The sequence below is a fragment of the Salvelinus namaycush genome, chromosome 24 (assembly GCF_016432855.1).
Source record: "Salvelinus namaycush isolate Seneca chromosome 24, SaNama_1.0, whole genome shotgun sequence".
NCBI classification, from domain to species: domain Eukaryota; kingdom Metazoa; phylum Chordata; class Actinopteri; order Salmoniformes; family Salmonidae; genus Salvelinus; species Salvelinus namaycush.
In genome coordinates, this window is record NC_052330.1 from 17,738,948 (window position 1) to 17,811,036 (window position 72,089).

Consider the following 72,089-nt stretch of genomic DNA (forward strand, 5'->3'; position numbering starts at 1 on the left):
GAACAAGCATGGGAAACAGACCCTTTACAATGAAGATCTGTGAAGTTATTTGGATTTGAACTAATTATCTTTGAAAGACAAGGTCCTGAAAAAGGGATGGTTCTTTTTTTGCTGAGTTTATATGGACACTTAACCATCATGGTGCTTTTTAATGGTAAGTTTACAAACATTGGTTGTGGTAAGTATAACTGAAACTTGGTAAGTGTGGAAATAAGTATAGCTGTAACGAACGTCGTCTGGAGAAGGAGAAGAGGACCAAGGTGCAGCATGGTAAGTATTAATAAATAGGTTTCTTTAATAAATATGAACACTGACAAACGACCAGTTCTGAAAGGTGACGACAAACACTAAACAGAAAATAACCACCCACAAACACAGGTGGGAACAGGCTACCTAAGTATGATTCTCAATCAGAGACAACGATAGACAGCTGCCTCTGATTGGGAACCACACCAGGCCAAACACATAGAAATACAAAACAAGGACAACATAGAACACCAGACATAGAATGCCCACCCAAACTCACGCCCTGACCAACCAAAATAGAGACATAAAAAGGATCTCTACGGTCAGGGCGTGACAATAGCAAGTTATAATTATAATGGCTTAGCAGATCCTAAAAAAAGACGATACACACAACTAAAAGAGAAATAATATAATATCTATTGTTTACAGGAAACTCTTTCTACAAATATAGATGAGGTTGGGTGGAAAAAGGACTGGGAGGGAGAAATAGAAACTCAAAAGGGGTGATGGAAAAGGATGGAACTAGGTGAAACTGGGCCGATATCCTGCTCATTTTCTAAATAGATGAAACATCTGATCTCAATACATTTCTGTTGCGAACACAGTGCACTAAGTTTTATAAACTTGACTTTTTTTAAATTAAGTGGTTTATAAGAAGTGCAAGACCGAATTGAGTTTGTGCACACGCGCACTTCAGAGGGGTTCCTTCTGACATCTACAAGGCCATTCTTTGGTAATCATAGGGCTTTGACGCCCCCATGTGGCCAAAATAATTGGAGTCAACGAACAAGGACGGCAGACACTGGTTTACTTACCGTGTACATGATCATGAAAAAAAAGTCAGAGCAAAATGCCTAGGATTAGCGTGTCATATAATTCGTCTTTATTATCAAAACTATTGCTCATCATTAGACTGTCTGTCTGCAATGATACCCACATTGGTAATAATATGTAACAAGGCATAGAAATAACCCCAAAGTAAAATCTAGCACAACATACCTACTAGTGCAGGGATAGGCAACAAGATGTTTTCTCCACCTAGAAAAACAATCACGCTTAAAAACGATCAAATCTGAGCACAAAAGGCCCTTTAATGTTATATTTCCTTTGCTGCTCTCTGAGAGAAACAGTGTTGTTCCACATTAAAGAGTGAGTTTGTGTCAGATGGCCACACACTTATTTCTCTTAAATTTGGTGCACAAATTTGTTTACATCCCTGTTAGTGAGCATTTCTCCTTTGCCAAGATAATTTTATTTCCTTATATGAACCATAACTCTGTTGCACGATACGTTTATTTTTGTTCAGTTCATTTTAAAAGAACAATAATTTCATACCTTGAATTACATTGAGACACGATCACATCATTTATTTTTTGCAGAATTCCTGGTGATTTTACTGTCTTTTTTAACCAAAAACAAACAAATCTTTTTGCGGGCCAGTCCTTCAGATTAGTGCATGTCAAGTATAGGGAGGAAATGCAGTCAGCCATGTAAGAGTTGTGGCCCAGTCCTGTCGTTTCCTGCTAAACCAGGTGTGTTCTTATTTGACCTGGTTCTGGGTCCTTAACTGCTGGAGCACTTTGTCTACCTACAATAGAGCACAGACAAATGATTTCACACACAAGAGATCTGAATATTGTAAACATGACACAAACATGTAGGACCACCCATAGTGAAATGGTATCGGTTGCTGCTCCACTCACAGTGATGAACCAATAGGATTGTGGCCCATAGTGCCTGAGCGACCTGATGCTCATCTGACTGGCAGGAGCAATGACGTGGAGATGGAGGTGAGGGACAGAGGAGAAGGGGGGCATGTGGAACCCCATCCTATGGAAGACAAAAACAAGGGAACAAGTTAGGATCCTCAATAATTGCAACACAGATGGGCCTGTACTCTAATGTATTATTAGGGCTGAGGTCAATGTGATCTGTCTCAATGACATGGCTAATCATAATGTAGACCTTTACCTTATGTCATCCAGGTCAGTCACCTTTTTCTTCTGCAATACACTCCTTCCCATCTCCTCCATCTTCTCCACTGCAAAAAGTAAAGAGCCTATCAATACTCTCCAATCAGACACCATGTGATTATGTACACAACATTTCAGAGGATAATGTATGGGCTAGGCCTGTCTATTTCCAATTAATTTGTCCTTCTCTATTTGTATTTTATACATAATTTTGTCAATTTTTAAACATACAAAAATGACAACAGTATAATAAGTAGAAAACATTTAATACAAATATAAAACTAATGAAAGTGTCCAAGACAGGAAGCTACAATTTGACAGATAGCATGACTCCTTATACATACAATCAATCAAATGTATTTATAAAGCCCTTTTTACATCAGCCAATGTCACAGTGCTATACAGAAACCCAGCCTACAATCCCAAACAGCAAGCAATGCAGATGTAGTAGCACAGTGGCTAGGGAAAACCTAGAGAGGCACCAGGCTCTGAGGGGTGGCCAGTCCTCTTCTGGCTATACCGGGTTGAGATTATAACAGTACATGGCCAAGATGTTCAAGCGTTCACAGATAACCAACAGGGTCAAGTAGTAGTAATAATAATCAGTGGTTGTAGAGGGTGCAACAGGTCAGCACCCCAGAAGTAAATACTTTACCTTACCCAAAGGTATGTGCTCCTTCCGGAGTGATTTGCAGTTCCCGACGTGTGTCCTAGGTACAACCAGGTAATGATGCCGTGCCCCGGGTTTCAGGTCACGAAAGCAGACCAGTTCATCATCCTTACGCATTTGAGAATGATAAACACTTGGCTTCTTATATTGGCATGATGTAAGATACACAATATTAGTAGCTAGTAGTAGTAGCCTACTACCGAGCGCATTTTATGCCGCGTTTACGTGCTAGTTGAAACTAGGAAACTCTGAAATGTTCGACTTGCTAACCGGTTGAACGCGGCACGTGTATAACTAAAGTAAATAAATTGGACATTTGGGATTCCTAGTTCCAGCTAGCACTTGAACGCAGCATTAGACTTTCACCTCATTAGCTAGCTATATTGTTCGATTCTGTCAAATGACGAAACTTACAAAAAGCTGCATTTCTGTGTCCGACCCCGACTGTTCCTTGGCAATATTACAGAAACAGCAAGTTTTGTCATTCTCGTTTGGAGATGTGGTGTCCTTTGCTTCATTATCAGTGCTTTCATAAGTTGCCATTTCACTGTGATGGGTCGTTCCCGACCTAGCTGCTCTTTATTTTATTTTATTGAACGTCGAGAATCGAATCGCATGAGTGAAAATGCCGTTCATTAAATGCCGTTCATTAGGTTCCCTGATTTACATACAAGTACTACAGTTTTTTGTTGTTGTCTCAAAACAACGATTACCTGCAGATACGTTACAAAATAATTGTCTAAAGAGGGTGAATCCTCACTGCAGAAACAAGAAAGCGTGTCATTCTGGTCCACGCTCATTTTTGCAGTGTGTTTAAAGAAAATTCATTTTTGTAGGTGAATAATTTATCCAGGTAAAAATGTATTTAAACGTGCATTTCACGATCTGACATAAAGGTAGCTAATTCCTGCGATTTGCAATTTTCCCTTGGTTCTAGATCGAGTTTTAAAGTATTTTGAACAAGGATCCAGTTGGGAGCTCACCGAAATGACTCAGAATGCCCCTCACTACCGTGCCAAAGATTTGTATAGATAGAACAATGTTATATCTGTGACTGTACAGCTGAGATATGACTTGCTAAAACACCAGCCTCTCTACTTCCTCGTCGTGTAGTCACGTGGGTCGCGCGTCAGCAAGGCTAGAGCGAAGCCAGAGATGTTTGAAAAAGATGGGATAAGAGTCCCAGCACGAAATGTATAGAGAAACTTAACGCTTCGCCCTGTATACTGTCGACCAATCGCGTTCACGTTATCATGCTGCGTAATGTGGTTGCTTAGCTTTTCGTAACGAAATCCATTCTGTAAATCAGGGTATAAGTCGAGAAACCTGCCTATTTTCCTTGAAAGTACGCACTGTCACGATTTGAAATCTATACGATATAACAGAGGACAAGTTCGTTATCTCAACTTCTGGAAAATGTGTAATGTTGAGCTTCTTGTTTACGTAATTCATGCTCATGTTGGCTTTTTGTGTTAGCGCCCAATTGACTCCCATAGACTCCTTAAAGGAGAGAGCGCCTTGTCTGAGTGTAACCAGAATGCACAGCGCGGCCCATCGACAATGGACGGATACAGTGGGCGTTAATGCGATTGTTTCTATGGCGAAGAGTTTCCCATCTCCTAAAAGAATCTCTGGCAAAGCAGCCTACAGTCAGAAGAATTTGCTAGTGTATTTTCAACAAGTGGATGTAACTTGAGTGGGTGTGGTGTACAGTACACACATAACTTGGGTTTGCACTAGAAAACACACCCACAAAGTCAGATCCCACAAAGTCAAAATTGGCTACAAACATTTTATTTTTGAGTAGTTTAAGGTTAGGCATAAGGTTAGCAGTGTGGTTCAACATGCACTATATATAAATTGCTCTGCCATTTCCCGGTTGCAAAAATTCTAATACTTTGCCAAATTAGTAGATAATCATTGTACCATCTATACCACTGTGAAATATTTTCCATAAGCAAAAATATTGTATTTTCAGCTGTTTGAAGCTGGTGTACAAAACCAAAAGTTAAAGATGCAAAAACGTCAAAGAAATAGCGAACATAGAACAGAAAGTCCGTCTGGTGGGTCGGCCAGATAGGTATGTCCTGCCGTCCAGCCAGGAAGGTCCGGTCGACCGGCCAGATAGCTAGGTCATTTCAAAAAGAGTCATCACTAGTGTTCACTAGATTAGTGTCGTAGGTGCAACAGTGCGTGATGATGGCCCTGAAATTACTGATTAAAACCCTATTATGTTGATGTATGCCGTACGACTGTAACAGGAACACACATAACCTTTTGAAAGGTAAATCGTCTTTATTGCAACCGGACTATACACTGACTTTAGAAGAGATAACGGGACCTGTCACGCTGCGTGATGAGTTATCAAAAGCAGTATGTGGCTCCTGTTGCAATCTTCTACTCAAATATAAAAGAAGTGCCAATGTTGTGGAAAGAATTGGATGTTTTAACGAGGGAAAGAGCAAATTGGAACGAAAAGACATGACGTGGCTGTTTCGACCCCCAGAAGTACCAAAAGAGTGTCTGTTCAGGAAAGCACAGAGAGTCTGATGACACAAGACCTATTCAAGGACCCAGCGACAGATGACCAGCGGCCAGATATGGGAATTCAACACCTACAAGCACAGTTTTTTTGGTGCATCATCAGCTGTAAGTGACAACAACGAAAGTGATCACCTCATAGTTAAAGTGCTCTACCTTCAAACAACATACACTACGTGACCAAAAGTATGTGGACACCTGCTCGTCAAACATCTCATTACAAAATGCCTCCACTCTTCTGGGAAGGCTTTCCACTAGATGTTGGACCATTGCTGCGGGTACTTGCTTCCATTCAGCCACGAGCAGTTTTGAGGTCGAGCACTGATTTTGGGCGATTAAGCCTGGCTGGCAGTCAACGTTCCAAATCATTACAAAGTTGTTCAATGAGGTTGAGGTGCAGGCCAGTCAAGTTCTTCCACACCATTCCCAACGAACTTGGCAAAGGATGGATGCCTAAAAAAAGATTGGGGAGGACCTGGTGTCTTGAGCCACAGTAGCAGCAGGTAGCCTAGTGGTTAGAGTGTTGGACTAGTAACCGAAAGGTTGCAAGATCAAATCCCCAAGCTGACAAGGTAAAAATCTGTCGTTCTGCCCCTGAACAAGGCACTGTTCCTAGGCCGTCATTGAAAATAAGAATTTGTTCTTAACTGACTTGCCTAGTTAAATAAAGGTTAAAAAAAACATGTATAGCGAAGATGTGGGATCCACATTGATTAGTGTATCTATCTTTGGGACCGATCCCTTCTCATCTGAAGAGGACAGAGCAGCACTTTTCTCAGCAGTATCCTGACATGTCAGTACTGTTTGATAATGCACTAAACTTCAATTATAGTCCTTTTTAAGAAGATGCCCGTGTAAACACAACAGAGAGATTTGCTGCTAGTTAGTGCTGCTGTGTGTTTTAGCAGTAACTCATTGATTTTTTTTTACACCTCCATACACTAACAACAAAGTGAACAACATGCAACATTGAAAACAAAACATTTTAGACAGTTTACAGAACCAATATCTACAATTCATATGACATTAACCACAAGCAACAGTGGGTGAGAGGGGTCATCCAAACAAGATGCCTAGGATAGACAAGCAAATAGGTACACTTCTGAGAGAGAGAAGCCTACATGAAGGGGTTGAATTGATCAGTTGGAGATGAGATTCACGTGGGCTAGTAATTTATTCCAGACCTTAATGAATGCAGCTGTTTGATGGGTTTTTGAAATTGTGATATGTTCCATGTGTACATATTCAACAAATTGTTGGTGCCAATGCTGTATGAAGTTGCTTTGTTTTTTTCTTCACGTTTTAAAAGATGCATTGCTTCCCCAGAGCAAAATCCAGAGATGTCCAGAGAAGTTTGTTTTGGTGGGGTACAAGGTCAGGGTTGCCCAGGTCGCCCAAGGAGACAATTTGTCGACATTCTGATTGTGCCCACCAGACAGGTGTGGACGATTAAAAGACACATTATGGTCTGATTGTGATCTTCCTGACCACCTTCGGAGGTAGTCAGGCACACATTGTGTGGATGGATGGATCTATCCTGCCTTCTAAAATCATTGACAGGTGGCACCATTGACTTATGGCATCAATAAAATAAATATTATTTTGAAAGAATAGCTGTCTGTCACGTTCCTGACCTGTTTTCCTTGTTTTTGTATGTGTTTAGTTGGTCAGGGCATGAGTTGGGGTGGGCATTCTATGTTATGTGTTTCTATGTTGGGTTAAATGTGTTGCCTGATATGGTTCTCAATTAGAGGCAGGTGTTTGACGTTTCCTCTGATTGAGAACCATATTAAGGTACGCTGTTCTCACTGTTTGTTTGTGGGTGATTGTTCCTGTGTCTGTGTCTACCACACGGGACTGTTTCGTGTTTTCGTTCGTTTGTGTAGTCTGTACTTGTTCGTGCGTTCTTCGTGTATATGTAAGTTCTCAAGTGCAGGTCTGTCTACATTGATTTGTATTTTCCAAGTGTTTTTTCGTGTTCGTCTTGTCGTTAATAAATATTCATTATGTCTTCATTCAACGCTGCGTTTTGGTCCGACCCTTACTCCTTCTCCTCATCCGAGGAGGAGGAATTAGACAGCCGTTACACTGTCAAATAATTTGCTACAGGAAGGGATCAGGAAATGCGGTCACAATGTGGACAGATGAGATATATTTCTGAAAATCTGGGCACAATCAGAATGTGGACAAGATCAGGACAAAGGACAGGTGTTAGCGGCAGGTATATGTAACGGATGTGAAATGGCTAGCTAGTTAGCGGGTACGCGCTAATAGCGTTTCAATCAGTTACGTCACTTGCTCTGAAACCTAGAAGTAGTGTTTCCCCTTGCTCTGCAAGAGCCGCGGCCTTTGTGGAGCGATGGGTAACGATGCTTCGTGGGCGACCGTTGTTGATGTGTGCAGAGGGTCCCTGGTTCGCGCCTGAGGTCGGGGCGAGGGGACGTACTAAAGTTATACTGTTACATATAAACGAGGCTATAGGGAGGGAGATGGGAGGATACTGTGGCCCAGGGACAGAGACATGGTGGAAGCAACTTTTTGAAAAGACGAAAAGAGGCTTCTAGTAACTGTCTCAGCAGAAAATCTCACAAAAAGTGCTTTAGCGCACACACACACACAGATATTGTACACACACACACACAGAGACAGAGATACACACAGAGACATACAGGCATACACACACACAGAGCTCTTTACTGTAACCTTACTCTGCAATGACAGGATTTGGACGTGTTGGTTGGTTGGTCGCACTGCACTGGGGTGCAAGCAAAATTATTACTTGTTAAACAAAATATCTTGCTCTGAGCAATTGTATTAAAATGTAATTTTAAAAAATGCAGTCTTTTTTTTGCTCATCTTCATCAAGGGTATCAAATGTTGGACTGTATTTTTTTCTTGATGTAAAATTGTTTGACTTGAACGTGTTTGTTTTGTTAATGTTAAATGTTTGTATGTTACAATAAACACGTGTTAGTAAATGCATTGCATTATGTAAATTGATGAATCATTGAACATCTGCAAGCTGTCCGATTTAATCAATTGATATGATTTAAGAGTATACAGTACATGACAATAAAGCTAGGAAATCAGCACAGCAAAACTATCCAAACAATGGCATTACTTTCATTTATAACTTTAATCTTAAAAACGTATGGCGTGATCAGAGTCAAAGCAAAGTAGCAGTTACTGAAATGATCACACTTGAGGATAAAGTTCATAACAGAAAAATAAAGCCTGGGAAATATACAACACATGAAATAATACATTTGATTTTATTCACACCAACTGACAGTTGTAACTCGTGATTGCCATAGAGTTGATTGGAATTTGTTTCAGTGCAGCTCATACAAACAAACAGTATTATAAAATACAAAACATCCATAAAAGCATTCATATTTGATGATGTCGAAGGCCTCTTTACATACTAGTGACAAGTGCTAACCGGAAGAGTATTGTCCTCACTAAAGTGCCTGTGAAAGGAAGCTACTAGCCTATTAAGACGCAGTGTGTCCTCAAGGTGAGGAGGTGTTGAAGGTGCCCCCTGTGGGTCGGCGGGAAACGAAGGGGGAGAAGTCCTCGCGGGCAAACATGAAGACGTTGCTTGGTTTTCGTAGTAAAAGGAACGGCAAGAAGTCTGCCTTTGTGGCGCGAAGCACCGGGTGCTGCCACAGGTACAAGGAATTCTCTGCCTTCAACTCCTCCTGTAACACACACGTCAGGTCATGTTGGAAACTTAGGTGTTAGTGGTTTAAGAGTAAGGGGCTAAGGTGAGAGTAGGAGGTCATGGAAGGGAGTAGGGAACAATTAATATGTCAGCTTTCTGTCTAGAAACTTGGGAGTGCTGCTGCATTTCCTCCTTCCACACCAGAGGCTTCTTCTCAAACACTAGCTCATCATCCCTTACTTCTGACACACAGACATGTAAATAGAGGAACATTCCTAATAGAGTGTATGTGTGTACACCTGTATACCTGTGTATATTTGGGGTGGGAGCAGCAGGAGCCTCAAGTTGATGGGAGAGCCCACCTGCACTAGGCTGGCCAGGTGCCTAAACATGAACAGGATATGATATCACACAGGGAGAAAGATGACATGAGCAGTGTCCTGTATGTCCTGGGTTTCTCTGGTGTAGGACTTTGTGACAACTGCTGATGTAAAAAAAAAAGAAAAAAGAAAAAGGCCAGTAGCAGTGCCAACACTGTAAAGTGGCTGGGATGTCCTCCACTGAGTCCACCGTCTTCTCCACCCCAAACACCTCCACCGTCTTCTGTCTGCCGTCTGCACTACAGCTCCCTCTGGCCACACATTAACCACCCAACATGGTTAATACATGGTCAAATCAGACATAACCTCATCCCCAGGCTATTGCACACAGCGCATATAAACTTGGGATACTAACCATTCTAAGTTGGCCTTACAGGTGACCATAGAATTCCATGTGACCTATTGAGTAAAGTATTTGTCATCACTTCACTTTAGCGAATCACACGACTGCTAGGCGTGGCTCTGTGCTTGTGGTGTGCTAGTGTATGGGGAAGGTGTTGTGGGAGATGAGTACTTTGTAGCTAAGGCGAAACCCGATGCCTATGCACTGGGAGAATATATTGGCTAACGAAGGTCAAGATTGATGTGTTGGCCCACCAGACTCGTCGTGCATTTGGGCGGTAGTGTCTGGGAACGAGATTAAACGAGGCAACAGTAAACCTGTTGTCCCCCACGAATAATGAATTTAAATGGAATTGACCCCAACCCTGATGTACATTCACATACAGCACCAGTCAAAAGTTTGGATACACCTACTCATTCAACGTTTTTTCTTTATTTTTACTATTTTCTTCATTGTAGAATAGTGAAGACATCAAAACTATGAAATAACATATGGAATCATGTAGTAACCAAAAAAAGTGTAAACAAAACAAAAAATATTTTATATTTGAGATTCTTCAAAGTAGCCACTTTGCCTCCTTGATGATAGCTTTGCACACTCTTGGCATTCTCTCATGTAGATGAAGGGACATGTTTTCCGGGACATTCTTCCTCAGAGGGAGCTACAGAGAGGACACAGTCTTCCTCCTCACACACACAGTCTTGTACGACTAACCTTGTGGTGACACAAAATTCAGTCCCATTCAAAATCCTATTTTCCCTAACTCTAACCCTTACCCTAACCTTAACCCCAAAACCAAATCTTAACCCTAACCAAATCAAATTGATTTATATAGCCCTTCTTACATCAGCTGATATATCAAAGTGCTGTACAGAAACCCAGCCTAAAACCCCAAACAGCAAGCAATGCAGGTGTAGAAGCAGGGTGGCTAGGAAAAACTCCCTAGAAAGGCCAAAACCTAGGAAGAAACCTAGAGAGGAACCAGGCTATGAGGGGTGGCCAGTCCTCTTTTGGCTGTGCCGGGTGAAGATTATAACAGAACATGGCCAAGATGTTCAAATGTTCATAAATGACCAGCATGGTCAAATAATAATAATCACAGTAGTTGTCGAGGGTGCAACAAGTCAGCACCTCAGGAGTAAATGTCAGTTGGCTTTTCATAGCCGATCATTAAGAGTATCTCTACCGCTCCTGCTGTCTCTAGAGAGTTGAAAACAGCAGGTCTGGGACAGGTAGCACGTCCGGTGAACATGTCAGGGTTCCATAGCCGCAGGCAGAACAGTTGAAACTGGAGCAGCAGAACGGCCAGGTGGACTGGGGACAGCAAGGAGTCATCATGCCAGGTAGTCCTGAGGCACGGTCCTAGGGCTCAGGTCCTCCGAGAGAGAGAAAGGAAGAAAGAAAGAGAGAATTAGAGAGAGCATACTTAAGTTCACACAGGACAAGACAGGAGAAATACTCCAGATATAACAGACTGACCCTAGCCCCCCGACACAAACTACTGCAGCATAAATACTGGAGGCTGAGACAGGAGGGGTCAGGAGACACTGTGGCCCCATCCGATGATACCCCCGGACAGGACCAAACAGGCAGGATATAACCCCACCCACTTTGCCAAAGCATAGCCCCCACACCACTAGAGGGATATCTTCAACAACCAACTTACCATCTTGAGACAAGACCGAGCATAGCCCACAAAGATCTCCGCCACGGCACAACCCAAGGGGGGGGGGGGGGGGCGCCAACCCAGACAGGAAGACCACATCAGCGACTCAACCCACTCAAGTGGCTCTCACCGTAACATTCATTCTAACCCTAAACCCTGTAGAAATAGCATTTGACCTTGTGGGGACTAACAAAAAGTCCCCAGTTGGTCCAATTTTTGTTAAACACGTCCACACACACAGGTTAGTGCTTTCAGATACATACCCTCTAACAGAGCACATCGGGAAACACACACTCTGCTCCCTTTACCTCACGCAAAGACACACAACTCCTTACCTCACAGTTCCATGTCTATAAATGTTATTCTTCTATACTGAACATGTGTTGGATGTAAGGGACTATATCCAGCGTCTCTATGGAGAATGAAGATTCTACACACAGAGAGTCAAAGGTAAAGTCAGTTTAGTTAATCACACATTACACATTGTCCCTCTCTAGAAAAACATAGGGAAATATGTAATTATACTCTAGTATATACAGAGCAATACCATGCAAGGCAGAGAAGGGCAGCAGTGTTGTGCCTGCCTATATGTGTAGTGTCACTGTCAACACCGCCAGCTTCAATCGCACCCAGTGGTGCAGGTGTAGTGGTAGCCATGCATATGCCCACCTACTGCTCTACAGATATAGAGTATACTCACATTTACTAACATTTACTCACTAATTACCAATGAGCGTAATTTAATGATTTAATAAGTGAACAATCCATTTTAATTCATTTAATCTCTGCCATTATTTTTTAAATATTTTTTTATTTTTTAAATTTTTATCCCCTTTTCTCCCCAATTTTCGTGGTATCCAATCGCTAGTAATTACTATCTTGTCTCATCGCTACAACTCCCGTACGGGCTCGGGAGAGACGAAGGTCGAAAGCCATGCGTCCTCCGAAGCACAACCCAACCAAGCCGCACTGCTTCTTAACACAGCGCTCCTCCAACCCGGAAGCCAGCCGCACCAATGTGTCGGAGGAAACACCGTGCACCTGGCCCACTTGGTTAGCGCGCACTGCGCCCGGCCCGCCACAGGAGTCGCTGGAGCGCGATGAGACAAGGATATCCCTACCGGCCAAACCCTCCCTAACCCGGACGACGCTAGGCCAATTGTGCGTCGCCCCACGGACCCCCTGGTTCGCGGCCGGCTGCGACAGAGCTTGGGTGCGAACCCAGAGACTCTGGTGGCGCAGCTAGCACTGCGATGCAGTGCCCTAGACCACTGCGCCACCCGGGATCTCTGCCATTATTAAGTGGAGGGAAGGACCAGCTAAATCTAGCTACCTACACCATAGACAATTGCTGATAATTAATACTCACCTGATGGCAGAGAGAGGGTGATGGTCAAAACTTGGTATGTCAAGCCGTGTTAGCTGGAGCTGGCTAGCCTTGAACGATTATTGGACAGTGTACACACAGACGCACACACAGACACACACACACTTGTTTGATATGATAGCTATCTAGCTTTAGCTCGATGCTTCGTGGGTTTTAATGTAAGCTCCCTGTCTTGTCTGTCAGTAAAGCTACCAAGCATTGAAGGAAGGCAGCTAGCTAACTAACGTTACTTGTTGTTGGCCCATATTATAACTAACCTGGCGAAAGCTAGCTAGCTGGAGCGATAGTCAGGTAAGGAAGTTAGAGCCTTCAGTAAGCGAAATGTAAATATCGCTCTATATCGGTCAGCTACATTGGGGATCCAGCGTCAATGTCCTGCTCAAGGGCACGTTGACAGATCTACCACCAGGCCAAAAAACGTGAACCCGAACCCTCCCAAGATCCCCCCACAGTTCCCCAATAGCTGTCCCTCAATCATTCGAGACCCCTCCCAGCCCCCCACCAAGAAGAAAAAATATATATATAATTAATCCCATTCCCCACCCCCAAGAACCCCCAATGCACCAACAATCAAGAGAATGAACTAAAGAGAAAAAAGAAAAAGACAGATGAAAACAGCAAACAACAATGCAAAAAAAAGAAAAAAAGAATACATTTAAAACAAAGGACATCAAGGACAACTGAAATCATAACAGCGATGCCAACTGTATATGTTTGTGTGCATGTCTGGCACTATTACATGTATGTGTGTGATCTTGTTTGCGTTTATTTGAATGAGAGTGTTTGTATATGCATGTGTACAAACACCTGCACGGCATCAGCCTCAGGCAAACCGGCATTAGTTGTGAAAACACTGCCCCTCGGTGTCATTCAAACATACTTTTTATGATGCTTTATTTTTTTAACGTTTTTCTTTGACCATCATTCTATTTCCCGCACAGCAACTCCACTCCCACTTGTCTCCAATTCCACATCCCAACCCTCAGCTTCCCTTAGCCCATCCCATCTATCTCTGCTGGCCACCCAGCAGAGATACTTCTACTCAATCTTTCAACTATGCTGTGATGGTTAACGTACAATTTCAATCTATCTAATCGAATGTAATCCACAGATTGTGAGTTGAAGAAAAATACTTTTACTAAGAGTATTAGTATATTAGCAATTGATGGACCCGGTCTCTCCAGATATCCTAACAGTACTATTTCTAGGGTCAATTTTAGATCCATGCTATGCATTTTCAGCCATTCCTGAACCTGAGACCAGAAACAGGCTACCTGAGGGCAATACCAAAATAAATGGTCTATTGATTATCTATCCTCTGTCCTCCACTCGTTACCTGTATTAATGGCACCTGTTTGAACTTGTTATCAGTATAAAAGACACCTGTCCACAACCTCAAACAGTCACACTCCAAACTCCACTATGGCCAAGACCAAAGAGCTGTCAAAGGACACCAGAAACAAAATTGTAGACCTGCACCAGGCTGGGAAGACTGAATCCGCAATAGGTAAGCAGCTTGGTTTGAAGAAATCAACTGTGGGAGCAATTATTAGGAAATGGAAGACATACAAGACCACTGATAATCTCCCTCGATCTGGGGCTCCACGCAAGATCTCACCCCGTGGGGTCAAAATGATCACAAGAACGGTGAGCAAAAATCCCAGAACCACACGGGGGGACCTAGTGAATGACCTGCAGAGAGCTGGGACCAAAGTAACAAAGCCTACCACCAGCAAGGGCATTGAAGATGAAACGTGGCTGGGTCTTTCAGCATGACAATGATCCCAAACACACCGCCCGGGCAACGAAGGAGTGGCTTCGTAAGAAGCATTTCAAGGTCCTGGAGTGGCCTAGCCAGTCTCCAGATCTCAACCCCATAGAAAATCTTTGGAGGGAGTTGAAAGTCCGTGTTGCCCAGCAACAGCCCCAAAACATCACTGCTCTAGAGGAGGTCTACATGGAGGAATGGGCCAAAATACCAGCAACAGTGTGTGAAAACCTTGTGAAGACTTACAGAAAACGTTTGACCTCTGTCATTGCCAACAAAGGGTATATGACAAAGTATTGAGATAAACTTTTGTTATTGACCAAATACTTATTTTCCACCATAATTTGCAAATAAATTCATTAAAAATCCTACAATGTGATTTCCTGGATTTTTTTTCTCATTTTGTCTGTCATAGTTGAAGTGTACCTATGATGAAAATTACAGGCCTCTCTCATCTTTTTAAGTGGGAGAACTTGCACAATTGGTGGCTGACTAAATACTTTTTTGCCCCACTGTATATAGATAGGCACCTTTTATTTTGTCTGGTTTAGCATCCCAGATAAAGCAAAATATTTTCTGCTCAAATTATTTGAAAAACGGATCATCAGGAATAGGCAGCGCCATATGTAAGTGAGTAAACTGAGATATGACTAAGGACTCTCCATGGTTGCAGGATCTTGTCTATTTTTACAAGTGTTCTATTGAAATTCATTGTGGAGAGCTTATTTATATATTTTGTGATATGAATACCAAGTATGTCTACTTCACCATCAGCCCATTTTATAGGTAAACTGCAGGGTAATGTAAAAGTTTTATTTTTTTAAAGATCCAATACATAATATTGTACACTTACCATAATTAGATTTTAGTCCAGAGAGTACAGAAAAGTTAGCTAGATCTTCAATGAGACATTGCAGGGATCTAGCTTGCGGAATTAATATAAAACTTGATGCGTCGGCATACATGGACACCTTTGTTTTTAAGCCTTGGATTTCTAATCCTCTAATGTTGTTTTTGGATCTGATTTTAATAGCTAGCATTTCGATGCCCATAACAAATAGATATGGTGACAGCGGACACCCTTATTTAACTCCTCTTGACAATTCAAAATTATTTGAGAAGTAGCCGTTATTTACTGTTTTACACCTGGGGTTACTATACATTATTTTTACAAATGTTTTAAGAGAATTACCGAAATTGAAAAAATCCAGGCATTTATAAAAAAAAATTTAACCAGTTGTTAGACCTTTTTGCCTAAGCTTTTTATGTTTTTTGTTGTTGTTATCCCTAGTTTTGCTTAGCCCTGTTAATTTCTTCAATACCTAACATGTATTATATAGTAACGGTTGTATATCAATTACACCTACTGTAGTTGAAAAAAGCTTGTCCAGTTGTTGTTTATTGGTTTCACTTCTGTATTTCATCACTAGGTGGATACATTGACCACAGCACACCACACCGCATCCCTATGTAGCACATAGGGATGTGTGAAACTTACTCCTGGGTGCGAGCCTCGTGTGAGCAGAATCAGGAGGAAATGGTACTCGCTAAGCAATCAGCTTTATGTCAGTTATACCCAGCCTAAAACCCCAAGGAACAAGTGTCTTTCAAGCACTTTGTGGCAACTGCTGATGTAAAAAAGGCTTTATAAAATAAATGTTATTGACTGAAAGCTAGCCTATGCCTCCTCCTCACTGGTTCTATTATTCAGTAGTAAACATTGCTACACATTTTTATTTAATGTGATCACCTCCCCAGATATCAATTTTGTGCACCCAGTTCCTATAGGCAAAGGGGATATGTAGTCAGTTAACAACTTAATGCATTGAACTGTCTTAAATGCCTTCCACATTTAACCCAACCCTTCTGAAGAGAGGTGCGGCGGACTGCCTTAATTGACATCCACGGTGCCCAGGGTTAACTGCCTTGCTCAAGGGCAGAATTTTTACACCTTGCCGACTCAGAGATTCAAACCAGCAACCTTTCGGTGTACTGGCCAAATGCTCTTAACCACTAGGCTACCTGCCGCCCCCCTGTCCTTTACCATTTACATAGCTAGCTAGTCTACTGGTGCCAAAATTTGACTGCAGGGTTTCAGCAAATATAATTAGAGGTTTCCCCTATTCATCTATGGCAAAGACACTTATGGGTTTCTCCTTTCCTCGCTGTCTGCTGGGTGAATTCAATTTTTCTTTAACAGCACCCCTTTTGATTTGAACAAAAACTTCCATACATATTTGCCCATTATAGAAGTGCTCAGAAAGTTACTTTTTGGACCTGAATGCCAAAACATTCAAGAGATAAAGGTGTTCAAAGTTGACCTATTTTGCCTACTCCACCTTACCATGAGACATCCATGTCTTCATCACTGGAGAAGATAAACAGCTGAGATTGATATAATGTGAAAGCTTACAAATAGGGTTGTCAAACTATTTAATAAATTGATCAAGTATGAGCACCTTTATCTCCTGAATGTTTGGCATTCAGATCCAAAAAGTCACTTTCTGACCATTTCTTCCATGGGCAAACATGTATGAAAAGATTTGTTTAAATCAAAAGAGATGCTGTCAAAAAGTGATTGAATTCGAATGGGTTTACTCCAATGTTAGCTAGTTACTGGCTAGCTAGTATGGAACAAAAGGGGGGATGGGTCCTTTAAAACTCAGACGCAGTTGAACTTGTCATGTTAACACATCTGTCAGTGCTGCTGCAAAATGCAACAGTAGAGACATGCCAAATGGGAGTTGTATACAGTATATACATTTTTTTAATATTTGATTTATGAACATAGTCTGGCAGTAAATATATATTTTTAATGATATTGTCCAAAATTAACTAGCTAGCTAGCATTGATTAAACAAAAAGCATTTTGTATATATTGATGCTGTTACATTAACCAAACAAAAGGCTATTTTATATGGAAATCAGGATGACTGTCCGGGACCTTTAAGCTACCTGGTATTTTGTCAACCTGTGTAGATAAACTGGGTTGGTGCAGTCAACTCTAGTGAACCTATCCTTAAAGGTCTAATGCCGCTGTTTTTATCTCAATATCAAATCAGTTAAGTACCTTACTGTGATTGTTTTCCATTATTATTTTATTTTTCTAGTACTGTCTGGGAGTGTTCTGATCGGAAAGGGGAAAACTGAATATTAGCTATTATTGGCAGAGAGGTTTGGAACTCTTTTTCTTATTGGTCTATTAACTAATTTGCCTGGTGGTGCCACGAGGCAGGCCAAAAATGCATCTCACCAAAACAGGCTGATATTTTAGGGGGTCTTTTCAAACAGCTCTTACACTAAAATGGCATTATCATAATTTTCACAATTACACAGTATTATTCCAACCTCATAGTGTGGAAATATAGAAAACACAGGGAAATCCAATTTTCGACTGCACTGAGCCTTTAACTTGTATAAACACAGTATTTATTATGAAGTGAACTGATCAGGTTTATTAATTATTTAGTGAACTTCAGAGTAAAAAAATAAATGGAGCAGATGTCTTAATATACAAATGTATTGATATTCTGTATTGATATTCTTTTATACTATGTTTTCATAATTGTGAGTTTAAGACCTTAAATAACTAAATGTATCCATTAAAAAAGGTTTTAGCCCTTTTCGCTAAATTCTCCCATCTCTGACCCCGCAGACAGGCTGCACCTCATTCAGAGAGCCCTCTCCCACTGATGCATGTAAGCATCAGATAATGATCTGGATCCACTCCACTGACCAGGGTCCTGCGCAATAAATCCTCCTGCAGGAAATGTACATTTTACACTAATTGAAGACACATTATGTATGTGTACCTGTATATGAAAGTGTGTTCTGCAACTATACTGAACAAAAATAAACACAACATGTGTTGGTCCCATATTTCATGAGCTGAAATAAAAGATCCCAGAAATGTTCCATAGGCACAAAAAGCTTGTTAATTTCTCTATCATAGGCTTCCTCCAATGTTGTTTTAGAGAATTTGGCAGTACGTCCAACCAGCCTCACAACCGCAAACCACTTGTAACCACTCCAACCCAGTACCTCCACATCTAGCTTTGTTACTTGCGGGATCGTCTGAGATCTGACACCCAGACAGCTAATGAAACTGAGGAGTATTTCTGTCTGTAATAATGCCCTTTTGTTGGGAAAGACTTGTTCTGATTGGCTGGGCCTGGTTCCCCAGTGGGTGAGCCTATGCACTGCCAGGGCCACCCATGGCTGCGCCCCTGCTCAGTCATGTGAAATCCATTGATTAGTGCCTAATGAATTTATTTTAATTGACTGATTTCCTTATATGAACTGTAACTCAGTAAAATTATTGAAATTGTTGCATGTTGCATCTATATTTGTTCAGTATATACTGTATGTCACTGTGTGTGTATATCCTACTGTATCTGCTCTGAGTGTGTCAAAATTTGCACTCACTGTGGCGAACCTCCATGTGCCTGGTGTGAACTTGTGTGCCATGTCATCAGTGATCTCACTTGTCGGGGCGAGGACATGGAGGTGGAGGTGAGGTACAGAGATATATGGAGGTCTGTGGAACCCCATCCTGTAGAAGGACAGACAAGATCACTGAACCTACCAGACCAGCGACATACAAATACAAGCATGAACATACATGTTGACGTCATCGGTCTCTCTCTTTCACACTCACACACACACACACACACGTGCAAACACAGGATACTTTATACCTGATGTCATTTGGATTGGTAATGCCATTTTCCTGCAACACAGCCCTCCCCATCTCAGCCATCCTCTCAACTGCCACATAAACAAATAAATAATCAATTAACATTCAACTGTGTATATGCATATCAAAAATGAACAGTATTTCATGTAACATTAGTTATTGGATTAATCATTCCTCACCTAGCTTTACGTGCTCCTGAAAGAGAGAAAAGCAGCTCACTATATGTTTTTTTGGCACAACCAGGTAGTGATGTGGGGCAGCGGGGTTAATGTCCCGAAAGCAGACTAGTTCAGAATCCTGTAAAGATTAACAAAAGAAATGGAGACCTTCAATGGAGTATAGAAGAAGTTACCACTAAACACTGTTCTACATTTTGGGTCAGGTTTTCCGTTAGCCGGTAATAGCTTTAGCCCCTCCCCCAAAAATAAAAAGCCAATAAATAAAATTGGTGCCGGTGAATTGTCAGCGAGAAGAAAAAAAATCCCAATGCAAAATAATGCTTTTTTGCCTCTTCATTGATGTAAATACCAGTCAATATAAATGCATTTGACCGGTCATGCTTATCGGTCTACAGGTTAATTTGCATAATTTTGGGGAAATAAATTGGGGCGTGTGTATTTTTATTAGTCGTTATGCATCTTATTTATCACACGCGCACAGCATACAGATAGAGCCTACTTTGACCAGACAGCACAAGAGCTGCTGCTATATCTCCTCAAAAAGCTTATTTGTTGCTTCTGGATTGAAACATATTACTTTATAAGCCTAATCATTGCGCAACAATTCTAAATGCAATTGTGTATTAAAAACAGTCTTGATGGCCACGATTAAAAATAACTACTATTTTTATTTCTCAAAATGGTAATTGAAGCGCACTTCCCATTCGCCAAGTGCACAGGCAACGGTAGGCAGGCATCAGTGCATCACACACCACTTTGCAATGAACGGGAGGCAGTATGCATTTATAAAACATATAGGCCTACGTAACTGTTGAAATCTGAACATTTTACATCAATCAATCAATCAAGTTTATTTTATATAGCCCTTCGTACATCAGCTAATATCTCGAAGTGCTGTACAGAAACCCAGCCTAAAACCCCAAACAGCAAGCAATGCAGGTGTAGAAGCACGGTGGCTAGGAAAAACTCCCTAGAAAGGCCAAAACCTAGGAAGAAACCTAGAGAGGAACCAGGCTATGAGGGGTGGCCAGTCCTCTTCTGGCTGTGCCGGGTGGAGATTATAACAGAACATGGCCAAGATGTTCAAAATGTTCATAAATGACAAGCATGGTCAAATAATAATCAGGAATAAATGTCAGTTGGCTTTTCATAGCCGATCATTAAGAGTTGAAAACAGCAGGTCTGGGACAGGTAGGGGTTCCATAACTGCAGGCAGAACAGTTGAAACTGGAACAGCAGCAAGGCCAGGTGGACTGGGGACAGCAAGGAGTCATCATGCCCAGTAGTCCTGACGTATGGTCCTAGGGCTCAGGTCCTCCGAGAGAGAGAGAGAAAGAAAGAGAGAAGGAGAGAATTAGAGAGAGTATACTTAAATTCACACAGGACACTGGATAAGACAGGAGAAGTACTCCAGATATAACCAACTGGCCCTAGCCCCCAGACACAAACTACTGCAGCATAAATACTGGAGGCTGAGACAGGAGGGGTCAGGAGACACTGTGGCCCCATCCGATGATACCCCCGGACAGGGCCAAACAGGAAGGATATAACCCCACCCACTTTGCCAAAGCACAGCCCCCGCACCACTAGAGGGATATCTTCAACCACCAACTTACAATCCTGAGACAAGGCAGAGTATAGCCCACAAAGATCTCCACCACAGCACAAACCAAGGGGGGGCGCCAACCCAGACAGGAAGATCACGTCAGTAACTCAACCCACTCAAGTGACGCACCCCTCCTAGGGACGGCATGAAAGAGCACCAGTAAGCCAGTGACTCAGCCCCTGTAATAGGGTTAGAGGTAGAGAATCCCAGTGGAGGGGAACCGGCCAGGCAGAGACAGCAAGGGCGGTTCGTTGCTCCAGAGCCTTTCCGTTCACCTTCACACTCCTGGGCCAGACTACACTCAATCATATGACCTACTGAAGAGATAAGTCTTCAGTAAAGACTTAAAGGTTGAGACCGAGTCTACGTCTCTCACATTGGTAGGCAGACCATTCCATAAAAATGGAGATCTATAGGAGAAAGCCCTGCCTCCAGCTGTTTGCTTAGAAATTCTAGGGACAATTAGGAGGCCTGCGTCTTGTGACCGTAGCGTACGTGTAGGTATGTACGGCAGGACCAACTCGGAAAGATAGGTAGGAGCAAGCCCATGTAACGCTTTATAGGTTAACAGTAAAACCTTGAAATCAGCCCTTGCCTTACCAGGAAGCCAGTGTAGGGAAGCTAGCACTGGAGTAATATGATCAAATTTCTTGGTTCTAGTCAGGATTCTAGCAGCCGTATTTAGCACTAACTGAAGTTTATTTAGTGCTTTATCCGGGTAGCTGGAAAGTAGAGCATTGCAGTAGTCTAACCTAGAAGTAACAAATGCATGAATTAATTTTTCTGCATCATTTTTGGACAGAAAATTTCTGATTTTTGCAATGTTACGTAGATGGAAAAAATCTGTCCTTGAAACAGTCTTGATATGTTCGTCAAAAGAGAGATCAGGGTCAAGAGTAACGCCGAGGTCCTTCACAGTTTTATTTGAGACGACTTTACAACCATCAAGATTAATTGTTAGATTTAACAGAAGATCTCTTTGTTTCTTGGGACCTAGAACAAGCATCTCTGTTTTGTCCGAGTTTAAAAGTAGAAAGTTTTCAGGCATCCACTTCCTTATGTCTGAAACACAGGCATAAGGAAGTGGATAGTAGATTGACATAGCCTAGTGATTTTGCTGTCCATTATTCTAACATATGCGGTGCATGGGTTTCAAGTTTGGGGAAGCTCATTTTCACCATAAAAATGCACCTTCATAATAAAGCATTCCATGCATCCTCACATTTTCAGACTTATGTAAGATAGTGTAACGGCAGCCTTCCCTCTATTCACTATAAGAGAGGGTGAAACAGGGATCGGACCAACACGCAGCGTAGCCAGTGCTCAACATGTTTAATTAAACAAAAACAGTGAACACTTACAATGAACAAAATAACAAAATGTGGCAAACCGAAACAGTCCTATCTGGTGCAGAATACAAACACAGAAATAGGAAACAACCACCCACAATCCCCAACACAAAACAAGCCACCTATATATGATTCTCAATCAGGGACAACGATTGACAGCTGTCTCTGATTGAGAACCATATTAGGCTGGACACAGAAACAGACTAACTAGACACACAACATAGAATTCCCACCCAGCTCACGTCCTGACCAACACTAAACAAGCAAAACACATAAGAACTCTGGTCAGGACGTTACAGATAGTCTGTCTATTATTCCTAATGTGACTAGATTGGATAATCAGAATTTAGGTTAATAATATAACTCAATCACTGTTTGCAAAAAAATATTGTTCAATGCAGGGTGTGGTGTAGAGAAGGCCTGGGCTATATCACAGGAAAACACATTTCATGCAATTCTATTACATTTTATATGACTATGTAACGGGGTTGGTTATGTTTCCACTTGCCTCTAAAGAAATGTGTATTTAATGTTCAAGCATTCTTATTGGTTAGTTCAACTCTGATGACAATAAGGTGTGTTGTGATTGGCCCCGCTTGCAGATAGGGGGAGATCGCGAACGTCAGGTCTTCCCAGTAGGAAAATGTGATGCAAGGGGTAGGTCACCTTCTGAATACTGTTTTCTATTTTACAATGTGTACAAGTTTGCTGTACGTTACTGCTTTATACATGTGTGGGTATATGGTACCTGTTAGGGATTGAGGGGCTTTCTGGGATGTGCTTTGGCATATGATTGCTGTAAATAAGTGTGTTAGCTAGCATACACCGATGTCATGGTCACATAAGCCACTGCTAACACAGTTGTCTTCATGCTACAGATTTTGCCATCGACAGCCATCAATACTGTTAAGCCCTGCACAACTAACATGCTGTTTCCCATTTAACAACATGTATTTACACATGTTATATTTTGTATTGTATTTTTGTATTTTGTTCGCCCAGTAGGAAAATGTGATGCAAGGGATTTTGCCATCGACAGCCATCAACACTGTTAAGCCCTGCACAACTAACGTGCTGTTTCCCATTTAACAACAGAAATAAATGATGCTCAACTGGGACCACTGGCCGAAGTGATTTATTTTGAGAAAACACAACGCATGGAGAGTACATTATACATCTGTTAAAACTAGAAACATTCTAGAAGAAAAAGAAACGCACACCTATTTAGGCGAACAACAGCTGCTTGACAACACCTTTTACAAACCGAAACCACTTTACTATTGTAAAGTGGTTGTTCCACTGGATATCATAAGGTGAATGCACCAACTTGTAAGTCGCTCTGGATAAGAGCGTCTGCTAAATGACTTAAATGTAAATGTAAATGTACAAGAAACTCAGATGTGACCCCACTTCTCAATTTCAGAATACTATCTTAACTGTCCTAGATGGGTATTTAGGTTGTGGTCAGATAACCAAAAAAGAACATGACTTTTTGGCTATTCAACACCCTAAAATTGCCACTTTCTATACTTTGCCGAAATTACACAAGAATGTTACAAAACCTCCAGGGCGCCCTATTGTAGCGGGCATTGATGCAGTAACGGCCCCTCTTTCTACTTTTGTTGACTTTTTTTATTAGACCACTCGCAGAACAGCTCCCGCTCCCACTCGCAGAACAGGTCACTTCTGAGTTTCTTGTAAAAGGTGTTGTCAAGCAGCTGTCTATGACACTCATTTACATAAGCTGTCCTATCCATAAGTACAACCGACCCACCCTTGTCAGCAGGACGAATAAGGACTGAGGTATCGGATTGTAAATCAAGCAAAGCTTGTTTTTCATCCTTATGTAAATTGTGGAAAGATTTGGACTCCTGTTTGTTCTTAAGGAGTTGCGCAACATCTTTTTCAACAAGTCTACAATATGTCTCGATAGAGTGATTGCGATTGGTTGGAGGTATAAAATAACTCTTGCTTCTAAAAGGAGTCGGAGTATGTGCAGGTGAGCAACATACTGGTTCAATAGAAATGTCAGGATTAGGGGAGCTAATTTGTAGGCTTGTGTGGTCTTAAGTGAGTCTATGATCGTATGCTATCCATTTGTATTTATTGTATGTTGCTCTTTCTATGCCATTTTAATATGAGAAATTAACCAATGATATTAGGCCACTCTTGGCCATGATTACAGACACCTGTGTGTCTTGACACAACTAGAAACATTAGCAGAATATATTTTTAATGTGACAAAAATTACAGGGTAGTCTACTCTGGGCCTATTAAAAGGGGAAACGCAAATAGAATATGACATCCATCTAATCTGGAGGAGGAAAATATTGTCCAAAAACAAATAAAAGTGGCACAAAAGACAATCAATATGCACACTCAACGGGGATATGGCAGATGTTCTCCGTGGGTGCCAATACGATAGGCTAATTTTTGCTCAATTAAATTGAAATTTTTTATAATTAAAAGACAGATTGGAGTCTTTTCATTGTCTTCTAGCTACAGCAATAGCCTTTTCGCTTTCCAAATGTTTTTCCCGTGATTGTATTTTTAAATATTGAGATGAGTCTGGCTGGGTCTCTCTGCTTTTCACTGACAGTCACAACTCAACAATAATATATTTGGTATTTGCAGTGCGCTTTGCACAAATTGCCCCTTCCGACTGTAGGAGCAATCCGATTTAAAACAATCGACAGTAAAAAAAAGAAGCTGATGATCATCATTACTACAAATCATGCTTTCTGGTGTATTAGCCTATTTTGAATGATTGTATTTATTTCTGTATAGACTAGAGGTCAATCGATTAATCGGCATGGACAAATAATTAGGGCCGATTTCAAGTTTTCATAACAATCGGTAATCGCCATTTTTGGATGCCGATTACATTGCATTCCACGATGAAAATGCGTGGCAGGCTGACCACCTATTACGCGAGTGCAGCAAGGAGCCATGGTAAGTTGATAGCTAGCATTAAACTTATCTTATAAAAAACAATCAATCTTCACATAATCACTAGTTAACCTAGTAATATCATAAACCATGTGTAGTTAACTAGCTTGTCCTGCATTGCATATAATCAATGCGGTGCCTGTAAATTTATCATCAAATCACAGCCTACTTCGCCAAACGGGGGATGATTTAACAAAAGCGCATTCGCGAAAAAAAGCACAATCGCTGCACGAATGTACCTAACCATAAACATCAATGCCTTTCTTAAACTTCTTCTGGCTGCAAGCCCGAGGCCGCCCACAATATGACAACAGCCAGCTCAAGTGCAGGGCGCGAAATTCAAAATATATATTTTTTTAATATTTAACTTTCACACATTAACAAGTCCAATACAGCAAATGAAAGGTACACATCTTGTGAATCCAGCCAACATGTCCGATTTTTTAAATGTTTTACAGCGAAAACAGCACGTATATTTATGTTAGCTCACCACCAAATACAAAAAGGACAGACATTTTTCACAGCACAGGTAGCATGCACAAAGCCAACCTAACTAACCAAGAACCAACCAAACTAACCAAGAAACAACTTCATCAGATGACAGTCTTATAACATGTTATACAATAAATCTATGTTTTGTTCGAAAAATGTGCATATTTCAGGTATAAATCATAGTTTACATTGCAGCTACAATCAGAAATTGCACCGAAAGCAGCCATAATAATTACAGACACCAACGTCAAATACCTAATTACTCATCATAAAACATTTCTGAAAAATACATAGTGTACAGCAAATGAAAGACAGGCATCTTGTGATTCCAGCCAATATTTCCGATTTATTAAGTGTTTTACAGCGAAAACACAATATAGCGTTATATTAGCTTACCACAATAGCCAGAAACACAAGCCATTTCCCAGTAGCAAAGGTTACCGATCGTAACAAACCAGTAAAAGATATATAATTTTTGACTAACCTTGATATTCTTCATCAGATGACAGTCCTATAACATCAGGTTATACATACACTTATGTTTTGTTCGAAAATGTGCATATTTAGAGCTGAAATCAGTGGTTATACATTGTGCTATCGTAGCTACTTTTTCCCACAACGTCCGGATATTTTTCGGACACTTTTTCTGACACACTACTAACACACAACTAACTAAAAAATACATGTTGTATAGGAAGTGATAGATCCATTAGTTCTTAATGAAATCGCCGTGTTAGAATTCTAAAAATAACTTCATTACAACATACAGCTTCGGTATAGCTAGAGTACCCAAAAGCTGGGCGCCGACGACTAGTTCACATGTACGACAGATATATGAAATAGCATCATAAAATGTTTCCTACTTTTGCTGATCTTTCATCAGAATGTTGGACAAGGGGTCCTTTGTCAAGAACAATCGTTGTTTGGATTTAGAACGGCCTCTTTCCCTCTCAATTTAGCAAGCACACTAGCCAAGTGGCACGAATCTCTCCATGTCAACAAACGGAAGAGAACGGAATACGGCAAAACTCCCGAAAAAATTTCAATAATCTGATTAAACTATATTGAAAAAACATACTTTACCATGATATGGTCACATGTATCAAATAAAATCAAAGCCGGAGATATTAGTCGTCCATAACGGCAGCTTATCAGAAGGCAAATCCAGGTTCCTTCTCGCGCCTTCCTGAAAACAGGAAATGGGTGACACGTCATTCCAAGAGCTTGTATTCCACTTCAGACCAAGATAAACACTCAATTTCTTCTCTCACCGCCTCTTGACATCCAGGGGAAGGTGTATGAAGTGCATGTATACTAATACGTATCATGCCCATTTATAGGCAGGAACTAGAACAGAGCCTCGATTTCAGACTTTCCACTTCCTGGTCAGGAAGTTTGTGCCAAATGAGTTCTGTTTTACTCACAGATATAATTCAAACGGTTTTAGAAACTAGAGAGTGTTTTCTATCCAATAGTAATAATAATATGCATATTGTACGAGCAAGAATTGAGTACGAGGCCGTTTGAAATGGGCACCTTTTATCTGGCTACTCAATACTGCCCCTGCAGCCCAAACAGGTTAAAATCAATACACAGAAGTATATTTTTTTAAACTTGCATATTTAGTTAAAAGAAATTCATGTTAGCAGGCAATATCAACTAGGGAAATCGTGCCACTTCTCTTGCGTTCATTGCACGCAAAGTCAGGGTATATGCAACAGTTTGGGCCGCCTGGCTCATTGCGAACTAATTTGCCAGAATTGTATATAATTATGACATAACATTGAAGGTTGTGCAATCTAACAGCAATATTTACACTTAGGGTTGCCACCCGTTCGATAAAATACGGAACGGTTAAGTATTTCACTGAAAGAATAAACGTTTTGTTTTCTAAATGATCGTTTCCAGATCAACAAAATTAATGACCAAAGGCTCATATTTCTGTGTTTATTATATTATAATTAAGTCTATGATTTGATATTTGATAGAGCAGTCTGACTGAGCGGTGGTAGGCGGCAACAGGCTCGTAAGCATTCATTCAAACTTTACTGTGTTTGCCAGCAGCTCTTAGCAATGCTTGATTCTTAGCAAGCGCTGGTTATGACTTCAAGCCTATCAACTCCTGAGATTAAGCTGGCAATACTAAAGTGCCTATTAGAACATCCAATAGTCAAAAGGTATATGAAATACAAATGGCATACAGAGAAAGAGTCGACGCGTCATAATTCCTATAATAACTACAACCTAAAACTTCTTACCTGGGAATATTGAACCACCAGCTTTCATATGTTCTCATGTTCTGAGCAAGGAACTTAAACGTTAGCTTTTTTAAATGGCACATATTGCACTTTTACTTTCTTCTCCAACACTGTGTTTTTGCATTATTTAAACCAAATTGAGCATGTTTCATTATTTATTTGAGACTAAATAGATTTTATTTAGGTATTATATTAAAATAAAAGTGTTCATTGTTCATTCAGTATTGTTGTAATTGTCATTACTAAAAATAAATAAATATATATATACAGTTGAAGTCGGAAGTTTACATTCACTGAGGTTGAAGACATTAAAACTCGTTTTTCAACCACTCCACAAATTTCTTGTTAACAAACTATAGTTTTGGCAAGTCGGTTAAGACATCTACTTTGTGCATGACACAAGTCATTTTTCTAACAATTGTTTACAGACAGATTATTTCACTTATAATTCATTGTATCACAATTACAGTGGGTCAGAAGTTTACATATACTAAGTTGACTGTGCCTTTAAACAGCTTGGAAAATTCCAGAAAATTATGTCATGGCTTTAGAAGCTTCTGATAGGCTAATTGACATAATTTCAGTCAATTGGAGGTGTACATGTGGATTTATTTCAAGGCCTACCTTCAAACTCAGTGCCTCTTTGCTTGCCATCGTGGGAAAATCAAAAGAAATCAGCCAAGACCTCAGAAAAATTATTGTAGACCTCCACAAGTCTGGTTCATCCTTGGGAGTAATTTCCAAACGGCTGAATGTACCACGTTCATCTGTACAAACAATAGTACTCAAGTATAAACACCATGGGACCACGCAGCCGTCATACCGCTCAGGAAGGAGAAGCGTTCTGTCTCCTAGAGATGAACGTATTTTGGTACGAAAAGTGCAAATCAATCCCAGAACAACAGCATAGGACCTTGTGAAGATGCTGGAGGAAACAGGTACAAAAGTATCTATATCCACACTAAAACCGAGTCCTATGTCGACATAACCTGAAAGGCCGCTCAGCAAGGAAGAAGCCACTGCTCCAAAACCGCCATAAAAGCCAGACTACGGTTTGCAACTGCACATGGGGACAAAGATCGTACTTTTTGGAGAAATGTCCTCTGGTCTGATGAAACAAAAATAGAACTGTTTGGCCATAATGACCATCCTTATGTTCAGAGGAAAAAGGGGAATGCTTGCAAGCCAAAGAACACCATCCCAACCGTGAAGCACGGGGGTGGCAGCATCATGTTGTGGGGATGCTTTGCTGCAGGAGGGACTGGTGCACTTCACAAAATAGATGGCATCATGAGGGAGGAAAATTATATGGATATATTGAAGCAACATCTCAAGACATCAGTCAGGGAGTTAAAGCTTAGTCGCAAATGGGTCTTCCAAATGGACAATGACCCCAAGCATACTTCCAAAGCTGTGGCAAAATGGCTTAAGGACAACAAAGTCAAGGTATTGGAGTGGCCATCACAAAGCCCTGACCTCAATCCCATAGAAAATTTGTGGGCAAAACTGAAAAAGCGTGTGCGAGCAAGGAGGCCTTGTTGTGGTAATTTCCTGTATTACTAAATGATCAGAGTTTACAAACCACACACAAGTCAGAGTTATATTTTAAACTCCATCTTTAATTATATGAGCTTCACCATAGCCATTTTGACTCTCAGATCAATTCAGTGTCTATAAATGAATTCTCTGAGAGTCCTTACAAAACAATTCTTAGTATCTTTTATAGAAAGATACACCCCTCTCAACACACATGACGAATAACAGATCTTAGGAACATTACAAATAACCTTTTACTTGAATGAGGAGTATCCCATCCAGATAGCATTAGCTACAAATTATCATTCAGTTTGGTCTCTTTAGACGAGATTCTAATCTCGTTCTTGGTACCACTTAGGACCAAAACATTACCTCATCCAATGGCATATATCAATTGTCAATTCTAGATACTCCCATCTCAAATACACCCCCTCTTCTCCCCACCCTGGAGAAGCTCACTAAGGGGATTGAACCTCTAGGTCATATACTATCTCAAGATTCATCAACACATCAGAGGGGTAATAAAATGATTCCAGACACTGCCATACTCCTCCCCCCAATGGGAAGAGAAGGGAGTGACTAGCGTACAGACATAGTGGAGCCCTTCTCCCTTTATGATTATCTGCATATTATGAAAGTAAATAAAACATCTTATTTATCTATGTTACCTAACTAATTCAGATTCAGCTACGACAGCCTACAAACCTGACTCAGTTACACCAGCTCTGTCAGGAGGAATAGGCCAAAATTCACCCAACTTATTGTGGGAAGCTTGTGGAAGGCTACCTGAAATGTTTGACCCAAGTTAAACAATTTAAAGGCAATGCTACCAAATACGAATTGAGTGTATGTAAACTTCTGACCCACTGGGAATGTGATGAAAGAAATAAAAGCTGAATAAATCATTCTCTCCACTATTATTCTGACATTTCACATTCTTAAAATAACATGGTGATCCTAACTGAACTGAGATAGGGAATTTTTACTAGGATTAAATGTCAGGAATTGTGAAGAACTGAGTTAAATGTATTTGGCTAAGGTGTACGTAAACTTCCGACTTCAACTGATAAATAAATATATAGAAATAAATAGGTCGATTAATTGGAATCGGCTATTTTTGGTCCTCCAATAATCGGTACCGACGTTGAAAAATCATAGTCGGTCGACCTCTAGTATAGACAGTAAGCTATTTAGGCTATATCATTTTGGCAATTTAATTCAATTTCCTTCAGGGGAAAGCTTCCCCTAGCCTTATGGACGCGCCGCCTATGTATTCTAACATCTTCAAATTGCTCATCGGAATTCGGTAAGAATGACGCATGCTGTTGCATCAGAGTTGCATGTTCTGTTAAGATAAATTACCATAAACTAAATGTGATTTCTGCCATTCTGAGTACCGTGGGTGTAACGGTTTCTCTCCTCCTCTTCGTCTGAAGAGGAGGAGTAGGGATCAGACCAAAATGCAGCGGGTTGTGAAGACATGATGAATATTTATTATTTAACAGAACGACGAAACACGAAAACTCTTTAACAAACTACAAAACAAATAAACGACGTAGACTGACCTAAAACATGAGAACTTACAAATACACGAAGAACGCACGAACAGGTACAGACTACAAACCAACGCTACAGTCCCGTGTGGTACGAACATACATACAGACACGGAAGACAATCACCCACAAACAAACAGTGAGAACAGCCTACCTTAATATGGTTCTCAATCAGAGGAAACGTCAAACACCTGCCTCTAATTGAGAACCATATCAGGCAACACATTGTCTGGCGGAAGGCTCTGGCTGCTCCTGTCTGGCGGACGGCTCTGGCGGATCCTGTCTGGCGGGCGGCTCTGGCGGATCCTGTCTGGCGGGCGGCTCTGAAGGCTCGGGACAGACGGGCGGCTCTGACGGCTCGGGACAGACCGGCGGCTCTGACGGCTCGGGACAGACCGGCGGCTCTGACGGCTCGGGACAGACCGGCGGCTCTGACGGCTCGGGACAGACCGGCGGCTCTGACGGCTCGGGACAGACGGGTGGCTCTGACGGCTCGGGACAGACGGGCAGTTCTGGGCAGACTGGCAGTGCAGGCGGCTCTGGGCAGACGGGCACACCTGTAGGGAGGAGACGGAGAGACAGCCTGGTGCGTGGGGCTGCCACAGGACCCACCAGGCTGGAGAGACCTACAGGAGGCTTGATGTTAAGAGGCACCTGAAGGACCGGGCTGTGGGGGAGCACTGGAGCTCTGGTGCGCAGCCTTGGCACCACTCCCCCAGGCTGGAATACTACTCCAGCCCGTACGCTCCAGAGTGCAGGCACAGGTTGAACCGGGCTGTGGATGAGCACTGGAGATCTGGTGCCTACTACGCGCACCTCTCCCTTAGGCTCCACTCCCACATTTGCCCGGTACGAGCGGAGCGTAGGCATAGGACGCACTGCACCCTCCCAACGCCCCGGAGACACAGCACGCAGAGCCGGCGCAGGATACCCTGGACCGAAACTGCGTACCGGAGACCAGACGCGCTGAGCAGGCACAATACGCCCCAGCTGGATGCCCACACTCAAATGACACTTTCGGGGGGCTGCCTTATAGCGCACCGGGCTATGGGCACGCACTGGCGACACCGTGCGTTTTACCGCATAACACGGTGCCTGACCAGTGACGCGTTGCTTATAATAAGCACGAGGAGTGCGCTGAGGTCTGCTACCTGGCTTAGCCACACTCCTCTCTAGCCCCCCCCCCAAAAGATTTCTGGGGTTGCCTCTCGTACCTGTCGCGCTGCCGTGCTGCCTCCTCATATCGCCGCCGCTCAGCTTTCGCTTCCTCCAGCTCAGCTTTGGGGCGGCGATACTCCCCAGCCTGTGCCCAGGGTCCTTCTCCGTTCAAAATCTCCTCCCATGTCCAGGAGTCCTGGGATTTCTGCTGCTGCGGTCGCTGTCCTTTTCCCCGCTGCTTGATCCTTTGTTGGTGGGTGATTCTGTAACGGTTTCTCTCCTCCTCTTCGTCTGAAGAGGAGGAGTAGGGATCAGACCAAAATGCAGCGGGTTGTGAAGACATGATGAATATTTATTATTTAACAGAACGACGAAACACGAAAACTCTTTAACAAACTACAAAACAAATAAACGACGTAGACTGACCTAAAACATGAGAACTTATAAATACACGAAGAACGCACGAACAGGTACAGACTACAAACCAACGCTACAGTCCCGTGTGGTACGAACATACATACAGACACGGAAGACAATCACCCACAAACAAACAGTGAGAACAGCCTACCTTAATATGGTTCTCAATCAGAGGAAACGTCAAACACCTGCCTCTAATTGAGAACCATATCAGGCAACACATTAAACCCAACATAGAAACACAACACATAGAATGCCCACCCAGCTCACATCCTGACCAAAAAACAAAGGATTAACACAATAACTAGGATCAGAACGTGACAGTGGGCCACATTTTCCGAACGGTCACTCTGATACTGACCAACATCACACGTGCACTAGCACTCAGTGCGCACAGGGTTCAGTGACGATGTCATCATGTCATCCAAAAACATGGCAGACCTAGCCCCACAGTGGAGGTGTCATAATACCCACAAAACATAGCGGTCAGACAGAAAAACGGTTCCAATAGTTTTTTCCAGCATTTTAAAATGAGGTCTGTGTTTCGTGTAGGCTTACCTTAGCACAATGTTTTGATAACCATGTAAATCTCTCTTGAACAAGGTGACTTTTATCAATATATTCTGCTCTATTTACTCTGAATCGAAAATGCTAATTACCATCAAAGTAGACATCATCAATCAATCAAATGTATTTATAAAGCCCTTCTTACATCAGCTGATGTCAAAGTGATGTACAGAAACCCAGCCTAAAACCCCAAACAGCAAGCAACGCAGGTGTAGAAGCACAGTGGCTAGGAAAAACTCCCTAGATCTATCATGTAAAACAACAAATCCCTACGAGCTCCTACATCTTCTCTAGCTGACACCTTTGCTAACAGGTAGTGTCAATTAAAAACTTGCACAAGACAGTTCACAGAATTGTCCATTTAAAGAAATGTAGCCATTTTATTTATTACTATGGTTTAGCTAGCGTTAGATAGTTAATCAATCGATTCTTACCTTTACCTCGATTTGGCAGTATCATCTAGATCATCATGGCATTTGTAGGTCTTTATGATAGCCACATTAGCAGCTAATTAGCGTTTCATTTTGGGGGGTGAATACAGGTGAATATATTGATAAAAGCCACCTTGTCCTAGAGAGATTTACACGGTTATCAAAACGTCATGCCAGGGTAAACCTAAACAAAACACAGACCTTATTTTAAGTGTTTCTAAAATCCCCTATGGGAAAAATGAATGGTGGAGAAACAATGGGAACCATTTCCTTGTTTGACCCCTAAGTGTTATGGGTATTATGACTCCTACTGTGGTACTCTGTTGGATGTATATAAAATATAAAATGTTAATATCTTCGGCTGTGTGTGATGAAAAATGATTATTTGAATAATTAAATTAATGTTTTGTGCACAAAAATGACTAGTGTGTCTTATTAAGAATTTTCACATCTCTATGTGGACGTTTATGGAAATTGTCTTTCTGGGGGGAGTCAGATAACTACAGTACCAAAGCAAAAAAGTAGCAGCAGCCGAAACAGTGTTTCTAGTCCCGAACCCTGACTTGACCGTGAAATGCTTGCTTACGAGCCCATCCCCATGATATATTATTACCTGTTTAACAATTTCCGTGTCCTTGTCTTGGTTTTTAGCAATCATACAGAACATGCAGGTGTCTTCCATGTCGCTGGATAAATTACTTTGTGCGTCGCGCTGTTCTCAATTTAGCCGGTCCGGCTCCCGAGATCTATTTCCTGATGGCAGCCGTTTTCATTTTACCGCTTCTGTAACGCGTATGTCACAGATAGATCAACGAGATAGATATTTTACCAAGCATCCGCGTGGCGTTTCCGTTCACTACCAAATTTAGCATTGAGAAGAAGCCCAGTGGCCAGCAGTGGGAGAAGATGGAAGGAGATTGATTTTGGACGACATTCTGCAAATTTTCTCATCGATGAAACATTTGATCTCAATACAGTTTTCTGTTCCCAAAACTAAAATCTGTTTTTAACAGAGTGGACAAAGTTTTGTAGACTTTGCCAAAATATTTTAAAAATCACATTGTTTAGGAGTGAAAAGGCGAATTAAGTTATTCTACACGTGCACTTCACGGAAATATGGAGATGAATGCTCGAACAGGCAAATAGGATCTCGCTAGCTCGTGCTTGACTCTGCCCACCTCCTTACTTGTTCCGCACACTATGACTCATTTGTTCGCATTGGAAACGAAAGGATGTGGTCTATCTTGGTTTAGTTATACAAATCTGTGGATATGTTGAGATGACGTAGTAGCTCTAACGGTCCGTCTGCGTTGTATAGCTCCCATATATCATGGTGATACTGTAGTGTATACAGTTGCGCTTTCAAGACAACTTAGAACTCGGGGAAAAAACGAGATCTGTGTTCGTATACTCATACTAACGTACATTGAGTATTTAGTATGCTTATTGGTCACAGTATGTATATAGTTAGTATGCCAAAACTTCCCGGATGTCGTATTACATTAGCCAAAATACGGGCTGCATTCCAAACACTTAAAAGACACACCCTCTCCCCTCAGCTCTCAAATGAAGTTCTGATGACGTGTCATGACGTCTGACGAGTTGACACTTGCAGGCAAGGGGCGAGGGACGAAACCTAGCTTACTAGTTAACCAGATATTCATATCACTACACTGTATTTGTCTTCTTATTTTTATCAGGTTATGCAACGTTTTGAATTCAATGCACTAAATACTGTATCTCTAAATGCCAGGGGTTTACGGAACATAACTAAAAGAAAAAGCTATTTTTTTATTTTGTAAACACTCTAATGCAGATTTCATTCTACTCCAAGACTCACTCCTGCAATTCAGATTCTAGTTTTTGGAAATCACAATAGGGAAATACTGTTTATTATAGTCACGGTCTAACCACTCAGCTGGTAATATAATATTGCTTCATAAGTTTAGAGGTGATATTTCAGAGTCTTGTATATCCAAAGATGGGAGAAGGGTTATATTGATCTCAAAACTAGATAATGCTTGTTTTATTATATGCAATGTCTATGGGTACAACACTTACACCTCAAATTAGACTTTATTTTTGGATCTTGCTGATACTGAGCTGAAAAACAAGTATGGCTCATAATAGCTGGAGACTTTAATGAAACACCTGATAACTCTTTAGATAGATGTCCAACTAGAATAGCTCAAAGATCTCAGAATAGTGACATCACATAATTTTGCAGTAAACTGACAGTGATCGATACATGGAGATCCAGAATTGATCTCTTTCTCATTTCTCCCCCACTTTTACAGTATGTACAATAAGTAAATCATAAACATGCTCCTTTGACTGATCATAAAATTATATTATTGAAGTTGGAATGTGCTGAAAATCCAATGGCATTCGAGGATACTGGAAACGTAATAATTCACTCCTAAATTATCTAGTCTTTAACAAGAGCACAAATAACTTGAACATACACTTGTTTAACTCAAATGATTTAGAACCAAAGCATGGAAGTAACTGGGAAATATTTAAATTCAATGTAAGATCTTTCGCCATTACACGCAGTAAGGAACTAAAGAAGCAGAAATGTTTGAAAGAAGATGAGCTTATGAATAAATTGAATGTTCTTTTAGAAAAGGATACCCTTTCAGCCGAGGAAGAAACAGATTTGTATACATTTCGAATAGAACTAGATCAAATGTACATTGATTTAGTTAAAGGGGCCTTTATTAGATCAAGAGCAAAATGGGTTGAGGGTGAGAAAACACAAGCATTTTTTTTGCTCTTGTAAAAAGGAACTAAGGGAGCTAACATTAGTTAGCTAATTCATCTGATAGCCATCATACAGTTGGAGTATATTAATAATGATATACTGTATTTAATATAAGTAGACATACCCTCATCATTTACTGTAGCGCATATAAAGCACCCACAAGTTACAGGTGGCTGAAACACAATCATTGCGGGATGAACGAGTGACGAATTCCCGGCCAAGGGTGGTCCATTTAAAAATCATTCCTTCCTCCCTCGCCCCTTGCCCTGCAAGTGTATACTCGTCAAACGTCATGATACATCATCAGAAGTGTCCACTTAATTTGAGGGCTGAAAGGGATAGGGTGTGTCTTTTAAGTGTTTGGACCGTGGACACACCCTCGTCCATTTACCTTATGACCGTGAGGGAATCCCTGCGGCCAAACAATGGAAGTTTGCAAAGTAAGCCCCTCAGCCCTCGTTTTGAATGGAGTTTGCGAGTGTACAATTATGTTCACTTCAGGGCCTGAAACGCACCATAATTCAATTCACGATGATTACACATCCGCTAAGAAAAGTCAGCCAAAACTTAACCTCAAAATCAATATGGAGTCAAGAGGCGTAAGTAAAAACAAATGTAAATAAGTTAGAAATGATGCTACTAATGCACAAACATTTCGTAAAAGTATTGATGTTTTTGTTTGGTTAGCTTTTGGAAATTGTAGAAATAAAATAAAACAAATTCATTCAGAAGTTCCAGCTAGGCAGGCTAACGTTAGTTAGCTAATTCATTTGATAGCTATCATACAGTAGGCGTATATTAATAATTATATAGTTAATATAAGTAGACATGCAATCATAATTGACTGTAGCGCATATAAAGCACCCACAAGCTACCAGTGGCTGAAATAACTATCATTGCGGGAGGAACGAGTGACGAATTTCCGGGCAAGGGCGGTCCATTTAAAATTAATTCCTTCCTCCCTCGCCCCTTGCCCTGCAAGTGTAAACACGTCAGACATCATGATACGTCATCAGAAGTGTCCACTTAATTTGAGGGCTAAGGGGAGAGGGTGTGTCTTTTAAGTGTTTGGAATGCAGGCTTTGTCTTGGTCACAGAAGAATGCCCTCAATGCTGATCCCAGACAATCTTTTTCTGGGAAGCCCAAATAGGACATCAGCTGCAATAATTTGATGACCATTTTTCTTTAAAACAATAATGCAAATAATTAATTATACAAATTATTAGGGATACAGGAAATGGACATTTGCAAGGGTATTAGTTAAACCCTTTTGCTCTTTGGGAAACAGGTCATTTACGCTGTAGTTTCTTTGTTAATGTATCTGTAATTGGTAGAATCCACTAAGCAGATGATTGGTCCACCTAGCTTTACCAGAGCCCTGTTATCCAGCGTGTTGTGGATCTAGACATGCCTTCATGGCAACCGTAGAGGCCTGGGTGGCAAAGCCTCCCACAAAATGTTGTATTGCCACATAACATTACTATTGTTTGGCAAGGCAATGATAGAATAACTGTAACAGGCATTTCTTTACTTTTACTATTTTCTACATTGTAGAATAATAGTGAAGACATCAAAACTATGAAATAACACATGGAATCATGTAGTAACCAAAAAAGTGTTAAACAAATCAAAATATATTTGAGATTTGAGATTCTTCAGATTCTAGTATCTGCAGAGCTATACTCATGTCAAAATTATAGGTTGAGTTCACAACTAACCATCACAGTTTACCCGTAACTAAGGCAGGACATTTTCAAACTTTCCTCTGTACACTCTTAGAAAAAAGGATTCTGAAAGAGTTCCAAGTAGAACCCTTTTGGGTTCCAGGTAGAACCCTTTTGCATTCCATGTAAAACCCTCTGTGGAAAGGGTTCTACATGGAACCAAAAAGGATATTCAAAGGGTTCTCCTATGGGAACAACCATTTTTCTTCTCCTATGGGAAGCACCTTTTTTACTAAGAGTGTAGTCTCTGTTGTTTGCAGGTACCAACATCAACACTCAGAGGGGATCCAAGAGACGGCCCTGCCGGGGCCAACTTCAAGCTGGGCTGCTCAACACTTCTCATAGAGGGACACTTGGAGCTAGTCAAATACCTGCTGGCTGCAGGTGAGCAGAAAATCTCCTAACTGGACAGCCTCTCTGTTTGGTTCTCTCAAACCAAACTCTACCAACCTCTATTTGAGATGGGCTCATCCTCGCTTCATACATTATGGAAATTCACTTGGCTATCACCAAAACCAACAGTTCCTAAAGTTGTTTAGTTTTTTATCCAGATCACACACACAACACTCGCGGTGGAATTTACACCTATGTTCTTGTACTCCGGAGCCAATGTCCATGCGACGGGAGACACAGCGCTGACGTACGCCTGAGAGAATGGACACACAGACGTGGCTGACGTGCTGCTACAGCCGGGGGCTGACCTGGTGAGACCTCTCTCTAACCTTTTGGCCTGGCCTCATCTCTGCGAAACACAGTTCATGTCAATACACAGCCTTTTTTGCACGAGTTTTTCACACAATGTGGGTGTGCTTCCCGAATGGCACCATATTCCCTTTATAGTACATTCTTTTTTACCAGGGACCATCGGGTTTAGTTTATAAATATTATATATGGTTTGGTTTTTGCCCTGTCATACATGTTATAGCCAAGGGAAATGTAAATATGCATGTTTTTTTTACTAATACAGTCTTCTCACAATTGGTCAAATGTTTTGCTGAATGCACATGCATTTAGATATTTTTGTGTGTTTTTTTTTTTGTCACACTGTGGCCTGAAAGGAAGTGAACATGGACAGCATCTAAGCCTGCGTTCTCGTTGAGGAAAGATAAGGATGGCTCACTTAGGGAGCTCTACACTCACAATTCCACTTAGTTCAGGAACTGAATGGGCATTCTTATGGAGAAATCAAATGTCTTATTTAACTGAATTGAGATACAATTGATCAGGTTAATCCCAGGGTTGGATGTTATTTCCTCAAAATCAAGGTGGTCCCTGACAGTTGGAAGATGGACATGAGCAAGATGGAGGACAAGGAAGGAAAGGAGAGCAAAGAGGAAGAGGTACTAAGGATGGTCACAGCATCATGGTGTCCTACCTCCTTGACTACCCCAACAACATCCTTTTGGTCCCCGTGCCAAACGTACTGCATCTCAGCTCTCATTCCCCTCCCATAACACCTCTCAGGTAGGGACTGTTGGTTTACCAATAAACAAACAACTACTGTACTACTACAGACATGTATTTGTATTAACATCACATTTTTATAAGTTGATACCAAATATTTATACCAAATACTTTTGTAATATCTGCACTAACCCAAACAGGCTTCACGACTTCCATTCCAAGGCCTGGCCATGGTAGTGCCTCCACAAGAGACAGACAGAGTACCCTCCAACATCACAACACCTCCATCTGTCATCACAAAATGTCAGTCCAATAGTAAATACAGGTCTAACTTTGTTCATTCCCTGACCAAGAAGACAACTAGACACCAGTTGAGTGCACAAGGCATCAAAGCGTTATAATGATTGCTGTAATATTGTATGGTACAACCTTGTAGCTAACTGGTTGTGTTGTCTTGTGTAGCTGTCTCAGACGGCTTCAAGCAGAGGCTGAGCCCCTTCCAGGGTAACCCACTTGCTGCAGACGGTCCAGACACAGCTCTGCTACCCCTCTTCTACTTGTACCAGCACCTGGAGTGCATTGTGGAAGAGACGGAGAGCAAGCTGAATGAGTTGAGCCAAAGGATCTCAGCCATAGAGAAAGCTGAGCTGCAGAAGAAGAAGATCCTCAAGGAGAAGTTCACCAAAGAGTATATGAAGGCCAAAGGCCTGAAGGGTGACCCGGGGCAGCCCCTACTTCTGTAGACCAGCTTCTTACCTTGGCCACTCAGCATTCTAGACTTTAGTACAGCAGACTACCCCAACAGCACCTGCCCTGACATACAGAGGATGATGGTGAGCCAGCAGTAGATGTTGGGGCAATAGTTGACAGGCCTGGGACCCGGGAATTCTCACTCAGGCCCTCGACAGACTCATAGTGGCCTTCCCCACACAGACAGTCACTGACACGCTGGAAGACATCATGGCAGTTATGTGAGCAGTTACTGTAGAAGCTGGTTCTTCACTTTCTTTCTTCTTCTAATAACAAAAAGTAAGGTGAGTGTTCTGTCCCCCATCCTTTTCCTTAATGCTGAACATGGTTTCAATACATTTTCAACATAATTCCCAACTGCTTGTAAAGGAAATCTAATTTGATTTAGTTATAGGTTGAACGCTCTTTTATTAATTGTTCTCTCTCCCTCTGTTACAGTAGCGGTGAGCAGTAGTGTCTATGTTGAACACTACAACCTCGCCCATACCCACAGCACAGATGCCCATCAATTCAGTGTCCCCACCCTCCATGCTCCCCCTCTGGACATCGATGCACATCTACGTCACACCACCTAGCTATATTTTTATATTTATATGTACATTTTTCTGGGAAATGTATAGTTTCTGTGTATAAGTGGGAGTCTATCTGTGTATGTAGGTGTTGGAGAGTAATCTCTCTGTCCCCTGGTTTCACTCCTCTAATCCTGGCTGCTACAGCGGATCACATTGCCGAGGTGGAGATCCTACTGGATAAAGGAGAGGACATCGAAGCCCAGTCTGAGAGAATCAAAAACACACCTTTCTCCCTGGCCTGCTCTGTAGGAAGACAAGAGGTGTTGCGATTCACTAAAACACATTCTTCCCTGAACATCACATTAGTTAATTGTTACCCTTTTGATAAAACACTAGTGGAAATTCCCCAATAATAACCTGTGGTCCATTCCTTCCTGGTGGTAAAACTGTTGCTGCTGCGTGGGGCCAACAAGAAGCAGTGTAGCGTTTCAGATTACTCCTCTCAGCCTGGCCGCCTCAGGGGGCTGCATCAACATCAAGATCCTCCTGAATGCTGGTGCTGAAATCAACTCCAGATACGACAGTTTATCAACCTCTGAAACACACAACCATCCCTGTCAGTCACAAAGATTTTTCCCACTCTGAACTATGTGTATTATCATCCCTGTCCACATGTTCCCCCCTCTCCTGTCTGTTCCTCACTCACTGTGTGTTTGTTTCCTGTCAGGACTAGAAGTACATTGGGTATCTCTCTGCTGATGCTGGCTGCCATGAATGGTCACGTCCTTGTGGTCAAGCTGCTGCTGGACATGGGCTCAGACATCCACACTCCCATCGAGACCAAGCGCAACGCAGCACTGACCCGGGACTGCCAACATAGAGCACCGCTCCAAGGTGAGAGCAGCCACCATCAGCTGAACTTGGCAGGTCATGTTATCTGGGCTAGAGTCAAAGACATCAGAAACTAGGTGTGGTGTCTGTGTGTTGCAGTATGTCACTGACCCATATGTTCTCACTTTTAGACAGGTCTGACGCCTCTCATGGAGGCTGCATCGGGTGGCTAAGCTGTGTGTGACATGGCGTCTCAACAGACCATCCTAAGTGGTGAACTAGACTTAACTCTGACACATTACATCAGCACCCGTCATGAATCTCATTATCTTCCTGAGTCCAACCTCATCCAACCCTCTGATATATAGCTGGAAATATCGGAAATTCTGAATCTCTGCCTGATTTTGTGGGGATGCCTGCAGTAACTTCAAAACTTTTCTAGGTGCCGGCTTATCCTTTTTCCTCTAGAGTGTTTGTGACAGAACTTCTTTCACAGCATCCAACACATTATCATATTATTGTGGTGTGAACTTCAATGTCTGGAGGTGTTGTGGAGTGACCTCTGACATCTGGAGGGGTTGTGGAGTGACCTCTGACATCTGGAGGGGTTGTGGAGTGACCTCTGACATCTGGAGGGGTTGTGGAGTGACCTTTAACATCTGGAGGGGTTGTGGCGTGAACTCTGTCTGGAGGAGTTGTGGCGTGACCTCTGACATCTGGAGGGGTTCTGGAGTGACCTCTGTCTTCTGGTGGGATTGTGGCTTGACCTTTGTCTTCTGGAGAGGTGGTGGTGTGCCCATTCACATCTGGAGGGGTTGTGGAATGAACTCTGATGTTTTGAGGGGATGTGGCGTGAAATCTGACGTCCGAAGGGGTTGTGGCATTAACTCTTGACGTTTGGAGGGGATGTGGTGTGAAATCTAACGACCGGAGGGGTTGTGGAGTGACTTCTAACATCTGGAGGGGTTTGTGACGTGACTTCTGTCTTCTGCAGGGCATGTGGTGTGACATCTGTTGTCTGGAGGAGTATCAATTGTAAAAGCGATCAGGTACTTTAAGGGGTCTAGGTTGTGTAGCTCATTCTGTTGGCTATATACAAATACCAGTATGTCATCCAGCTGATACGGAAGGGGTTCTCCAATGTGTAGCGCAAACTATCTCTGATACAGTTGAAGTCGGAAGTTTACATACATCTTAGCCAAATACATTTAACTCCGTTTTTCACAATTCCTGACATTTAATCCTAATAAAAATTCCCTGTCTTAGGTCAGTTAGGATCACCACTTTATTTTAAGAATGTGAAATGTCAGAATAATAGTGGAGAGAATGATTTATTCAGCTTTTATTTCTTTCATCACATTCCCAGTGGGTCAGAAGTTTACATACTCAATTAGTATTTGGTAGCATTGCCTTTAAATTGTTTAATTTGGGTCAAACGTTTCGGGTAGCCTTCCACAAGCTTCCAACAAGTTGGGTGAATTTTTGCACATTCCTCCTGACAGAGCTGGTGTAACTGAGTCAGGTTTGTAGGCCTACTTGCTCGCACACGCTTTTTCAGTTCTGCCCACAAATTGTCTATGGGTCAGGGCTTTGTGATGGCCACTCCAATATCTTGACTTTGTTGTTTTTAAGCCATTTTGCCACAACTTTAGAAGTATGCTTGGGGTCAGTGTCCATTTGGAAGACCCATTTGCGACCAAGCTTTAACTTCCTGACTGATGTCTTGAGATGTTGCTTCAATATATCCACATAATTTTCCATCCTCATGATGCCATCTATTTTGTGACGTGCACCAGTCCCTCCTGCAGCAAAGCACCCCCACAACATGATGCTGCCAGCCCCGTGCTTCACGGTTGGGATGGTGTTCTTCTGCTTGCAAGCCTCCCCCTTTTTCCTCCAAACATAACGATGGTCATAATGGCCAAACAGTTCCATTTTTGTTTCATCAGACCAGAGGACATTTCTCCAAAAAGTACGATCTTTGTCCCCATGTGCAGTTGCAAACCGTAGTCTGGCTTTTTATGGCGGTTTTGGAGCAGTGGCTTCTTCCTTGCTGAGCGGCCTTTCAGGTTATGTCGACATAGGACTCGTTTTACTGTGGATATAGATACTTTTTTACCTGTTTCCTCCAGTATCTTCACATGGTCCTATGCTGTTGTTCTGGGATTGATTTGCACTTTTCCTACCAAAATACGTTAATCTCTAGGAGACAGAACGCATCTCCTTCCTGAGCGGAATGATGGCTGCGTGGTCCCATGGTGTTTATACTTGCGTACTATTGTTTGTACAGATGAACGTGGTACCTTCAGGCGTTTGGAAATTGCTCCCAAGGATGAACCAGACCTGTGGAGGTCTACAATTTTTTTTCTGAGGTCTTGCCTGATTTCTTTTGATTTTCCCATGATGTCAAGCAAAGAGGCACTGAGTTTGAAGGTATGCCTTGAAATACATCCACAGGTACACCTCCAATTGACTCAAATTATGTCAATTAGCCTATCAAAAGCTTCTAAAGCCATGACATAATTTTCTGGAATTTTACAAGCTGTTTAAAGGCACAGTCAACTTAGTGTATGTAAAATTCTGACACACTGGAATTGTGATACTGTGAAATAATCTGTCTGTAAACAATTGTTGGAAAAATTACTTGTGTCATGCACATGGAGATGTCCTAACCGACTTCCCAAAACTATAGTTTGTTAACAAGAAATGTGTGGAGTGGTTGAAAAACGAGTTTTAATGACTCCAACCTAAGTGTATGTAAACTTCCGACTTCAACTGTAGGTCTGAGAGACAGCGAACATCAATCCCTTCAGTGTAGGTTAAAGTGACAGCTACTGTTTCTGTAACTCGTTCTGCATCTTGAACAACTTCCTGTTTCAGCTCCTTGGTGATGAGGTAAAATCTCAACACACCAAATGTTTGTACTGTGTACAGTTCTCCCACAGTTATGCCATCCTTCAAGAACACTTTCTTTAAAGTCAAAGATTTCATGAGAGACATCTTCCCATGGTCCTTTCTTGGATTTCCCATGGGAAAAACTGTTATCTTGTTTGACCCAAAAGGTCCTTTTTCCGATAAGTTTTTGGAACATTGATAACTCTGCGCCTAATGAACTTATTTAAATTGACTGATTTCCTTATATGAACTGTAACTCAGTAAAATCATTGAAATTGTTGCATGGTGCGTTTATATTCTTGTTCAGTATATCAGTCCGCTAATACAAGGACTAAAGGCCCAGTGCACTACTTTTGTGAAAAAATGTAAACTAAATGTATTTGTGATTACCATAATTTGTAACATGAGTCTTGCTTGATATGTTTTCCAGTTTCTTGAAATACTTTCCAAATGCAACTTATTTGCAAATTACCTGTACCCTCACACACTGACTCGGTACCGGTACCCACTGTATATAGCCTCGTTATTGTTATGTACATTTCTTGTCACTTTTTGATTCAATATTTTTTTTTAACTTTAGTTTTAGTAAATATTTTATTAACTCTATTTCTTGAACTGCATTGTTGGTTAAGGGCTTGTAAGTAAGCATTTCACGGTAAGGTCTACACCGGTTGTATTCTGCTCGTGTGACAAATAGATTTCTTTGTATGTGGAAACTAAAATGGTCTATTCATTCCTTTTCCAATTTAGTAGACCATCTTCATACCGGTCCCCTGTTGGAATCGAACCCACAACCCTAGCATTGCAAGTGGTGTGCAACCACTTTTTGTGCAGTATTAATTTACCATCCTTACAAACCACAATGTAAAATGTATATAACGGTATTTTACAGAGGCTAGTCATCTAGGTTTGTACCTGTAGACTTTCCATCACCATGAAGATAAATAATGACCTATACAGTAATTTAGTACATTGAGACAGCAAGTGGTTTGTGATGATGTGGCTCAGTTGGTAGAGCATTGCACTTGGTGTGTTGTTTACCATGTTATTTGATCAAGAAAAATATTTAACTTGATGTGGATGTTGTGCCTTTCCAACTTTTTATTTTTACCTAATCCCCCCCCCCCCAACTTTTTGAATACGATCTTGTTTCATCGCTGCAACTCCCCAACGAGCTCGGGAGAGGTGAAGGTCGAGTCATCCAAAAAATGACCCGCCAAGCCGCGCTTCTCAACACCCACTCGCTTAACCCGGAAGCCAGCTGCCCCAATGTGTCGGAAACACTATTCAACTGAAATGTTTTTTTTGCTCTTGCTGCAGATATCTATATTGGTCCATTAATACTAGTAAAGGCCCAGTGTATTACTTTTGTGGAAAAAATATTTACAAAATTATATTTTTTAAGATTTTTCAGGACACCTACTTCCCATGGCTAAGTGTCTATGGCCACAATGCAACAAGGTGTATATTTGTGTGCATGCTGCCATACCGCTAACTGCCAAAGTAAAGAAAACCCTTCTGTAAACAAGGAATACAAAGTATACGTTATGGTGTGGGGGTGCATTTTCCTGGCCCACTTGTATAATCTATGCCAAGGTGCATTGAAGCTATTCTGGCAGCTCGTGGTGGCCCAAGACCCTTTTAAGACACTGTTGGTGTTTCCTTTATTTTGGTAGATACCTGTATGTGCTTGTGATTCAACTTAATCCAGTTATTTTTTATAAACTATTGATCCTCTGTAGCTAAATTATGCTCTGATATATTTTTGAACATTGAGAGCGGGCCCCTGTGGTTGAAAAAAAATTGACCAGTTACAATTATTTATAATGCATTTTTTTTTTTTTATCAGTTACCAATCAAGGCTGGGCTCCCCAGTTACCCACATGGGTCCCCTACCTCCTCCGATGATTAGCAGAGCGGAATCACCCACTCATTGAGAGCGGGCTCGAGTCCCCCAGTGGTTGGCGGTTGCAGTTTAAAAAATAAAACACTACATATTATTGGGTTCAGAGAATATCAAAATATACTTGTTCATATCACTGATGAGTGCTGAGGTTTAGAGGGTCTACACCAGAAGTTAATGGTTATAGGAGGAAGGTATATAGTGTGTGCAATTAAGCTTTGAATGTGTTGAGTGCAGGGGAGCGATTACATGTGGCAGACATTGATAAGGGGAGAGAGCCATGGATTAGTGATTGAGGGGGGGGGGGGGGGGGTTGAGGTCAGGTCAGGGTCACCTTAAGGGAGAAATAAAAGTTTATGGCCCGTATCACTAGTGTCCTGCCTAGCAGTAAAGAACGACATTTGTACAGATGGGTATGAGGAACGGTTAAATATCAGTGCTTGTGTGAAAATATTTGTCTAATGCAGCTGTATTGATCCTCTGGGAAGAAGAAACTTGGTTAAGCTTTCATAATGTCCATTGAGTTTTTATTCTGCGAAATTAGAACCTAACAGTATACATTTCCTTCTATGATTATTTTTTTCTTCCCACTGCCCTAGGCCCAGCGGCTTCAGCCCCGGTAAACGCCTGCATTCATTTCAAATCAAATCAAATCAAATTGTATTTGTCACATACACATGGTTAGCAGATGTTAATGCGAGTGTAGCGAAATGCTTGTGCTTCTAGTTCCGACAATGCAGTAATAACCAACAAGTAATCTAACCTAACAATTCCACAACTACTACCTTATACACACAAGTGTAAAGGGATAAAGAATATGTACATAAAGATATATGAATGAGTGATGGTACAGAACGGCATAGGCAAGATGCAGTAGATAGTATAGAGTACAGTATATACATATGAGATGAGTAATGTAGGGTATGTAAACATAAAGTGGCATAGTTTAAAGTGGCTAGTGATACATGTATTACATAAAGATGGCAAGATGCAGTAGATGATATAGAGTACAGTATATACATATACATATGAGATGAGTAATGTAGGGTATGTAAACATTATATTAAGTGGCATTGTTTAAAGTGGCACATTTTTACATAATTTCCATCAATTCCCATTATTAAAGTGGCTGGAGTTGAGTCAGTATGTTGGCAGCGGCCGCTAAATGTTAGTGGTGGCTGTTTAACAGTCTGATGGCCTTGAGATAGAAGCTGTTTTTCAGTCTCTCGGTCCCTGCTTTGATGCACCTGTACTGACCTCGCCTTCTGGATGATAGCGGGGTGAACAGGCAGTGGCTTGGGTGGTTGTTGTCCTTGATGATCTTTATGGCCTTCCTGTGACATCGGGTGGTGTAGGTGTCCTGGAGGGCAGGTAGTTTGCCCCCGGTGATGCGTTGTGCAGACCTCACTACCCTCTGGAGAGCCTTACGGTTGTGGGCGGAGCAGTTGCCGTACCAGGCTGTGATACAGCCCGACAGGATGCTCTCGATTGTGCATCTGTAGAAGTTTGTGAGTGCTTTTGGTGACAAGCCGAATTTCTTCAGCCTCTTGTCCCTGGTCGCAAGTTAAGCGCAAATGCCCTGGTCATGGCTAGAAGGGATCCATCTTTTGTCAAATTAATGTCAGATTTTACTTTTCGTAGCAGGTTAGGATAATTAGGTTAAGGTCAGGAAAAGGGTTCGCTAAAATGCTAAATGTTTCTACTTCTGACGTTAATTTGCCAAATGCTAGATCCCTTCTAGTCATGACCGTACGCCCCCTAGATGTTGAGAAAGAGTCAGCTTTACTTACTAGCCTATGGGATAATTACACAAGTTGCATTTGCCTATGCAGCCCACATAAGACAGAAAGTAAGCAAGTGGGGGAAAACAAAAATCTCAGCATGGAATGCTATTATTTGTTTATTTCATTTTAAACGTGGCAACAATAGAATAAATACATCCTTGGTGGTATTCACATATGATACTATGGTTTTGGATTCACAGGAAATAAATACTGGAAACATTCACAATGAGAAGAACATGCAACATCTATATGACAAAAATACATAAAACAAAGCCATACCTGTAAGGATTGTGGATAGTGGGAACGCAGGAAGGGGAATGTCATATGAGCAGGAACAACAGTTACAGTATTGTCATATCATGCAGTAGGCCTAGTCATCTTACAGTAACTACTTGAGACAGAAATGAACACTCGGTTTGGAAAATAAAAAGGAACCCTCAGTTGCACGAGATCAACAGAACGTGTTGAGAAAAAAACAAAGGTATATCCCTTTCTTTCCCAAATAAAATACCAGTGGTGACCCATCCTTCCCTGTTGTAGTGGTAGAAAGTGACAATAGTGATTGATGTTAATTCCACAGACAAGACCAATCACCTTGAGTTATTGAACTGTCTTACAAGCCTGCAGTGCAAAACGACATCCCTCCCTACTTCCCTTGTCTCAATGGACTAAACCCTTACACTCTGTAGCAACTCACCCTACTTACAGAAATGCATATAAAACAAAGAGAAGGTACAGTTGGTCAGAGATGTGACAGACTAATACTGCCTTGAGAACCGTCAATCTATTTCCTGCTTGGGATTTATCAACCTTGTGGCCGATGATGGGACTTCCTTCAAAACAGAAAATTGAAACGCAAAACAAAAAAAACATACAATTCTATAAAAGGTGAAAACATTTCAAAATGCATTCATCTTTAAAAAAAACAAAGTGTACAGAAAATTATAAAAGGTGATGAAACAAACAAAACAGCTACAAAAGTATAATAAAACATTTGTTCATTACAAAACCTCCCTCTTTATAGTGCATTCTGAAAGTATTCAGACCCCTTCTCCACATTTAGTTACATTACAGCCTTATTCTAAAATTGATTCAATTCATGTTTTTCCTCATCTACACACACACACACCCCATAATGACAAAGCGAAAACAGATTCAGAAATGTTTGCAAATTTATTACAAAAAAAATATGAAATACCTTAAGCATTCAGACCCTTTTAAAAAGGCACACACCTGTCTATATAAGGTCCCACAGATAACCGTGAATGTCAGAGCAAAAACAAAGCCATGAGGTTGAAGGACTTGTCCGTAGAACTCCGAGACAGGATTGTGTTGAGGCACAAATCTGAGGAAGGGTAACAAAACATTTCTGCAGCATTGAAGGTCCCCAAGAACACAGTGGCCTCCATCATTCTTAAATAGAAGAAGTTTGGAACCACCAATACTCTTCCTAGAGCTGGCTGCCCAGCGAAACTGAAGGGCATTGGTCAGGGAGTTGACCAAGAATTTGATGGCCACTAACAGAGCTCTGGAGTTCCTCTGTGGAGATGGGAGAACCTTCCAGAAACAACTATCTCTGCAGCACTCTACCAATCAGGCCTTTATGGTAGAGTGATCAGACAGAAGCACATGACAGCCCGCTTGAAATTTGCCAAAAGGCACCCAAAGGATTCTCAGACCATGAGAAACAAGATTCTCTGGTCTGGTGAAACCAAGATTGAACTATTTGGCCTGAATGCAAAGTACAGAAAGAACCTTGATGAAAACCTGCTCCATAGTGCTCAGGACCTCAGACTGGGGCAAAGGTTCACCTTCCAACAGGACAACGAACCCGGACTTGAACATCTCTGGAGAGACCTGAAAATAGCTATGCAGCGACGCTGTGCTTCAACAAAGTACTGAGTAAAGGGTCTGAATACTTACGTAAATGCCACAGTTCAGTTTTTTTTTTTTTTTTTAAATATATACACATTTGCAAAAATGTCTAAACCCGTTTTTGCCTTGTCATTATGGGATATTGAGTGTAGATTGATGAGGGGAAAAACAACAATTGAATCTATTTTAGAACAAAGCTGTAACATAACAAAATGTGGAAAAAGTGAAGGGGACTGAATACTTTCCGATTGCACTGTATGTTCCCTTAGTGGGCAGTTGTTTTGGAAAGCGAGGGCCATGAAATGCAACATTCTCATTCAGTCTATATAGGACTGGAGACATGAGAACAATACAACCTTCAGTGAATGCAAACCTCTTCTCTTTGTAAACAATTACTCCTATATTTAAAGTGGGTTTGGGGCGGATGTGTGTGTGTTAGAGAAATGAGTCTCAAAAGCACTACCTAAAAGCACTTCCCTTTCACCTGCTTCTTCTTTTCACATCAGTTCCTAATATCTCAGGGAAATCAGATTATTCTGGTTGATAACAAAAAGAAGCAATCTGATTGGCTCCGTTTGTAGAGAATTGATGATTGTTTATTCACTTCACTTATTCCCTTTGATGGGCATTGTACCAACTATTAGACACTTCCCCAATACAAAAATCTCACAATGATGTGTTTTAATATTGTGTTTTATTGTTACCTATGACGGATTTCGTTAGCAAGGACAATTGCATCAGAATCGTTGAAGCTAGGTCTAAGTTCCCACCAGTGTGGGTGGGGTTTGGCGGAGACTGGAGGTGGAGGGAGGCTACTCGAAGGCCCAGACCTCCACACTGTGGATGGTGAAGTCCTTCTGGGGGGAGAGGGGCTGGTTGTGGAAGGTGGCACAGCTGGAGGTGGTGCCGTGGTACAGGTCAGCGTCCACCCACAGCCCTATCTGACCTCTAGGGAGAGAGACAGGAAAAAAGATCAGACAAACTCATAACGACATGGCAACTACAAGTTGACTTCAACAGAGAGCAGGTCACACAAAGATGCTTACATGGCTTTTTGTCAAGCAAAGCGTGACTGCGAGGGTACAATGCTGCGTACAGAAATATGAGGCAGAGATGGGCTACATCATCATGGTTCAGAAGAGGCTGAGTAAAGAGGGAAACGTAAAGGGAGGTGGAGAGTGAGCAGTAGCTACATAGTGTCCATAAAATAACACATGCGCAGAACATGATCCAGATCCTTAGCTTTTAGAAAGAGGTTTCCGTAGGGGCGGGGCAAAAACTTCGTAGCGACAGCCTATCATTTAATAGGCTAGTATTTCAGGTGATACACAGACATCAAAATATCTGTCATGCCATTTCATAACCTGATCACCAGAGCTTTTGTGTATATAAGCTGTCATTTGTTGTCATTCTTATAAGGCCCAGTGCAGTCAAAAACGAGATTCTGTGTTTTGTATATGCACTGAACAAAAATAAACGCAACAATTCCAAAGATTTTACTGAATTACAATTCATATAAGGAAATCAGTCAATTGAAATAAATTGATTAGGCCCTAATCGATGGATTGCACATGACTGGGAAAACATATGTATCTGTTAGTCACAGATGCATTTGATTGTTTTTAAAGGTAGGGGCGTGGATCAGAAAACCAGTCAGTATCTGGTATGACCCCCATTTGCCTCATGCAGCATCTCCTTCACATAGAGTTGATCAGGCTGTTGATTGTGGCCTGTGGAATGTTGTCCCACTCCTCTTCAATGGCTGTGAGAAGTAACTGGATATTGACAGGAACTGGAACACGCTGTTGTATACATCAAAACATGTGATGGCAGCGGATGAACGGCATGACAATGGGCCTCAGGATCTCGTCATGGTATCTCTGTGCATTCAAATTGCAATTGTGTTAGTTTACAGTAGCTTACGCCTGCTCATACAGTAACCCTACCGCTACCATGGGTCACTGCAAATCGCTCGCCCACACGACGCAAAATATGTGGTCTGCAGTTGTGAGGCCGGTTGGACGTACTGCCAAATTCTCTAAAACAACGGAGGTGGCTTATGGTAATGAAATTAACATTGAATTATCTGCCAACAGTCTGGTGGACATTCCTGCAGTCAGCATGCCAGTTGCACGCTTCCTCACATTGCTCAATCACATATATTCAAATACACTCACCCTCCTCCTCCCATCTGAAGAGAATCTATGTTGCCTTTAACAAAGTAGGAGTTCTCCCCAGTCCAGCAGTACATCTGAGCAAAGGAAAAGCAACACATTGGAAGTCAGGGAGAAAAGCAATGGCATCCAGCTCATATAAAGCATTAAACTTGAACATGGGTATAAGGATAACACACAGAGTATAAATATAACTATGTCTGACCTTGATCTCAGGGCAGAAGCTGAAGAGGAAGGTCTCTCCCGTGCCATAGCAGTGATCACTTACTCTGAAGGGATGGGTAGAGTATCCCCCAAACAACTAATGGGGGGAGGATAATTTTTTTTAAACTCAAGAGTCCAATACAAATTGGGCACCATTGTCATTGTGTGTGTACCTGGTTGTCCATGTCTTTGATGACCAGTAGCACAGGGCTGTCCACATCCAATAGGCTCCTGTACAGGGTCTTTAGGCTGGTCCCGTGTTCTGCCGTACTGTAAGCCAGTCTCCATGGATACCCCTGCACCCGCGCCGGCAGCCGACACGCAAGCTGTGAGGAGAGAGAAAAACAGATTCTGGGAAGTGTGTGTCGATGTGCATTTCTGCATAGGTTGTGTAGGTGAAGTCACATGTTTGTTTTCTTGATTGAAAGTGTTGTGAGTCATGGCGTGTGTGTACCTTCTCTATGTGTGTGTCCTGTAGCAGAGTGCTAGGGTCACTGAGCATGGGCAGTGGATCCCCCGAAGGCTCTTCCCCTTCGTAACTGCCAAAAGTCTGCCTGCGCGTCGCCTCGTTGATGGTGATGATCTACGAACACGACCATGTACTGTTAGATACCTTAACCGTACAGTCAAAACTTGCTTAACCGTACAGTCAAAATATACTTAAATCGATAAAACTCATAGTCCAAACATTGAACACAGCTTGGTCCACACACCCACAAAATACTTGACCACAATGTTAACATATCACAGTCAAAATGCACTCATCCGAGGGATCATGCCGTGTGAACTCACCTCCCAGCTGTGAGGGGTCACGGGGTCACTGAAGAAGTTATCGATCACGTTGAGCTCGTCCTTCTCCACGACCACGAAGCCCTGCTCCCTGTCCACCTTACCGTACATGTCAGGAGACCATTGGACAAAAAACGCATATAGGTGGTCCACCCTGAAACACACCACACTTTTATGTTTCAGAACATTTATTGAAAGTTTATAAAATTGTGAACACACACCAGTTGTCATCGAGGTTCTGGCTGTGGTCTCATTGGTTGAACTCTCACCTCTCCTGGGGCACAGCAAACCAGTACTCCGGCTGCTTTCCTCTCGTGTGAGCGGGGCTGGATGACTGGCTAATGATGAAGGACTTCCTCATGGGCTTGCCCACCTTGAGGCAAAGGAACATGGGAGGGGTCTTACTCTTCTCCTCCGTGGACAGAAGCGTGTCTGCAGAGAATTTTGAAAAATTTGAAACATTGCAATACAAGAAACGACACAAAATGCTTGAAGTGTTTGTTAACACTCACTTTGGATGGGCGCCTGCATCCGCTCCAGCAGCCTGGACTTCACCTCCGCTTTGTTGCTCCTCTTCCGCTTCCCTTCCTCACTCAGCCCCTCTATCATTGGTCCGTTCTGCAGCTCGCCTGCAGGGCTGGGTTCCCAAGAAATACATTTTCCCGGAGCCTCAGCGGTCTCGCTGAAGCTCAGCTTCCTGTTTTGGTCCATTGCTGATTCTGATTGTTCGCTAATGCTAACACTGTTCACTAGTTGCCCTGTAGAGTTGTCATCTTTGTCTCGGCCTGTGGCTAGGCTAGCAGACTTCTCCTTCAAGAGTTCACCGTCTTTCTCAGTCTCTGATGAGACGGGCATTGATTCTGTCGTGTCCTCAATGGAGCTGTTCTGTACCAGTCCATCATCCTCCTCCCCTCTCTGCGAGGTCAGTGGGACTGAGTCAGAGGGGGACTGGTCCTGGGACTTCAACCGTTTAGGGGTATTAGATCCTGGAGGCTCTCCTTGCTGGTCCGGGCTTGTAGCAGTGGCAGGTGGTCTGGATCCGCTTTTCGGTTCCTCAGCGCTCCCGTTCAAGGGAAGCTCCAGCTCTGTGAAAACCTCATCTGATGGAGACTTGTCTGCTGGATCACACTCTGCTCTCGCTATGACTGGGATATAAGAAACCATGCTGTTTTATTAAAATGACCACATGGATCAAAATATTGCTAAATTATTATTATGCACGAGGTAATTTGTTTTTTAACTACATGTGTATAATGATTCATTTTGATTTGCCATGATTCATCCTGATCCAATATAAGTCATTGTGTGTTATCTCCCAGTCATACCAGTCTCTGACAGGGCAGAGTTGATGTCGTCCAGGACGATGGGTCGTTTGGAGTCCAGCGCTTCGTAGCGGCTAAAGGGGTTGAGGTCCCACTCCCCGGGCCTGTACAGAGGACACAGATTCTGGGGTAGGTCTCTGTAGAGTGTCAGGGGGCACACCACAAAGCAGGATGGGAAAATAAAAATAATTAATTAAACAAAAGAAATGGAAATCATAAATGAACAGAAAGAAAATGCAACTGAAAAACAGAAAAATAAAAAGGGATTTCAAAAGGCAAAATAATAATACTACAAATAATAGTAACTGAGACAATGAACCAGTTCAAAATAAAATATAATAGATTATTCAAAAACTAAAGACAAAAACGAATCCGAGTCGTCTGCCCCTAGAATCTGGTACCGGAAATCAGTTCAACTTTCCACCTCAGAGAGGGAGGAGAAAGAACAAGTGAGAGAGAGGAGTGCAGAAAGAGGTAGAAATAAGAAGAAAAAGTGTGACGCTTGAAGAGTCAGTAAGAAAAGCAAGGTTAAGATAAGATCAAGAAAGAACAAAAAGGGCTAGTTTAAATAGGGAGTGAAAGATGGACAGAGTGTGAAAGAGCTTCTCAAGATGGCAGGGTGGCTTCTTACAACGGCAACGCGTCCTTGAGCTTCATGCGGGAGATGTCGTCGTAGAGGGCCACAGACACCACCTCCTCCATGGGGCAGAGCAGGCCGTACTCCTCACAACCGTGCTCGATCACCAGGGGGTCCGACTTGTGAGGGTCAAACATGATGTTGTTGGGCGTCACAATCATCACCCCTCCCACCACACCCTGGGAGACAATAAAACACATCAGTTTGAGTCTGCTGTGGTGGTCTTTAATGCAAAATGACCTACGGTTTGGCCACTTACCATTCCGTCAGTAAAGTACTTGCAGCTCATCTTAATGAACTTGACTGTGGCGGGGCTCTCGTCCTCGGACGGGGGCGACAGCAGCCGTCGTAATGGTCTTACTGACCTGCCGCTGGCGTCTCCATCCTGAAACATATTGAAAGGCAGCAGGGACAAGCACAGAACCAGGATCAAAGATTACTTTAGTATGGGTTATCTTAAAAAGGAGAACTGACTTACCTGTAACACCTTCTCTGATAGGCCGCTGGGGAAGGCGGGGTCAAAAGAACCCACAGACTGAGAGTCGGCACCCGATTGGCCCACGTCAGGAACAAACAGCTTCTGCAAAGGTGAAATACAGGCATGTTAGCTAGGATTTACAGCATGAAGTGGTGTGTAATGTGCTGAAACCTCACCTGTCCAGGATAAACACTACGGCAGAAGAGACGGTTGAGCTGCACCAGTTTGTTCGGGGTGATGTTAAACTTCAGAGCAATGCTGCTTAGAGATTCCTGGAGTCCCACCTGTAACATGAAGTTAAATCCTTGGTTATTTTTGATTACCAAAAGTATCAATCTACCCAAAGCAAAATGGAGCATGAGACTAAATCTACAGAAATCTTGCAAAGCATACAACTGGGGTGTCTTCATTAAGCCGATTTTGTCGCAAAACGTTTTGCAACAGAAACCGTTTACTCCAAAACAGAAAACATTTTGCCATGAAAATGAGTTTCTATTGGACAAATTCAGGTAGGTCCCTCTGTCCGTTCGCTCAGTTTGCTTCCATTTGGTTCTTAAAAATGGAAAACGGTTTCCATTGCTAGACGTAATGAATACACCCCTGTATTTTCTGAAGAAAATGTTTGAGGTTTATTGTCCACATTGCTTTCCTAAGCTAGAGTCTTTGAAGTCAGAACCCCTTGGGTTTATGGGAGTTGTAGTGTGAGAGAGGAGTTCGTGAGGCATCACGGAGGCAGCCTGTACTAACGGTATACTCCACTGTCCCGGGGGGCCTCTTCTCTCTCTTGGCCTGGCTGCTCCCGTTGCTGCTGCCATCTGAAAGACAGCCACAGGTCACTGACACAGTAGAGAGATGACCGCCTTAGAGCAGCTCAATCAGAAACAAAAGCATGTATGCACAAACACAATAGTGCTTTAAAATTGAGCTATATTGGAATCTCTCACTAATTGCCAGAGCCAGTTTATTAAAAACACCCTCCCACTATGTCCTCTACTCCAGCTCCTACAGAAACAGTGGAGGGATGACTCAGCCTTGTACAGCTGTGAGGATTCCAGCCGTGGGTCACTGTACATTCAGAGATCACCTTTGGTACAGAGCTGTCACTTATTCACTACTGCATAGTGACTGGTAGCTTTATCAGATCGAGAAATAGTCATAAGATATGTTTGTTTTCTTTCTGTGTCCTGTTGTAGCTCTGAGTGAATGCAGTATAGGACTGAATAGACTCATTGGTCAGTAACTGCATACCTAGGATTATGGGGATATCTGTTCTGATTGAATTACATTGTTGTTTGTAAAGCCAATATGGAACAACCTCTAAATTAAAAGGCTGCACACGGTAAAGGCCTTAGCTTGAATCCTTTATAACCAGGCCTGGAGAAGACAGACACAGCAATAACACAGAGCTCTGTCTGTCCTTCAGTGAGTTGTCTGTCAGGGTTATGTGGGTTCTTTTGTCTAGATGCCCACACTGGGCTGGAGAGAAAAAGTACCGGGTTTAATTAGATTACTGACAGCAGTTTACACAGCTGGCCTGGTACTGACAGTACTGTGGCTAGTAGATTAACACGGGGTTAATGAAAGGTCTCTAAGCTTTACAGACTACAGGCCCCGACATCAACGCTCGTCTGGGACAAGAAAAAAAATCAAATCTGACAAAAATAGATTTACAGTAAATTGTCCAAAAAACTAAATCAAACAATTACTCCGATCAGAATTGGATCAACATTGGCGTAATATTAAAATCTATTTTTCATGTACACAAATAAAAAAGTCCTACATGTCAAAGAGTAGGTGATATGCATATTGGCTACAGCCTCATGTCCAAACCGATTACATGACATGAGGAAGGTGAAGTATATGTAGTCAAACTTTAAATGACATAAATAGTGCATTTGGAAAGTATTTAGACCCCTTCACTTTTCCACATATTGTTACATTACAGCCTTATTTAAAATTGACTACACCCCCCCACACACTAAAACAGCTAATTTTTTCAACAAAAAAGAACTGAAATATCACATTTACATAAGCATTCAGACCATTTACTTAGTACTTTGTTGAACCACCTTTGGCAGCGATTAGCCTCGAGTCTTCTTGGGTTTGACGCTGCAAGCGTGGCACACCTGTATTTGGGGAGTTTCTCCCATTCTTCTCTGTAGATCGACTCAAGCTCTGTCAGGCTTGATGGGAAGCGTCGCTGCAAAGCCATTTTCAGGTCTCTCCAGAGATGTTCGATTGGGTTCAAGTTCGGGCTCTGGCTGGGCCACTCAAGGTGCCTTTTGGCAAACTCCAAGCGGGCTGTCATGTGCCTTTTACTTTAGAGTGGCTTCCGTCTGGCCACTACCACAAAGGCTTGATTGGTGGAGTGCTTCCAGAAGGACAACCTTCTCCACAGAGGAACCCTGGAGCTCTGTCAGAGTGTCCTTAGGGTTCTTGGTCACCTCCCTGACCAAGGCCCTTCTCCCCCGAGTGCTCAGTTTGGCCGGGCGGCCAGCTCTAGGAAGTTTCCCAAACTTCTTCCATTTAACAATGATGGAGGCCACTGTTCTTTGGGACCTTCCATGTTGCAGAAATGTTTCGGTACCCTTCCCCAGATCTGTGCCACGACAGAATCCTGTCTGAGCTCTACAGACAATTCCGTCGACCTCATGGTTTAGTTATTGCTCTGACAATCTCTGTCAACTGTGGGACCTTATATAGACAGGTGTGTGCCTTTCCAAATCATGTCCAATCAATTTAATTTACAACAGTTGGACTCCAATCAAGTTGTAGAAACAACAAGGATGATCAATGGAAACAGGATGCACTTGAGCTCAATTTCAAGTCCCATAGCAAAGAGATTGAATACTTATGTAATTATGTTTTAGTTTTAATAAAATGTGCAAACATTTTCAAAACCTGTTTGCACTTTGTCATTATGGGGTAGTGTGTGTAGATTGATGAAGACATGTTTTTATTTAATCCATTTTAGAATAAGGCTGTAACGTAACAAAGTGTGGGAAAAGTGAAGGGGTCTGAATACTTTCCCAATGCATTGTTTAGGCTAAACTCCAGTAATGTTTGACAAATAAAATGAAGGATAATTAACATTCATGTCTAAAGGTTTGATTCTGTCAACATACGAGACACTGGCTTGTTCAGATAAATGGTCACAAGACCGGAGAGGACAATGCCTGTTGTGCACCGCAAATCACCCACCTTGAATCTGAGCAGAGATGGTCAGCAGTAACAAAATTGTTTAACCATAAACAAAAATGTTTAAAACCTGAATGTTTTTCATTTTATGAAGCATGTCTTACATTTTTCAAAGTAGCCTAGCCAAAATACAACCATAGAAATGTTTAGGGAATTATTTTATAAACACTTCATATGCCATTAAAACCAGCATTATACTCATGTTCTTTTAGTTTTCAAATCGACTTTGTCATCTAGAAGCCATAGACACAATCCTAGTCATATTAGTATCCCATGCATCTTCAGATCTCCCCCCTTTCTTAAATTTCTAAAGGATATTTTCATCTCTGTCATGTGAAACCACTTGCGCAAGTGGTACGCTTTTGAGAACAGTGTTTAACCGCGAATTGCATTTTGGAACATTTGCATGTAGCCTACAGCCATGTGTGCATTGCTGAGCTTATAATATGAAGGAATAAACCTGTATCAACATTTTAGGCTAAACGGTCTGAACGGTTGCATCAGCCTCACTGCTTATACAATATATACAGTTGAATTATACATACACCTTAGCCAAATACATTTAAACTCAGTTTCACAATTCCTGACATTTAATCCTAGTAAAAATTCCCTGTCTTAGGTCAGTTAGGATCACCAATTTATTTTAAGAATGTGAAATGTCAGAATAATAGTAGAGAATAATTTAGCTTTTATTTCTTTCATCACATTCCCAGTGGGTCAGAAGTTTATATACACTCAATTAGTATTTGGTATCATTGCCTTTACATTGTTTAACTTGGGTCAAACATTTTGGGAAGCCTTCCACAAGCTTCCCACAACAGGTTCGGTGAATTTTGGCCCATTCCTCCTGACAGAGCTGGTGTAACTGAGTCAGGTTTGTAGGCCTCCTTGCTCGCGCACACTTTCTCAGTTCTGCCCACAAATTTTCTATAGGATTGAGGTCAGGGCTTTGTGATGGCTACTCCAATACCTTGACTTTGTTGTCCTTAAGCCATTTAGCCACAACTTTAGAAGTATGCTTGGGGTCAGTGTCCATTTGGAAGACCCATTTGCGACCAAGCTTTAACTTCCTGACTGATGTCTTGAGATGTTGCTTCAATATATCCACATAATTTTCCATCCTCATGATGCCATCTATTTTGTGACGTGCACCAGTCCCTCCTGCAGCAAAGCACCCCCACAACATGATGCTGCCAGCCCCGTGCTTCACGGTTGGGATGGTGTTCTTCTGCTTGCAAGCCTCCCCCTTTTTCCTCCAAACATAACGATGGTCATAATGGCCAAACAGTTCCATTTTTGTTTCATCAGACCAGAGGACATTTCTCCAAAAAGTACGATCTTTGTTCCCATGTGTAGTTGCACAGCGTAGTCTGGCTTTTTTATGGCGGTTTTGGAGCAATGGCTTCTTCCTTGCTGAGCGGCCTTTCAGGTCGTGTCGATACAGGACTCGTTTTACTGTGGATATAGATACTTTTGTACCTGTTTCCTCCAGTATCTTCACATGGTCCTATGCTGTTGTTCTGGGATTGATTTGCACTTTTTGTACCAAAATACGTTAATCTCTAGGAGACATAACGCATCTCCTTCCTGAGCGGAATGATGGCTGCGTGGTCCCATGGTGTTTATGCTTGCGTACTATTGTTTGTACAGATGAACATGGTACCTTCAGGCGTTTGGAAATTGCTCCCAAGGATGAACCAGACCTGTGGAGGTATACATTTATTTATTTTTTTCTGAGGTCTTGCCTGATTTCTTTTGATTTTCCCATGATGTCAAGGAAAGAGGCACTGAGTTTGAAGGTAGGCCTTGAAATACATCCACAGGTACACCTCCAATTGACTCAAATTATGTCAATTAGCCTATCAGAAGCTTCTAAAGCTATGACATTTTCTGGAATTGTCCAAGCTGTTTAAAGGCACAGTCAACTTAGTGTATGTAAACTTCTGACCCACTGTAATTGTGATACAGTGAATTATAAGTGAAATAATCTGTCTGTAAACAATTGTTGGAAAAATGACTTGTGTCATGCACAAAGTAGATGTCCTAACCGACTTGCCAAAACTATAGTTTGTTAACAAGAAATGTGTGGAGTGGTTGAAAAACAAGTTTTAATGACTCCAACCTAAGTGTATGTAAACTTCCGACTTCAACTGTATATATGCAGTCTATGAATTTTGACTGTCGTCACAGTCCCAGAGTGTTTTGAACCATCCTAGACATTTTTAACGCCCTTCATTATTTTATAAAAAGAGAAAAAAAAGTATTTGGTTGTAATTGTAATGTTGCAATATTTTACAGGCTACCAAAGGTGGCCATCCATCCTTCAGGATAGCTTTAAAGGGGCAGTGTTATATTTTGAGACAGGCTTGAGTATGCAAAGAGTGTAGCCTACATGTTTGTCTGATTCTCTATGGTAAAAATTATCATAATGCATTGTAAAGTGGTTCCTTGCATCATACTATGATGTAAACATGGTGTTACAGACCTTTATTTTTTTTGGACTAGTGACTTGAGCCCTCAGAGTTTTTTTCTTTACATAAAAAAAAAAAAAAAAAATGTGGCTAACAAGTGGCAAAAAAGTTACAGGTCAAGGCCTGGACTAGCTATAGAAGACCTGTCGGTCATTGAAGGAGACTACCATTTTAGTTAAAAAACAACACAGATAGAAATACTGTTAGATTAAAACGACATTTGATTAGATATATTAGTGTTGAATAAAGACACTTATTAGGCTACTTGTGACAGTAATATAAGTTCACAAATGATTGATGTATATTAGTTACTCCTTTATACACAGCACACTTCTAATGTAATCATGATAATGTGCTATGCCATTGCAAGACATGGAAAATTCCACTTGCCAACTGGCTGTTCCTCCATCCAACCACAGGAATCTGAAGGGAGAGCTGAGGATATTCATCACATTGTCCTAAAATCTGCCCCAAAAAACTGCCAAAACTAAAAACAGAAGAGAATCTAGTCAGAAACTTCCTTGATAAGATGATCATTCTGACCCTCTGTTCATAACAGGGGGTCATGTGCCTCAGTGCCTAGGGAAAGTTCCTGTGTGTGACTGAGTTTTACCTGAGCCTCCAGGCAGGTTAGGTTTAATCCTCTCCAGGGGTTCAGAAAAAGCAGGGTCTGGGCAGGAGATGACGGGCATCTTTGCGGACGAATCCGACCGGTTCTGCTCAGCCACTGCCTTCCCTGATTGGCTCTGCTTGAGCTGTCTCCGCCTCTTCAGCCTGAGGTTATGGAGAAAGAGGGCAATTTGTTTACTCAGACTTATAAACATTTGATTTCCTTTGCTTGCTCACTTTCTCTCCCTACCTTTCTCCCCACCTTCCTCTCTCTGCTCCCCTTTTCCCTGATTAACCATTGATAGGTCAGGCGATGACATCATAGCATCTCCCACCCCCGCCTAGGTTCATTAAAAGGGGAAGCTAGAACAAAGCTACAATCACCCAGTATACACAGGGATAGTGCTAGGCCTATGCGACTGACTGAAACAGGTTGCAAACAAGGCCCAGGCAGTGTAAGCCCAGTATAGAAAGTTGGAAAGAGAGAGATAGGGAAGTCAACATTCAAGGAAAACCAATGCTGTACAGACAAAGGATGTGTGAAAATGAAGAAGCTGAGAGATATAGAGCCTCTAATGGAGGAGCACTGGGCAGTGGATCAATACGTTTGGAGACACGAGACAAACGGATACAGCGCTGGTCTTTTAATAGCTTCTCTGCCATTACGGATACTGCAGAGCAACCGACATCTAGTAAACGTTTTAGGATTTCACCAGCAAATGCCACACTACCATCCTGTTTCACACAGGGACATTTCCACAAGCGGAATGTATAGATTTCCTTTGGCGCTCTACCATTTTGTCTCACTCTTGCTTTTTCTCTATCCTGGTTACAGAGAAATGTTTGGCCTGCCTGTGTACCCACTCAAGCACAGCCACAGATAACGCAAAACAAACACCTTCCCAAAAACAACAACAGGACAGAGAGCCAGGCTCTCATGCTTCAGCTACTTACAGGGATAGAAAACAAAAAATTTAGAAACAATAGTAATAATGTAAAATCAACCGGGACCGGCTGTTGGGCCATCCTGTGACTGTCCTGGAGGCCAGTCCTGGAGGCCATATGACAAAATATGGTGACATAACAGGCAGCCATTTCACAGTGTCTCTTACGTTCGCAAGCACTCCGCAATCCTGAATGGCCATTGCACCCTGCTCAGTGGACAGGAAGAGAGGGAGAGCAGGAGATGCTAGCTGAGGCGGTGTGGTCAAAAGGAATAAGAGGTCAAAAGAAACAAGAGGTCCTTCCTCCCTCCATGTTCTCGCTCCTCGGGCTATACAGTCTCCTCTCCATGCAATACTGAGGTTATTAGCCTAGCTCTAGCCTGAAAGGTATGGGATGCATCTCGGAGACACAGCAGAGGGATGTAACGAGTGCACCTATCAACGTGTTGTCAGCCTGCACTTGAGACTATGTACGTAGTCTGCGTGTGTACGTATGTACAGTTGAAGTCAGAAGTATATATACACACACCTTAGCCAAATACATTTAAACCCAGTTTTTCACAATTCCTGACATTTAATCTGAGTAAAAATTCCCTGTCTTAGGTCATTTAGGATCACCACTTTATTTTAAGAATGTGAAATGTCAGAATAATAGTAGAGAAAATAATTTATTTCAGCTTTTATTTATTTCATCACATACCCAGTCGGTCAGACATTTACATTAGAGGTCGACCGATTAGGATTTTTCAACGTCGATACCGATTATTGGAGGACCAAAAAAAGCCGATACCGATTAAAATCGGCCAATTTTTAAAATGTATTTATTTGTAATAATGACAATTACAACAATACTGAATGAACACATTTAGTTTAACTTAATATAATACATCAATAACATCAATTTAGCCTCAAATAAATAATCAAACATGTTCAATTTGGTTTAAATAATGCAAAAACAAAGTGTTGGAGAAGAAAGTAAAAGTGCAATATGTGTGCCATTATATGTGCCATGTAAAAAAGCTAACGTTTAAGTTCCTTGCTCAGAACATGAGAACATATGAAAGCTGGTGGTTCCTTTTAACACGAGTCTTAAATATTCCCAGGTAAGAAGTTTTAGGTTGTCGTTATTATAGGAATTATAGGACTCTCTCTCTCTATACCATTTGTATTTCATATACCTTTGACTATTGGATGTTCTTACATGCACTTTAGTATTGCCAGTGTAACAGTATAGCTTCCGTCCCTCTCCTTGCCCCTGCCTGGGCTCGAACCAGGAACATATCGACAACAGCTACCGGAACATATCGACAACAGCTACCCTCGAAGCATCGTTAACCATCACTCCACAAAAACCGCGGCCCTTGCAGAGCAAGGGGAACAACTACTTCAAGGTCTCAGAGCGAGTGACGTCACCTATTGAAACGCTATTAGCGCGCACCCCGCTAACTAGCTCGGGAGTTGATAGGCTTGAAGTCATAAACAGCTCAATGCTTGAAGCACAGCGAAGAGCTGCTGGCAAACGCACAAAAGTGCTGTTTGAATGAATGCTTACGAGCATGCTGCTGCCTACCACCGCTCAGTCAGACTGCTCTATCAAATCATATACTTAATTATAATAACACACAGAAATACGAGCCTTAGGTCATTAATATGGTCAAATCTGGAAACGATAATTTCAACAACAAAACGTTTATTCTTTCAGTGAAATATGGAACCGTTCCGTATTTTATCTAACGGGTGGCATCCATAAGTCTAATTATTCCTGTTACATTGCACAACCTTCAATGTTATGTCATAATTACGTAAAATTCTGGCAAATTAGTTCGCAACGAGCCAGGCGGCCCAAACTGTTGCATATACCCTGACTCTGCGTGCAATGAATGCAAGAGAAGTGACACAATTTCCCCAGTTTAATATTGCCTGCTAACCTGGATTTCTTTTAACTAAATACGCAGGATTAATAAAACATACTTCTGTGTATTGATTTTAAGAAAGGCATTGATGTTTATGGTTAGGTACATTCGTGCAACGATTGTGCTTTTTTCGCAAATGCACTTTTGTAAAATCATCCCGTTTGGCGAAGTTAGCTGTGTTTGTTAGGAATGAATAGTCTTCACACAGTTCGCAACGAGCCAGGCGACCCAAACTGCTGCATATATCCTGACTCTGTTGCACAGAACGCAAGAGAAGTGACAATTTTTCTAGTTAAAAGAAATTCATGTTAGCAGGCAATATTAACTAAATATGCAGGTTTAAAAATATATACTTGTGTATTGATTTTAAGAAAGGCGCTGATGTTTATGTTTAGGGACACATTGGTGCAACGACAGTGCTTTTTTTCGCGAATGCGCTTGTTAAATCACCCGTTTGGCGAAGTAGGCTATGATTCAATGATAAATTAACAGGCACCGCATCGATTATATGCAGCACAGGACAAGCTAGATAAACTAGTAATATCATCAACCATGTGTAGTTAACTAGTGATTATGTTAAGATTGATTGTTTTTTTTATAAGATACGTTTAATGCTAGCTAGCACCTTAACTTGGCTCCTTGCTGCACTCGCATAACAGGTAGTCAGCCTGCCACGCAGTCTCCTCGTGGAGTGCAATGTAAAGCAGCCATGATCGGTGTCCAAAAATGCCGATTACTGATTGTTATGAAAACTTGAAAAATCGGCCCTAATTAAATCGGCCATTTCGATTAATCGGTCGACCTCTAGTTCACATACACTCAATTAGTATTTGGTAGCATTGCCTTTAAATTGTTTAACTTGGGTAAAATGTTTCAGGTAGCCTTCCACAAGCTTCCCACAATAAGTTGGGTGAATTTTGGCCCATTCCTCCTGACAGAGCTGGTGTAACTGAGTCAGGTTTGTAGGCCTCCTTGCTCGCACACACTTTCTCAGTTCTGCCCACAAATTTTCTATAGGATTGAGGTCAGGGCTTTGTGATGGCCACTCCAATATCTTGACTTTGTTGTCCTTAAGCCATTTTGTCACAACTTTAGAAGTATGCTTGGGGTCATTGTCCATTTGGAAGACCAATTTGCGACCAAGCTTTAACTTCCTGACTGATGTCTTGAGATGTCGCTTCAATATATCCATAATTTTCCTCCCTCATGATGCCATCCTATTTTGTGAAGTGCACCAGTCCCTCCTGCAGCAAAGCACCCCCACAACATGATGCTGCCACCCCCGTGCTTCACGGTTGGGATGGTGTTCTTCTGCTTGCAAGCCTCCCCCTTTTTCCTCCAAACATAACATTGGTCATGATGGCCAAACAGTTCCATTTTTGTTTCATCAGACGAGAGGACATTTCTCCAACAAGTACGATCTTCGTCCCCATGTGCAGTTGCAAACCGTAGTCTGGATTTTTATGGCGGTTTTGGAGCAGTGACTTCTTCCTTGCTGAGCGGCCTTTCAGGTTGTGTCGATATAGGACTTGTTTTACTGTGGATATAGGTACTTTTGTACCTGTTTCCTCCAGCATCTTCACAAGGTCCTATGCTGTTGTTCTGGGATTGATTTGCACTTTTCACACCAAAGTACGTTCATCTCTAAGAGACAGAACACGTCTCCTTCCTGAGCGGTATGACGGATGCGTGGTCCCATGGTGGCAGGAGATGAACGTAACGGAACGTTTGGACATTTCGTCACGTTACAGTGGTCGCGCTTTGAGACTTTGGTTAGGGTATTAGGTAAACAATTCGAAAGTAGCTAATTTGACATAAATAACGGACATGAACGAACAAATCAAGCATTTATTGTGGACCTGGGATTCCTAGGACTGCATTCTGATGAATACATCAAAGGTAAGGAAACATTTATCATGTATTTTCTGGTTTTTGTTGAGTCCAACATGGTGGCTAATTTGGCTAATCATCTGAGCTCCGTCTCAGTTGCAAAAACATCAAGTGACTTTGCATAGCCACATCGTTTCAACAGAAATACTCAACATAAATATAAATGATAATACAAGTTATACACATGGAATTATAGATATACCTCTCCTTAATGCAACCGCTGTGTCAGATTTCAAAAAAACTTTACGGAAATATAAACCATGCAATAATCTGAGACGGAGCTCAGATGATTAGCCAAATTAGCCACCATGTTGGACTCAACAGAAACCAGAAAATACATGATAAATGTTTCCTTACCTTTGATGAATTCATCAGAATGCAGTCCTAGGAATCCCAGGTCCACAATAAATGCTTGATTTGTTCGTTCATGTCCATTATTTATGTCAAATTAGCTACTTTCGAATTGTTTACCAAATACCCTAACCAAAGTCTCAAAGCGCGACCACTATAACGTGACGAAATGTCCAAACGTTCCGTTACAGTCAGTAGAAACATGTCAAACGATGTACTGAATCAATCTTTAGAATGTTGTTAACATACATCTTGAATAACATTCCAACCGGAGAATTAAATCGACTTCAATTGAGAGATGGAACGGAGCTGCCTCTCACGTGAACGCGCGTGTTGAATGCATGGTCACCTCATGGCACCTCATACTAAATTCTGTCTCCTTCGACCCCCCTTCACATTTGAGTCATCAGACTTAGTTCTATTGACTGTTGACATCTAGTGGAAGCCGTAGGAAGTGAAAACCCATCAATATCTCTCTGTATTTTCAATAAGAGCTTGGTTGAAAACATGGCACCCCCAGAAAAAATCCAAACAGGAAGTGGAACTTCTCAGGTTTTTGCCTGCCATATGAGTTCTGTTAATCTCACAGAATTAATTCAAACAGTTTTAGAAACTTGAGTGTTTTCTATCCAATACTACTAATAATAATATGCATATATTAGCAACTGAGACTGAGGAGCTGGCCGTTTACAATGGGCACCTTTCATCCAAGCTACTCAATACTGCCCCTTCAGCCATTAGAAGTTAAGACTGTTGGAAAAGCATTCCAGTTGAAGCTGGTTGAGAGAATGCCAAGAGTGTGCAAAGCTGTCATCAAGGCAAAGGGTGCCCACCTTAAAGAATCAAAAATATATTCTGATTTGTTTAACACTTTGTCTATTTCTTAGTGTTGCTATCTTCACCATTATTCTACAATGTAGAAAGTAGTACAAATAAAGAAAAACCCTTGAATGGGTAGGTGTCCAAACTTTTGACTGGTACTATGTGTAATAATATATATAATACACACACAATTCTATCCTATGTATTCTACAGATATACTGCCCTATGTACATAGATATGGAACACTGGTCACTTTAATAATGGTTACATACCGTTTTACCCATTTCATATTTATATACTGTATTATAGGCCTATCCTGTTCAACTATTTCTGTACATATACTATTCTATCCTACATATTCTTCAGATATCCATATTCTATCCACATACTGTCTATACCTCCCATTATATACATACAGTTATACGCCGGACTATGACATTGCTCATCCTAATATTTATATATTCCTTAATTCAATTATTTTACTTTTAGATGTGTGTACCGTTATGAATTGCTAGGTATAACTGCACTGTTGGAGCTAGGAACACAAACATTTCTCTACACCCGCAATAACATCTGCTAAACGTGTTTGCGACTAATAAAAATGTAATTGAACACAACGTCACAAACAATGGCATAATGGGAGGTCAGTCAGTGCTGCCACGCTGTGCACAGTGAAGGAAAACATAGTTGCCGCATCCTGGTAACACAGGCCGTCTCGAAAAACACAACGCTAAAAGAATTCGGCCTAAACACAGAAACAACTTTCACTTACCTGGCAAAGTAGCCAGGCTTCCTCTCCCTCTTCTCCATCAGTGCAGTGGTCTACAGCTTCATGCACCCCAACACATACACACTGAGCAGAACGTGAAGACTATCCCTTCTCCGCTCATTTCCTCTTTGCACTGCACTCTTCCTTATCCTAAGGGAGGATATAAATTAATGAAGGGAATTAGCTGAGTAACTGCGTTGGCTGCAGCAGTGTACCAAATAGCAAGCCAACGACTCCACCAGACTGTTAGAACGAGCTGAGTGATAGCTAATGCCACAGGTCCATCAGCTTAAGTGTAGAGTGCTGAAAGCATATCGAATGAGCATTTGGCAAATGAGCGCATGTGCCAATTGAATCTCTGATTACGTATGCCTACATATCCAAATACTTATAAAGTATGGATTTCAGCAGACAGAAAAAGGCACGCAACAGCATACAAACACAAGTACACGATAAGGGTTTAAGAATTTACCTTTTTTGAAGCATCGCCTGCGTAGTGACTTGAAGGAGTCAGAGGTTTATTTCAAAAACGGGTCTGCGCTCTATTCCATGGAGGAGTTGAGGTACAGGGCGGCAGGTAGCCTAGTGGTTAGAGCGTTGGACTAGTAACCGAAAGGTTGCAAGATCGAATCCCCGAGCTGACAAGATAAAACATATGTCGTTCTGCTCCTGAAAAAGGCAGTTAACCCACTGTTCCTAGCCCATCATTGAAAAAAAGAATTTGTTCTTAACTGACTTGCCTAGTTAAAGGTAAAAATAAATTAACTTGACTAGGGTGAATCACTGCAACAGCTCACAATTACAACCTTGGCAAATGGCTTGTAGTAACTCTGAGCAACTGCATTACTAAAACAGGCATCTCTGAATTAGTCTGGTTACCGGTCTTTGTAGCCAACAATCCACTCCTTATGTCAAAAGGTAAGGAGTGGCATGTAACGTTAACAGAATAGCAACTGAGAAAATCGGGTTGATGGAAAATGGCATCCCTTGAGAGGGCAAGAACAAGATGCACATCAGTAGAATTGTAGTATTAGCATTAAGGAGACATATACTTGGAGTACAGAGGAGGAATGGAGGGAAAAAGAAAACAGGAGGTCAGAGAGAGGGTGAGCTTGAATCGGTAAAAAAATGTCGGAAAAACAGGAGATTGTTTATTAAAGAAGAAATGGCTGAAAGTATAAGCAGAGTGAGCTGTACACCAGATCAAAGACAGGAGGAAAAATTGAAGTGAGTGAGGGCGAAGTCTCTGAAGTGGTAGGTGTAGTGAAGTTCTCGGAGCCCAACACCGTGCAGGACGTTTGGCAAATGCCAAACGTCCTGCACGGTGTTGGGCTGTAAGCACAACCCCCACCTGTGGACGTCGGGCCCTCATACCACCCTCATGGAGTCTGTTTCTGACCGTTTGAGCAGACACATGCACATTTGTGGCCTGCTGGAGGTCATTTTGCAGGGCTCTGGCAGTGCTCCTCCTGCTCCTCCTTGCACAAAGGCGGAGGTAGCGGACCTGCTGCTGGGTTGTTGCCCTCCTATGGCCTCCTCCACGTCTCCTGATGTACTGGCCTGTCTCCTGGTAGCGCCTCCATGCTCTGGACACTACGCTGACAGACACAGCAAACCTTCTTGCCACAGCTCGCATTGATGTGCCATCCTGGATGAGCTGCACTACCTGAGCCACTTGTGTGGGTTGTAGGGTTGTAGACTCCGTCTCATGCTACCACTAGAGTGAAAGCACCGCCAGCATTCAAAAGTGACCAAAACATCAGCCAGGAAGCATAGGAACTGAGAAGTGGTCTGTGGTCACCACCTGCAGAACCACTCCTTTATTGGGGGTGTCTTGCTAATTGCCTATAATTTCCATCTGTTGTCTATTCCATTTGCACAACAGCATGTGAAATTTATTGTCAATCAGTGTTGCTTCCTAAGTGGACAGTTTGATTTCACAGAAGTGTGATTGACTTGGAGTTACATTGTGTTGTTTAAGTGTTCCCTTTATTTTTTTGAGCAGTGTATATTTTGATTTGTTTAACACTTTTTTGGTTACTACATGATTCCATGTGTTATTTCATAGTTTGATGTCTTCACTATTATTCTACAATGGAGAAAATAGTTAAAATAGAGAAAAACCCTGGAATGAGTAGGAGTGTCCAAACTTTGACTGGTACTGTATATGTTATCCCATACAAGCTCTTGTGCAGAATACATGTCATTGTTACAGGTGTCAAGCTCATGGGCAGCAGTGCGTAGGAGGGAGGTTCCTAGGTGTGAGAAGTGTGCAGAAGGGCATGAGACAAAGGAATGTGTAGCATTGGGGAAAGTAGTGGTATGTGTTAATTGTAGGCGTGCCCATGGCATCCCGTACGAGAGAGGCAGGTTGGGGTTTCCAGGGCTAGAGTAGTGCAGAAGTTGTCATATGCTACAGTAAGATTGGATTTTTAGTGTTTATAGTGTCACAGGGTTATATTGGTGATTCCGCTTGCCACTTTATTGTTAAGCCAATGGGTTTTCGGTTTTTAGTTTGCTTGCTTACGAGGGAGGATGTTTCAGTTAGAAACGTCCCAGTGAACAAGCACCAAATCAGCGGTAAGTTGTTGGTTGCAAAGCACTGTATGTCAAAAGTGATTTTTATACTCCCAAGTGATGATTTAAATGTACAATTTATATAAATTTGTTTGTAAATGTTATTCGAACATCACATGTAAGATGCAGCGTTTTTTGGTGAATATTTGTTGTGCATTTTGTTGTAGAGAATTCCCGCTAATACTAGCTAGCAACTTACTGTGTCTGGTGGGGGGGTTCATATATTTTGTACAGTGCGTGAGTGCAGAGTTGGATGGTGAGCCGTGCATTGCATGACGTGTAATTTTGTGCTGTTTCTATCAGGTACATTGTTCAAAATATTATATTGTATATTGTAATTGTTGTATTATTTTGGTAACTACATGCCCAGTGAACAAGCACCAAACCAGCGTGCGTGAGTACAGAGTTGGATGTTGAGCCGTGCATTGCATGACGTGCAATTTTGTGCTGTTTCTATCAGGTACATTGTTCAAAATATTATATTGTATATTGTAATTGTTGTATTATTTTGGTAACTACATGCCCAGTGAACAAGCACCAAACCAGCGTGCGTGAGTACAGAGTTGGATGGTGAGCCGTGCACTGCATGACGTGCAATTTTGTGCTGTTTCTATCGGAATAAAGCTCCATGACTGGTGCTACAAGTTGGAGTTCGTGTCGATGATTGAT

At 41.8% G+C, this 72,089-nt stretch overlaps 3 protein-coding genes across 8 annotated transcripts in view; all 3 read right to left on the reverse strand.

The window, feature by feature from the left end:
* Window positions 1-1,106: 1,106 nt before the first annotated feature.
* On the reverse strand, window positions 1,107-3,987 carry LOC120019032 (histidine triad nucleotide-binding protein 3-like). 6 transcript variants are annotated; one of them, XR_005472292.1, is made up of 5 exons: window positions 3,873-3,987; window positions 2,880-2,997; window positions 2,218-2,287; window positions 1,950-2,076; window positions 1,107-1,834 (listed from the first exon to the last, which is right to left on the reverse strand). XR_005472292.1 is itself a non-coding variant. In XM_038962246.1 (5 exons), the coding sequence occupies exons 2-5, from the start codon at window positions 3,004-3,006 to the stop codon at window positions 1,787-1,789; spliced, it is 372 nt and encodes a 123-aa protein (XP_038818174.1). In that variant the 5' UTR covers window positions 3,007-3,030; window positions 3,873-3,987; the 3' UTR covers window positions 1,107-1,786. The 6 variants fall into 6 exon arrangements, 4 of the variants coding, with proteins under 4 accessions (XP_038818174.1, XP_038818172.1, XP_038818171.1 ...); XR_005472291.1 differs by having other exon boundaries at window positions 2,875-2,997; window positions 3,304-3,987; XM_038962246.1 differs by having other exon boundaries at window positions 2,880-3,030.
* A 14,070-nt stretch (window positions 3,988-18,057) lies between these two features.
* Window positions 18,058-34,990, reverse strand: LOC120019510 (histidine triad nucleotide-binding protein 3-like). Its single transcript, XM_038962806.1, has 5 exons — window positions 34,443-34,990; window positions 19,514-19,631; window positions 19,336-19,405; window positions 19,064-19,190; window positions 18,058-18,398 (listed from the first exon to the last, which is right to left on the reverse strand). The coding sequence occupies exons 1-5, from the start codon at window positions 34,509-34,511 to the stop codon at window positions 18,306-18,308; spliced, it is 477 nt and encodes a 158-aa protein (XP_038818734.1). The 5' UTR covers window positions 34,512-34,990; the 3' UTR covers window positions 18,058-18,305.
* Window positions 34,991-50,487: 15,497 nt separating this feature from the next.
* Window positions 50,488-72,089, reverse strand: part of LOC120019034 (nuclear receptor coactivator 7-like) — a 22,770-nt gene continuing 1,168 nt past the window's right edge. The window contains exons 2-18 of the mRNA XM_038962248.1: window positions 69,316-69,425; window positions 68,847-68,993; window positions 62,159-62,319; window positions 56,624-56,691; window positions 56,053-56,160; window positions 55,877-55,978; window positions 55,658-55,783; window positions 55,393-55,577; window positions 54,765-54,898; window positions 53,952-54,584; window positions 53,709-53,871; window positions 53,443-53,593; window positions 53,105-53,233; window positions 52,824-52,976; window positions 52,652-52,747; window positions 52,450-52,523; window positions 50,488-51,220 (exon numbers count right to left, since the gene is read on the reverse strand). Coding sequence (XP_038818176.1) covers window positions 51,085-51,220; window positions 52,450-52,523; window positions 52,652-52,747; window positions 52,824-52,976; window positions 53,105-53,233; window positions 53,443-53,593; window positions 53,709-53,871; window positions 53,952-54,584; window positions 54,765-54,898; window positions 55,393-55,577; window positions 55,658-55,783; window positions 55,877-55,978; window positions 56,053-56,160; window positions 56,624-56,691; window positions 62,159-62,319; window positions 68,847-68,884 — 2,457 coding nt within the window. The 5' untranslated portion in view covers window positions 68,885-68,993; window positions 69,316-69,425 and the 3' untranslated portion in view covers window positions 50,488-51,084. The remainder of the gene's footprint in view (window positions 51,221-52,449; window positions 52,524-52,651; window positions 52,748-52,823; window positions 52,977-53,104; window positions 53,234-53,442; window positions 53,594-53,708; window positions 53,872-53,951; window positions 54,585-54,764; window positions 54,899-55,392; window positions 55,578-55,657; window positions 55,784-55,876; window positions 55,979-56,052; window positions 56,161-56,623; window positions 56,692-62,158; window positions 62,320-68,846; window positions 68,994-69,315; window positions 69,426-72,089) is intronic.

What these genes read in the sequence shown, in the direction of transcription:
- LOC120019032 (XM_038962243.1), bottom strand. Translation starts at nt 3,432, where the DNA reads ATGGCAACTTATGAAAGCACTGATAATGAAGCAAAGGACACCACATCT. An exon ending in ACACAGAAATGCAGCTTTTT is followed by an intron (nt 3,031 to 3,303) that starts GTAAGTTTCGTC and finishes TGCCAATATAAG; the next exon opens with AAGCCAAGTGTTTATCATTC. An exon ending in AATCCTATTGGTTCATCACT is followed by an intron (nt 1,835 to 1,949) that starts GTGAGTGGAGCA and finishes GCTCTATTGTAG; the next exon opens with GTAGACAAAGTGCTCCAGCA.
- LOC120019510 (XM_038962806.1), bottom strand. Translation starts at nt 34,511, where the DNA reads ATGGAAGACACCTGCATGTTCTGTATGATTGCTAAAAACCAAGACAAG. An exon ending in ACACGGAAATTGTTAAACAG is followed by an intron (nt 19,632 to 34,442) that starts GTAATAATATAT and finishes TAATCTTTACAG; the next exon opens with GATTCTGAACTAGTCTGCTT. An exon ending in ACCAATCCAAATGACATCAG is followed by an intron (nt 19,191 to 19,335) that starts GTATAAAGTATC and finishes GTCCTTCTACAG; the next exon opens with GATGGGGTTCCACAGACCTC.